Source organism: Budorcas taxicolor, chromosome 1, assembly GCF_023091745.1.
Source record: "Budorcas taxicolor isolate Tak-1 chromosome 1, Takin1.1, whole genome shotgun sequence".
Taxonomy (NCBI): Eukaryota; Metazoa; Chordata; class Mammalia; order Artiodactyla; family Bovidae; genus Budorcas; species Budorcas taxicolor.
The window spans coordinates 44,521,587-44,593,675 of NC_068910.1; positions in this window are offsets into that span (position 1 = coordinate 44,521,587).

Genomic DNA, 72,089 nt, shown 5'->3' on the forward strand with positions numbered 1-72,089 from the left:
GCTTCATCCAGCCCAGCATTTTGCATGATGTACTCTGCATATAAGTTAAATAAGTAGGGTGACAATATACAGCCTCAATGTCCAGTTTGTTGTTTCATGTCCTATTCTAATTGTTGCTTCTTGACCTGCATACAAGTTTCTCAGGTGAGGTGATCGGGCATTCCCATCTCTTGAAGAATTTTCCACAGTTTGTTGTGATCCACACAGTTCAAGGCTTTAGCATAGTCAATGAAGCAGAAGTAGATGTTTTTCTGGAATTCTCCTGCTTTTCCTATGATCCAGTGTATGTTGGCAATTTGATCTTTGGTTCCTCTGCCTTTTCTAAATCCAGCTTGAACATCTGGAGGTTCTCGGTTCACGTACTGTTGAAGCCTCACTTGAAGAATTTTGAGCGTTGCTTTTCTAGCATGTGAAATGAGTGCAATTGCATGGTAGCTTGAACATTCTTTGGCATTGCCTCTCTTTGGGACTGGAATAAACTTTTCCAGTCCTGTGGCCACTGCAGTGTTTTCCAAAGTTGCTGGCATCCTGAGTAGAGCACTTTCACAGCATCATCTTTTAGGATTTGAAGTAGCTCAGCTGGAATCCCATCACCTCCACTAGGTTTGTTTGTAGTAATGCTTCCTAATGTCACGCGAGTGTATGTTCCTCGGTTCTTTGTCTCATCACAACAAAGATTTGGAGTGACGGACAGTAAAGCCCCCTTGGCGTGTCACAGATCTCAGGTCTTGGATAGACCATGTTATAGCTCTCAGGTCTTGAATGGACCATGTTATAGCTCTTAGACAAATCAGTGTTACAGCTCAGTGTTACAGCTCTATCTTATTTAGAAGATAGCAGGAAAATCCATCTTCGAGGCGTGAGGGCACGTCGATCCAAAGACATGAGGAGAAGAGTGCCCCAGCATGTGCGTGCGCGAGAGAGCTGGCTTTGGCTCCTCTATTTATATGTTTCTCTATCCCTGGGCCTGTCCTATGTAAATTGGGCCAGCCAGGAGTGTTGTTTGTTTTACCTGAGGTCCTCACTCCGGTCTTCAGACTTTCTTTCGTTCTATTTTTGCGGGCTTTTCCCTTCCTTGTCTTTTAGCCACCACCATTTTGGACTCCTTTTCCCTATTCTACCTACCTAACTCCAGTACTCTTGCCTGGAGAATCCCATGGACAGAGGAGCCTGGTAGGCTGCAGTCCATGGGGTCACTGAGAGTTGGACACGACTCAGTGACTTCACTTTCACTTTTCTCTTTCCTGCATTGGGGAAGGAAATGGCAGCCCACTCCAGTGTTCTTGCCTGGAGAATCCCAGGGACAGCGGAGCCTGGTGGGCTGCCGTCTATGGGTTGCACAGAGTCGGACACGACTGAAGTGACTTAACAGCAGCAGCAGCAACACTAAGGCCTACTTGACTTCACACTCTAGGATGTCTGGCTCTAGATGAGTGATCACACCATCATGGAAATCCGGGTCATTTGGACCTTTTTTATATAGTTCTTCCGTGTATTCTTGCCACCTCTTCTTAATATCTTCTGCTTCTGTTAGGTCCTTACCGTTTCTGTTCTTCATCTTTGCATGAAATATCCCCTTGGTATGTTAATTTTCTTGAAGAGGATCTCTAGTCTTTCCCACTCTATTGTTTTCTTCTATTTCTTTGCATTATTCTCTTAAGAAGGCTTTCTTATCTCTCCTTGCTATTTAGAACTCTGCATTCAGTTGGGCATATCTTTCATTTTTTTCCTTTGCCTTTCACTTCTCTTCCTTTCTCAGCTATTTGTAAGGCCTCCTTAAACAACCATTTTGCGTTTCTTTTCTTTTTCTTGGGGATGGTTTTGATCACCACCTCCTGTGCAACGTTACAAACCTCCGTCCATAGTTCTTCACATACTCTATCAGATCTAATCCTGTGACTCTATTTGTCGCTTTCACTGTAGTCATGTACACATGAGCTTATTCTAAAAATTTACATGGAAAGATGAAGGAACCAAGATAGCTGAAACAGTTATGAAAAAGAAGAGTAACTATATTTGAATAAATTTATTATTAAAAAAAAGAAAAAGAAGAGTAAAGGGGGAAGAATCAGACTGAAGACTTAAAGACTTATTATATAACTGTAGTCATTATATAATACAGTATATTGCAGAGTGATGGACAGACAGATCAATGGAACAGAACACTGAACACAGAAAGAGACCCACAGAATTATGCCTATAACTGATTTTTGACAAAGGTGCAAAAGCAACTTGGTGCAGGGGTGGATTGAGCACCAACAGATGGTGCTGGAACAAATGGACCTCTTAAAGCAAAAAGCAAAAAAAAATCCCCAAACCCTAAATCAACCTTGATTTGTCAGCTTACTTGAAAAATTATTCAAAATGTATCACAAACATAAATGTAAAACATAAAACTAGAAAACTTTTAGAAAAAAATAGAACATCTTTTAGAAAAAAAATAGACCACCAAGGGCTAAAGAATTGATTTCACACCAGAAACCCAACTTACAAAACATTGATAAATCAGATCTCATAAAAATTAAAACCTTTTGCTCTGTGAAAGACTTTAAGAGGGTGAAAATACAAACCACAGAGTAGAAGAAAACATTTTCAAAGCATAAAGGTAATGAAATGTTTGTTGATGGAATATGTAAAGCACTTTCAAAAGTTGCATAAGAAAACAATCCAGGGACTTTCCTGGTGTTAAGACTTTGCTTTCCAATGCAGGGGGTGTGGGTTAGATCTCTGGTCAAGGAGCTAAGATGCCACCTCTTGTGGCTAAAAAACCAAAACTGAAAAAAGAAACAATATTGTAACAAATTCAATTAATACTTTAAAAATGGTCCACATTAAAAAAAAATCTTAGAAAAAGGAAATAATCCAATTAGAGAATGGGCTTTAATGACAGGAACAAGCTGATAAGCCCATGAGAGGTGTTCATCATTAGCCCTTCAGTTCGGTTCAGTCGCTCAGTTGTGTCTGACTCTTTGTGAACCCATGGACTGCAGCACGCCAGGCTTCCCTGTCTATCACTAACTCCCAGAGCTTGCTCAAACTCATGTCCATGGAGCTGGTGATGCCATCTGACCATCTCATCCTCTGTTGTCCCCTTCTCTTCCTGCCTTAAATCTTTCCCAGCATCATGCAAGTTGACTCTTTTCCAGTGAGTCAGTTCTTCCCATTGGAACTTCAGCTTCAGCATCAGTCCTTCCAATGAATATTCAGGACTGATTTCCTTTAGGATTGACTGGTTGGATCTCCTTGCAGTCCAAGGGACTCTCAAGAGTCTTCTCCAACACCACAGTTCAAATTCATCAATTCTTCGGTGCTCAGTTTTTTTTATGGTCCAACTCACAGCCATACATGACTACTGGAAAAACCATAGCCTTGACTAGACAGGTCTTTGTTGGCAAAGTAATGTCTCTGCTTTTTAATATGCTGTCTAGGTAGCCCTTTAGGGAAATGCAAATTAAATCCACAATGATCCACCTATGAGAATAACTAAAATAAAAATTGTCATAATACTAAATGCTGGCAAAGATATGGAGACAGTGGATCCATTTATACATTGCTGGTGGGAATATAAAATGGTACAGCCACTCTGGGAAACAGTTTGTTATAAAACTACTTCTGAAATGAAACAAATGGCTACATTACAGCCCAGCAGTTGCACTTTTGATTGTTTATCCCACAGAAATGAAGACTTACATTCACATACTAACTTGTTTGCAAATGTTCATAGTAGCTTCATTTGTGAGAACTAAAAACTAGGAATGACCCAGATGTCATTAAATAAGTGAATGGTTAATCAAATTGTACCATGGGAAACTATTTGGCAATAAAAGGGGGCATACTATTGATACCAGCAACAACTTGGATGGCTTTTAATGGTGTTATGCTCAGTGAAAAAAGTCAGTCTCAAAAGTTGCTTACTGTATGTTTCCATTTATATAATGTTCTTTAAAAAATTTTTAATTTATTCGAGTATAATTGATTTACAATGTGTTTGTTTCTGCTCTACAGCATAATAATTCAGTAATACATATATATGCATTCTTTTTCATATTCTTTCCCATAATGGTTTATCTTAGAAAACTGAATTGTGCTATACAATAGGACTTGTTGCTTATCCATCCTATATATACTAGTCTGCATTTTGCATCTGCTAATCTCTAACTCCCAATCCATTCTTCCCTACCCTTTCCCCTTGGCAACTACAGGTCTGTTCTCTAAGTCTGTGAGTCTTTTTCTGTTTCACAGATATGTTCATTTGCGTCATATTTTAGATTCCACATAGACTTGATATCATATGCTATTTTCCCTTTTTCTGACTCACTTCACTCAGTGTGATAGTCTCTAGGTCCATCCATGTTGCTGCAGATGGCATTGTTTCATTCTGTTTTATGGCTGCGTAGTATTCCATTGTATATATGTACCACCTCTTTACCCATTCATCTATCGATGGACATTTAGGTGGTTTCCATTTCTTGGCTATTGTACATAGTGCTGCAAGGAATATAAGGGTGCATGTGTCTTTTTGAATTGTAGTTTTGACTGGATATATCCCCAGGAGTGGGACTGCCAGATCATATGGCAACTCTCTTTTTAGTGTTTTGAGGAACGTCCATACTGTTCTCCATAGTAGCTGCACCTGTTAATATTCCCACCAACTTTGTAGGAGGGTTCCCTTTTTTAGATACCCTCTCCAGCATTTGTTATTTGTAGATTTTTAAAATGGTGGCTATTCTGACCAGTGGGAGGTGGTACCTCATTGTTTATATAACATTTTTAAAATAATAATAATATAAAGATGGAAAAGAGATTGATTATAGGTTGCCAGAGGTTAGGTGGGAAAGGAAGATATAGTTATATGTAGTTATAAGGATACCCACTCCAGTCTTCTTGCCTGGAGAATCCCAGGGATGGGGGAGCTTGGTGGGCTGCCGTCTATGGGGTCGCACAGAGTCGGACACAACTGAAGCGACTTAGCAGCAGCAGTTAAAAGGAGAGTGTAATGGAGCCCTGTGTCAACGGAGCAGTTTTGTCTGTTTATTGTGGTTGTGGTTACATGAATTTATTTTTTTTTAATTTTTTTTATTTTTTAATTTTAAAATCTTTAATTCTTACATGTGTTCCCAAACATGAACCCCCCTCCCACCTCCCTCCCCATAACATCTCTGTGGGTCATCCCCATGCACCAGCCCCAAGCATGCTGTATCCTGCGTCAGACATAGACTATCGATTCAATTCTTACATGATAGTATACATGATAGAATGCCATTCTCCCATATCATCCCACCCTCTCCCTCTCCCTCTGAGTCCAAAAGTCCGTTATAGACAGCTGCGTCTTTTTTCCTGTCTTGTATACAGGGTCGTCATTGCCATCTTTCTAAATTCCATATATATGTGTTAGTATACTGTATTGGTGTTTTTCTTTCTGGCTTACTTCACTCTGTATAATCGGCTCCAGTTTCATCCATCTCATCAGAACTGATTCAAATGAATTCTTTTTAACTGCTGAGTAATACTCCATTGTGTATATGTACCACAGCTTTCTTATCCATTCATCTGCTGATGGACATCTAGGTTGTTTCCATGTCCTGGCTATTGTAAACAGTGCTGCGATGAACATTGGGGTACATGGGTCTCTTTCAATTCTGGTTTCCTCGGTGTGTATGCCCAGCAGTGGGATTGCTGGGTCATAAGGGAGTTCTATTTGCAATTTTTTAAGGAATCTCCACACTGTTCTCCATAGTGGCTGTACTAGTTTGCATTCCCACCAACAGTGTAGGAGGGTTCCCTTTTCTCCACACCCTCTCCAGCATTTATTGCTTGCAGATTTTTGGATCGCAGCCATTCTGACTGGTGTGAAGTGGTACCTCATTGTGGTTTTGATTTGCATTTCTCTGATAATGAGTGATGTTGAGCATCTTTTCATGTGTTTATTAGCCATCCGTATGTCTTCTTTGGAGAAATGTCTATTTAGTTCTTTGGCCCATTTTTTGATTGGGTCATTTATTTTTCTGGAATTGAGCTGCATAAGTTGCTTGTATATTTTTGAGATTAGTTGTTTGTCAGTTGCTTCATTTGCTACATGAATTTATCCATGTGGCAAAAACAAAATGGTACACACACAAAAATAAGTACATGTAAACTGGTGAAATCTGAATAAATTCTGTAGTTTGTACTAATACCAGTATCCTAGTTTTCAAATTGCGCTAGTTAGGTCATATTTTTCCATTGGAAGAAACTGGTTGAAGGGTACTCGGGACTTCTGGTATGTTTATCTGCAATTTTCTAGGAATCTGTAATTGTTTCTAAATAAAAAGGTAAACAGTAACGTGAAATATTATAGATGGCCATGGCATGCTTTTGTTTATAACTCCTAGTGTTTGTACATTTGTCCCAAGAAAAATTTCTCACCTGTGACTTGTAATGCCTTTGTAATCTAGCCCAGGACTACCCCCTCCCTGTTGCTTACCATTCTCTAGTCATACATATCATTTGTCAAATCCTAGACCATGCCAACCACTTTTTCCAGGCACACGACCTTGTTTCTTCTGTCCGCTTTGCATATATCCTTCACACGGTTTTCTCTTTTTGTAGATTGCAACTTAAATATTATCTTCTCAGAGACCCCTTCCCTGACCATTATGTTTCTTACCACACCATGTTAATTTCATTCCAAAGAATTTGGATTATCTATCTTTTATTGACTTTTTATTGGCTTTCTAATTAGACTGCAAGCTCCCCAAGATCTTGAAACTTCTTTGTCTTATTCTCTGTTACATTTCAGTGTGACACTCTGCCCCATACATAGTCCCAGCTGAATGAATAAGTAGTCCATGAATTAATTGCAGAGTTGGCACAAACACTCTGGTCTGCTCTCTTTCACTACAACACATCTTCTGCAGTCCGCTCTACCTGACTCTTCCCCAGTTAGAAACATCAGCAGGAATTCCCCTAAACTTAGTGACTTAGAACAACACAAATTTATTATTTTACGGTTGTTGAGGTCAGCAATCCCAAGTGAATGTCACTGGACTAAAACCAAGGTATCAGCATGGCTGTGTTCCTTCCTCAAGGCTCTAGGGGAGAATCCATGTTATCATCTTTTTCAGCTTCTAGAGGCTGCCCGCATTACTTGCTCATGGCCTCTGGTATCCTCCAAGTCAGCAATGACTGGTCAAGTCTTTCTCACCTCAATCATGTGGACACTCATTCTTTTGCCTCACTCTTCCACATTTAGGGACCCTTGTGATTACATTGGTTCAGGATAAATTCCCTATTTTAAGGTCATCCTTCCGCTCCCTTAATTCCTCTCTGCCACATAACATATTCACAGGTTCTGTGGATGAGCATGTAGACACAGGGGGAGGCCATTATTTCTGTCTAGCAAACCTTAAGACTTCAACTTCCATAAAGAACGTGACTCCTCTGTTCATAACTGGATCTCCAGGGTCTGGTGTCTGGTATCACCCAATGAATTGTTGAAACACACTTAACTAAAATAGCCCAAAGGTAGCATCAGTATGTAGCATGAGGCAGACACTCTTACCTATTAAAGGCCTTTCTTCCCAGCTCAACTCCACCCAACTAAGTCGGCACATTCTTCAAGGAGTTGCACAAAGCCACTTCTTAACATGAAGCTTCCACTAAGTGTGAAGCAAAGTCTTCCTCATTTTGGGGGCACAATTATGGGTCAACATAATTTTTTTTCCATAATTAATTTTTTTGTTGAAGGATAATTGCTTTACAGAATTTTACTGTTTTCTGTCAAACCTCGACATGAATCAGCTTTAGGTATGCATATATCCCCTCCATTTTGAACCTCCCTCCCATCTCACTCCCCATCCCACCCCCCTAGGTTGATACAGAGCCCCTGTTTGAGTTTCCTGAGCCATACAGCAAATTCCCCTTGGCTATCTATTTTGCATATGGCAACATAAGTTTCCATGTTACTCTTTCCATGTATCTCGGCCTCTCCTCCCTTCTTCCCATGTCAGTAAATCTATTCTCTATGTCTGTCTCTCCATTGCTGCCCTGTAAATAAATTCTTCAGTACCATTTTTCTAGATTCCATATATATGTATTAGAATACGACATTTGTCTTTCTCTTTCTGACTTACTTCACTCTGTATAATAAGTTCTAGGTTCATCCACCTCATTAGAACTGACTCAGATGCATTCCTTTTTATGACTGAGTAATATTCCATTGTGTATATATATACCACAACTTCTTTACCCATTCATCTGTCGATGGACATCTAGGTTCCTTCCATGTTCTAGCTATTGTAAATAGTACTGCAGTGAACAATGGGATACATGTGTCTTTTTCAATTTTGGTTTCCTCGGGGTATATGCCTAGGAGTGGGATTGCTAGGTCATATGGTGGTTTTATTTCTAGTTTTTTTAAGGAATCATATTGTCTTCCATAGTGGCTGTATCAATTTATGTTCCCACTAACAGTGCAAGAGCGTTCCCTTTTCTCCACACCCTCTCCAGCATTTATTGTTTTTCGGTTTTTGATGATGGCCATTCTGACCCATGTGAGGTAATATCTCATTGTAGTTTTGATTTGCATTTCTCTAACAATGAACGATGTTGAGCATCTTTTCTTGTGTTTGCTAGTCATGTGTATGTCTTCTTTGGAGAAATGTCTGTTTAGGTCTTTTCCCCACATTTTGATTGGGTGTTTGTTTTTCTGGTGTTGACTTGTATGAGTTGCTTGTATATTTTGGAAATTAATCCTTTGTCAGTTGTTTCATTTGCTATTATTTTCTCCCATTCTGAGGGTTGTCTTTTCACCTTGCTTATAGTTTCCTTTGCTGTGCAAAAGCTTTTAAGTTTAATCAGATCCCACTTGTTTACTTTTGTTTTTATTTCTGTTATTCTAGGAGGTGGGTCATAGAGGATCTTGCTTTAATTTATGTCATCTAGTGTTCTGCCTATGTTTTCCTCTAAGAGTTTTATAGTTTCTGGTCTTACATTTATGTCTTTAATCCATTTTGAGTTTATCTTTGTGTATGGTGTTAGGAAGTGTTCTAATTTCATTCTTTTACAAGTAGCTCTCCAGTTTTCCCAGCACCATTTATTGAAGAGGCAGTCTTTGCCCCATTGTATATTCTTGCCTCCTTCATCAAAAATAAGGTACCCATAGGTGCATGGGTTTATTTCTGGGCTTTCTATCTTGTTCCATTGGTCTATGTTTCTGTTTTTGTGCCACTACCATACTGTCTTGATGACTGTACCTTAGTGGAATCTGAAGTCAGGAAGGTTGATTCCTCCAGCTCCATTCTTGTTTCTCAAGACTGCTTTGGCTATTTGGGTTTTTTTGTGTTTCCATATGAATTGTGAAATTTTTGTCCCAGTTCTGTGAAAATACCATTGGTAATTTGATAGGGATCACATTGAATCTATAGATTGCATTTGGAAGGAGAGTCATTTTCACAATATTGATTCTTCCAACCTAGGAACATGGAATATCTCTCCATCTGTTTATGTCATCTTTGATTTCTTTCATTAGTGTCTTATACTTTTCTGTGTACAGTTCTGTCTCCTTAGGTAAGTTTATTCCTATATATTTAATTCTTTTTGTTGTGAATGGGATTCCTCTTTCTGAATTTTCATTGTTAGTATATAGAAATGCAAGTGATTTCTGTGTATTGATTTTGTATCCTGCCACTTTGCTAAATTCACTGATTAGCTCTAACAATTTTCTGATACTATCTTTAGGATTTTCTATGTACAGTATCATGTCATCTGCAAACAGTGAGAACTTTACTTCTTCTTTTTCAATCTGGATTCCTTTTATTTCTTTTTCTTCTTCGATTGCTGTAGCTAGGACTTCCAGAACTGTGTTGAATAACAGTGGTGAAAGTGGACACCCTTGTCTTATTCCTAATCTTAGGGGCATGCTTTCAGTTTTTCACCATTGAAGATAATGTTTGCTGTAGCCTTATCATATATAGCCTTTACTATGTTGAGGTAGATTTCATCTATGCCCATTTTTTTAAAGAGTTTTAATCATAAATGGGTGCTGAATTTTGTCAAAGGCTTTTTCTGCATCTACTGAGACTATCGTATGGTTTTTATCTTTCAACTTGTTAATATGGTGTATCACATGGATTGATTTGTGTATATTGTAGAATCTTTGCATCCCTGGAATAAACCCAACTTGATCATGATGGATATGCTTTTTGATGTGTTGCTGATGGTGACTGCAGCCATGGAATTAAAAGATGCTTACTCCTTGGAAGAAAAGTTATGACCAACCTAGATAGCATGTTCAAAAGCAGAGACATTACTTTGCCGACTAAGGTCCATCTAATCAAGGCTATGGTTTTTCCAGTAGTCATGTATGGATGTGAGAGTTGGACTGTGAAGAAAGCTGAGTGCCGAAGAATTGATGCTTTTGAACTGTGGTGTTGGAGAAAACTCTTGAGAGTCCCTTGGACTGCAAGGAGATCCAACCAGTCCATTCTGAAGGAGATCAGCCTTGGGTGTTCTTTGGAAGGACTGATGCTAAAGCTGAAACTCCAGTACTTTGGCCACCTCATGCGAAGAGTTGACTCATTGGAAAAGACTCTGATGCCGGGAGGGATGAGGGCAGGAGCAGAAGGGGACGACCGAGGATGAGATGGCTGGATGGCATCACTGACTCGATGGATGTGAGTCTGAGTGAACTCCAGGAGTTGGTGATGGACAGGGAGGCCTGGGGTGCTGCAATTCATGTGGTCGCAAAGAGTCAGACACGACTGAGTAACTGAACTGAACTGAACTGAATTCTCTTTGCTAAAATTTTGCTGAGGATTTTTGCATCTGTGTTTATCAGTGATATTGACCTGTAGTTTTCTTTTTTTGTGTTGTCTTTGTCTGGTTTTGGTATCAGGGTGATGGTGGCCTCTTAGAATGAGTTTGGAAGTATTCCTTTTTTTGAAAGAGTTTTAGAAGGATAGGTATTAGCTCTTCTCTAAATGTCTGATAGAATTCTCCTGTGAAGCTATCTGGTCCTGGGCTTTTGTCTTTTGGGAGATTTTTGACCACAGCTTCAATTTCAGTGCTTGTAATTGGGTTGTTCATAATTTCTATTTCTTCCTGGTTCAGTCTTGGAAGATTGAACTTTTCTAAGAATCTGTCCATTTCTTCCAGTTTATCATTTTATTGCCATATAGTTGTTCATAACAGTCTCTTATAATCCTTTGTGTTTCTGCATTGTCTGTTGTAACCTCTCCTTTTTCATTTCTAATTTTGTTGGTTTGAGTCTTCTCTCTTTTTTCCTTGATGAGTCTGGCTAAAGGATTGTCAATTTTGTTTATCTTCTCAAAGAACCAGCTTTTAGTTGTATTAATCTTTACTATTGTTTCTTTCATTTCTTTTTTATTTATCTCTGCTCAGATATTTATGATTTCTTTCCTTCTACTAACTCTGGGTTTTTTTTTCCTTCTTTTTCTAGTTGTTTTAGGTAAAGTTAGGTTGTCTATTCGATGTTTTCCTGTTTCTTGAGGTAGGATTGTATTGCTATAAACTTCCCTCTTAGAACTGCTTTTGCTGCATCCCATAGGTTTTTGAGTTGTTGTGTTCTCATTGTCATTTGTTTCTAGAATTTTTTTGATTTTCCTTTTGATTTCTTCAGTAACCTGTTGGTTATGTATAAGCATGTTGTTTAATCTCCATGTGTTTGTGTTTCTTACAGTTTTTTCCTTGTAATTGATATCTAGTCTCATAGCATTGTGGTCAGAGAAGATGCTTGATATGATTGCAATTTTCTTAAATTTACTGAACTTTGGATTTGTGACCCAAGAGGTGGTCTATCCTGGAGAATGTTCCATGTGCACTTGAGAAGAAGGTGTATTCTTCTGCATTTGTATGGAATGCCCTGAAGATATCAATGAGATCCATCTCACCTAATGTATCATTTAAGACTTCTGTTTTCTTATTAATTTTCTGTTTTGATGATCTGTCCATTGGTGTGAGTGGGGTGTTAAAGTCTCCTACTATTATTGTATTACTGTCAATTTCTCCTTTTATGTCTGTTAGTGTTTGTCTTATGCATTGAGGTGCTCCTACGTTGGGTGCATAGATATTTACAATTGTTATGTCTTCCTCTTGAATTGATCCCTTGATCATTATGTAGTGTCCTTCCTTATCTCTTGTAATCTTTATTTTCAGGTCTATTTTGTCTGATATGAGGATTGCTACTCCAGCTTTCTTTTGCTTCCCATTTTCATGGAAAATATTTTTCCATCCTCTCACTTTCAATCTATATGTGTCTTTAGGTCTGAGGTGGGTTTCTTGTAGAGAGCATATACATGGATCTTGTTTTTGTATCCATTCAGCCAGTCTGTGTCTTTTAGTTGGAGCATTTAGTCCATTTACATTTAAAGTAATTATTGATATGTATGTTACTATTGCTATTTTCTTAATTATTTGGGGTTGATTTTGTAGATCTTTTTTCTTCTCTTGTATTTCTTGACTATGTAAGTCCCTTTAACATTTGTTGTAAAGCTGGTTTGGTGGAGGTACTGCATTCTCTTAGCTTTTGCTATCTGATAAGCTTTTTTTTCCTCCATCAATTTTGAATGAGCTCCTTGCTGGGTACAGTAATCTTGGTTGTAGATTTTTCCTTTCAGTACTTTAAAGCTATCCTTCCATTCCCTTCTGGCCTGTAGAGTTTCTGTTAAAAAATCAGCTATTAAGCATATGGGGTTTCCCTTATATGTTACTTGCTTCTCCCTTGTGGTTTTTAATATTCTTTCTTGGTGTTTAGTGTCTGTTAGTTTGATTAGTATGTGTCTTGGCATGTTTCACCTTGGGTTTATCCTGTATGAGACTCTTTGTGCCTCTTGGACTTGATTGACTATTTCCTTTTCCATATCAGGGAAATTTTCAACTATAATCTCTTCTAAAATTTTCTCATACCCTTTCTTTTTCTCTTCTTCTTCTGGGACCCCTGTAATTCAAATGTTTGTGCATTTGATATTGTCCCAGAGGTCTCTGAGACTATCCTCAGTTCTTTTCATTCTTTTTACTTTATTCTGCTCTTTAGAAGTTATTTCCACCATTTTATCTTCCAGCTCACTGATAAGTTCTTCTGCTTCAGATATTTTGCTATTGATTCCTTCTACAGTATTATTAATTTCAGTATTTGTGTTGTTTGTCCCTGTGTGTTTATTCTTTAATTCTTCTAGGTCTTTGTTAATTGATTCTTGCATTTTCTCCATTTTGTTTTCAAGGTTTTTGATCATCTTTACTATCATTATTCTGAATTCTTTTCCAGGTAATTTCCCTATTTCCTCTTCATTTGTTTGGACTTTTGTGTTTCTAGTTTGTTCCTTCATTTGTGTAGTATTTCTCTGCATTTTCATTTTTTTTTAACTTATGTGTTTGAGGTCTCCTTTTTCCAGGATTCAAAGTTGAATTCTTTCTTCCTTTTGGTTTTTGCCCTCCTAAGATTGGTCCAGTGATTTGTGTAAGCTTCGTAAAGGGTGAGATTTGTGCTGAGTTTTTTTTTGTTGTTGTTGTTGTTTGTTTGTTTTTCCTTTGATGGGCAAGGCTGAGTGAGGTGGTAATCCTGTCTGCTGATGATAGGGTTTGTATTTTTGTTTTGTTTGTTGTTTAGACGAGGTGTCCTGCACAGGGTGCTACTGGTGGTTGGGTGATGCTGGATCTTGGATTCAGGTGGTTTCCTTTGTGTAGGTTCTCACTATCTGATCCTCCCTAGGGTTAGTTCTCTGAAAGTCTAGGGTCTTGGGGTCAGTGCTCCCACTCTCAAGGCTCAGGGCTTGATCCCTGGTCAGGAACGAAGATTCCACCAGTGGTTTGTTATGCCATTAAGTGAGATTAAAACAAATACTCAAAAACGAGAAACCAAAGAGGAACCCCAGACAAATGGCAGTTACAAAATCAGGCAAATAGTAATTAAAATAATGGAATATAAACATATAAATATACACACATGAGCAAAGTCAAAACAGTCTAACAAAAATAAAGTACAATAGATTGACCTGGTGAACAAAGGAAATCCAAAATTATGTTTACCACTTAAGAACAAAACTAAAGCACAAACTGGAAGACAAAACTAAAGCAAGGTGTCAAGTGGGGAATAAAGCAATGAGAACAAAACTACCACTTGTGTTGAGAGGAAAAGAAAGAATAGACATGCAAAGTTAAACAGAGGTAGATGACGAAGATTTATATACATTAAAGATTAACTGAAAGGGGAAAAGAACAGTAGGAAAGGCAAATAAAGGAATAAATATAGGGAAAAATAATGTTTAAAAAATTAAAAATATAAAAAAGAGGGGAAAAAAAGGAAGAAGAAAGAAAAAAGGAAAACTCCATAGAACTACAAAAGCCCAATATAGAGGCAGAGGTTTATAATAAAAATAAAAAGTATGACTGAATATACACATGTACATATACACCCTTGCTGCTGCTGCTGCTGCTAAGTCGCTTCAATCGTGTCCGACTCTGTGCAACCCCATAGACGGCAGCCCACCAGGCTCCACCGTCCCTGGGATTCTCCAAGCAAGAATACTGGAGTGGGTTGCCATTTCCTTCTCCAATGCATGAAAGTGAAAAGTGAAAGTGAAGTCGTTCAGTTGTATACACCCTTAAGCAAAATTAAAACAGTCTAACAAAAATAAAGTACAATAGATTGGCCCAGCAAACAAAGGAAACCAAAATTATATCTACCAGTTAAGAACAAAACTATTTAAAGCACAAACTGGAAAACAAAACTAAAGTAAGGTGCCAATTGGGAAATAGAGCAATGAAAACAAAACTGACACTATGTTGAGAGGAAAGAAGAGAAAGAATGAATAGATATGCAAAGTTAAATAGAGGTATATAAAGAAGATTTATGTACATTGAAGATTAACTGCAAGGGGAAAAAAGCAGTAGGAAAAGCAAACAAAGGAATAAATGTATAAAAAAAATCATAGGTTTAAAAGTTGAAAATTAAAATTAGAGAGAATTAAAAAAAAGGACAACTCCACAGAACTGTAGAAGCCCGAGGCAGAGGTTTATAACAACAATAAAAATGTGACTGAGGAGAAAAGAAAAGCTCAAAAGCTTAATTAGATTTCATAGTGCCAATAAAATTGATGACTACAACAGAGGGGGGAAGAAAAAGGAAGAAAAAAAGAAAAAAAATCCAAAAGAATCTACAGAACAAGTCAAACCATAAGAACAATAAATGTTTTTCTTGAGTCACTGCTGTCAGGGTCCTTTCCCTCTCTAGGAGTCACAGTCCACTTCACCTCCCTAGGATGCCCTCCAGCACTGTGCTGATCTCTGGACCTGCTCTGGGTTCTACTCCTGGTTCTACTCCTGTGTGTTATTGTCCACAGCTATCAGGACTAGTGTGTTTTCTTTTGTGGGAGCTCTCGATGTCCTTTAATATATTCCATAGACATAGTCTGCATAGTTGATCATGTGGATTTAATCTGTAGCTTGTATAGCTGGTGGGAAGGTTTGGGGTCTTCTTCCTTAGTCACACTGTCCTTGGGTTTCAACTGCAGTTTTATTTCCACCTCTGCATGTGGGTCGTCTACTGGGGTTTGCTTCTGAGGCTGCCCTGGAGGACTTGGGTTTGCCCCTGTGAGGGCCAGGTGTGGAGGTGGTGCAGCTGCTTGGGTTGCAGGGGTTCTGGCAGCACCAGGTACTCAGGGGAGTTGGCGGCTAGGGCAGCAGGAAATATAGTGCTCTAGAAGGGTATGGAAACCAGTATTGGCCAGTACACTCCAGTATTCTTGCCTGGAGAACCCCCCGACGGAGAAGCCTGGCAGGCCATAGTCTACAGGGTCACAAAGAGTTGGACATGACTGAAGCAACCCTGCATGCATAGATGCAAGATTTTTGTGGGAGCTCTCAATGTCCTTTTATATATTCCATAGACACAGAGTCTGCATAGGTGATTGTGTGGATTTAATCTGCAGCTTGTATAGCTGGTGGGAAGGTTGTGGCAGCTCTGACCCAGTGACAGTTGAGCGTGAAGGTGGCTCAGCTGCTTGGCTTGTGGGACCCTTCGCAGCACCAAGTGTGTAGGGACATGGACTGCCTCTGCTGCAGGAGTTATGGCCCTATCAGAGTCTTTTTTTAAGTCTCTTGTAGCTGGCGATCAGAGGGCCTCTTTGGCCACTTTTTCTCCGTAGCTCTGCCCATTCAGGCACTTGGAGGGTTCCCTTGCCCAGGGTCCTTCTCTGTTGTTTGGTGTGTCAGGCACATAGAGGGGCCCCCTTGGCTGGGGTCCTACTCTGTAAGTTGGTGCATCAAGCACTTAAAGGGGCACCCTGGGTGGGGTCCCACTCTGAGTCATGCATTTGATGGGCCAGCCTCTCTCCTGTCCAGCTGCCGATGCTGGTGTGTGGGGAGAAATAGGCTATGGTGATGGCTTTACCTGCTACACGTGACTCAGCAGTATCTCCTTGCTTCCTTGGCTACCTCGCTTTCCTCCACAGGCATTTCCCACCACAATCTCCTTCATCACATCCCCTTGGCCCGTCTCTCTGCAGTCAACAGCAGCCCTCACCCTGGGATTGCTCCACAATCCCTAAAGTCCAGCTCCTAGCCGCTGCGTCTTCCAGAGGACCTGCGTCCCTGTTGGGGTATGTATGGCTGTGGCAAGGACTGTCTGATTCTCATTCCATTTAGGCTGCGACAGATCAGCTGTTTCACTCTCAGCCTTAAATGTTTCTCCTCTGACTCAGATAATTGCCCCGATGTGGGGATCAGACCCCTGCTTCCATTCTCCCCCCGGCCGAGGGCAGGTCCCGTCCTACTAACACTCGTGTTTTACCCCCTAGTTCCTTTGTCCTGCTGAATTCTCCATGGTTCTATATATTCTTTCCTCCTCGTCAGGTACTCCTGTCCACTCTCAGCTGGTGTTCTGTGTGCACTTCTGTGTCTGAAGGTGCCTTCCTGATGTATCCATGCAGAGAGATGTACTCCACATCCACCTAATCCTCCACCATCTTGTTCCTCCCAACATATGATTTATTAGCCCATTTCCTTGACTAGGTTCTGGATTGCTTGAATAGTTATGGTCTCATTCCTTCCTGAGCTCTTCACAGTTCCTAGCATCTGGGGAGCCCTTAACTCATTCAGAACAAGGGGAGAAACCCAAGGTAATGATCAGAGGAAGACAGCAATTGGGGAGTGAGAGAGCCAAGGAGAAACCTCTCTGAGTCTTCCATTACCTCTCACTAAAGAAGACTCTTCATCACAAGGTAGCTAGAGTGCGGGTATGGGTGAGCACACTTGTATTAAGATGTAGTGGGATTCTTCCTCCATCATTCCCTTCTGGGAACATTTAGCTCCCACAAAAGTCATCCATTCCAGAACCTGCAGCCCATCTGACATTTATTTCTTTGCTGATGGTGAGTGCTGACCTTTTTAGATTTGATCCCATGATGATATCTCTGCCTCCTGATCTGTTCACTGACTTGGTGATCTCTCCAGTGTTTGGGCTATCTGAGGTTCTCTCTTGCTGCCCTGTTACCTCTACCATCGACTTGGTATATGGAGGGCTGCCCCTCGCCTATTTTGAAGGTCATGCCTATCTGTCAGCGTACACTGGTTGAATAGCTTTTCCTTTCCAGAAAGTGCAGAAGGTGACTTCCGTGCAGTTTTAAAAAGTGGGTGTGCTTTTCTTTTTTCTTCAAAGACACTTTAAACTCTTTGGTCAACATTTTTCATCCTTTTCCTTTCAGACACCCAAGGTCAAGTACTATTTTTAGCCATTGTTCTCCCCAATGGGGTTCTCCTCAGAGCATCCTGGCTATACTTTTATAAGCTTCTTCAAGCGATAACACATAGGTAGCCACATCTCATTTCTTCCCCTTTTAAGTAGGTTAAATTTTCCACAGATCATTTGCCTGTTGCATGTCTAGTTATTCTCAAGTAAGAAGAACTGGAAAAGAATAACTGATTGGAAGGATAAGATGAAAAACACAAAATTATGGTTGCTTTGAAAGAACCCATGATTTGCCAAATGTTCTTCTGCAGAAAGCCCTGGATGTGTTTGAAAGAATTGCTTTTTAAAGTCATTGGGAAACAGGTGAGACCCTGAGGGGCCTGGGTGAGGATAGAATAGTCTGTGAAAGAAAAAGGATTTGTGAGCTGATTTGGGTTTGGAAGAAGTGGAGATGAATAGTAGAGAGTGAGAAAGAGGGAATAGCTAGCAGGGTGGCTGAAGGCCACGTGTTCCAAGATGTGACCCTGTCACACCATCTTTCAAATCCTTGGTGAAGTGCAGCTAAATCCCCAAATACTTGACATGAGTAGATTTATTGTGTGAACCAGTGAAGCCAGGTTGATGTAATTGCAAACTTGGAACAATGTATGCTGCCGGGTTGAAAACTTTCAGAAAGGTGAGGATGTAAACCACAGGAGTTTAGGGAAATTGTGGACAGGGTGAAATTAAAATCAGAAGCAGAACTCCCCCACTTGGCTTTCAGTCCATGACTTTGTGCACTCATTTGCTCAGTGGTGTCCAATTCTTTGTGACCCAATGGTCTGTAGCCCACCAGGCTCCTCGGTAATCCTCCCATAATCCATGGGATTATGCTGGCAGGAACATGGGAATGAGTCACCACTTCCTCCTCTAGGGGATCTTTCTGACCCAGGGATTGAACCTTGTCTCCTGCAGCTCCTACACTGGCAGGCGGATGCTTCACCACTGAGACACCTGGGAAGCCCTCTAAGTCTGTGAGAGAGAAATATTCTTCAAGGGTGCTTTGTTGATGCTCAGTTGAGTTGTGTAGCAGTAGTTGACTGATACAACCCTTTTTCTGAGGTTTTGCTTGAAGACCCAGCTCAGCCCATACCTTCTATAAAAAGCTTCTCTCCTACAACTCATGTTCTCTGGAGTGTCCTCTCCTCTAAATTCCTGCTGCCTGTATCACCTTTGTGACATACTTTAGTGCCCAACTGTCTTGTATTAGTAAAAAGAAATTTAAAAACGCAAAGCCTCAGTGGCTTGGTGGGAGTTTTATAGCAAAGGGACACTATGAATGGATCAGAAGGATACAAACAAGTAGCAATAGCAGAGAATTCGAAACCAACTGGTATCATTTCAGGGGGCCTCTGAAGAGTTCCAGGACTATAGTTCTTTATGTCTCAGTGCAAATAAGAATTCAGTGACAGCAAAGTGGTAGGTAAGAAGTGATTCATTAGAATAGGATGCTTATGAGGCTACAGGAAGGTAGGTGAGAAATACTGTGCCCTGAGAACTTAGTGGGCTACAGTTTTTTAGTGGGCAAAGTGGGTAGGGGGAGAAGACCTTCTTTGTCTTTCTTGAGAAGATGTCATGTTTTCATCATCAGCTCCTCCTCTAGGTTGAGCAGGGGAGTTTTCTTGTCCCTGCATGGTCAAGCTAGGTCCACAGATTACTGTTTTCCATGTGTGCAGAGAGTATGTCCTAGGGATCACTAACTTACGGAGCTCACTGGGCAGGATGTGAGTCTCACGCTACCATTGCTGTTTTGTTTTGGGGCATGTCTTGTACTTCTGTTACATGGTTTTGTGGTTAAGTAAACCTGCTTTCTTGCGTAATCATTAACTTACAGAGGGTCTCCCATATTTTTTTATTTACAATGCCCTAGTGAGATTACTTAATCACCTATTTCCCTTCATTCTGTCCCTATCAAATTGTCCTTGATGACTGTGGCAGAGGAAAAAAGATCAGGTTTCTGGGAGTATTAATGAAAACAATATGATTGGTAGTGATTAAGACCAGTGTACAATAGTGCTAGGAGCCAGTCATCACTGGCTTGAATTTAGTCATTGTTCTGAACTCCACACCCCCTTAGGCTGGTTTCTCCTTGGCATTTTTTAAAGCCACTAAACATCCCTTTAAAAATGTGTTTTCTGATTAAATCAGTCAGATTTAAGTTAAAACAACGAGATTCTGTTGCATGCAAAGATCAACAGAGTATATAACTATCGTAAGCACTGCTGTGATAAAAATCCTTGAGTATACTTTCTCAGCATATATCTTTCATTATCTCCCTAGGAGAGCTTCCTAAACCTGGTTTGTAGTTTCTGAGTAAGATGGACTAAGCATGCAAGCCATCACTGATCTTAAGTGGCCTTTGCCTGCAGCAGCTTGAAGCAATGTTTCAGTTCTCGGCTAGAGATTGAAGTCAGGTCACAGAAGCAAGAGTGCTGAATTCTAGCTACTAGACCAGTGGCCAGTGACAAGGCCCTGGCCCTTTGACTTTGCAGAGAAAAGATTCCCACAAAGATAAAAGTAGTGATGCAAATGAAGTGTTTATTAGGAGGAAAAGTGTATAGTACATATGTATAGAGCCATGGGCAGATTCAGTGACACTTATGGCCTGGTGATAGTTTTAAATCCTTATATGAGGCATTTCTTCTGGGTTTTCATTTTGAGTTGCCTCATTCTGAGTCTGTATTTAATATATCTCAAGATCCTCCTGTGTGCACACACCCTCTTAGCCAAGATGCATTCCACCAGAGAGGACTATGGGTGGCTTAGCATCACTCCCCTTTTGACCTCTGAGGAGCTTTCTAGTCTGGAAGGTCTCTTTGACATCAATAAATAAGGAAAATGTGGTCTCTTATCTGGGCAGGGCCCAGTCTCCTCTCTCAATTGTCCTGATATTGATATTTTGGAATTATTGTGTGCAGGTAAGCAATTCAAATTGCTTACCCTGGTTGGGGGCGGGGGTGGTGCCCATCTATCTCCTGCCTCAAATTCCTCCTGAGATGTGTAGACTCTAAGAAATCTTTATTGGGAAGAGGAAGTGCGATAGTATGTCTTTGGTAGCTTCTTCAGGTTAGCAAGGGGCTCATAGACTCTATCTTGCTGGGGTCCTGTCTCATTAAAGGGCCCCTGGGTGGCTTCTCTTGTTATTTCTGCAGGATCTGCTGTGGGGGGTGGCAGGAGCCCCTGCCTCACCACTATCCTGTGACACCCTGGAGCAAACAAACTAAATAATCAGATTAGAGAAGTGGGGACTGAAGACTAGTAAAAGCCTATCATAATCAGAGACTTAAACAAGGGTAGAACGCTGGTTATACAAGGTCAGCACATTTTTGTTAATCTCAGGCTTAAAATTTAGTATATTTATCTTTTCCTAAAATGGAGTTTGAACCGGTTGGTCCCAGGCCTCCTCCTTGGACTGAAAGGTCTTAGATTTGCAACAGTATAGAAGACAACAAGGCATTAGGTGAAATATAACATAAATCAGTATGGCTGAAGTGAAGCTGGTTGTACGAAAATGGAAACCTCCTGTCAGAAAGTTTTTAATACCTTGTGGGATCCAGGAGAACAAGTTAGAGAACCAGTTTTCAGTTTCCCTGCCCATACTGAATATCAAGGATTGGTGGTTAACTGTCTGCTGATGCTAGGTGGCTTGTTGTCAAGTTTTCTCACTGCCTACCTGGCAAGAGGTGGTAATGTACATGCAGCAACGTGGGACTTCCCTGGTGATCCAGTGGTTAAGACTCTGTGCTCGCAATGCATGGGGCCTGGGTTTGATCCCTGGTCAGGGAACTAGATCCCACATGTCGCAACTAAAGATCCCACATGCCACAACTAAGACCCAGAGCAGTCAACAAAGATCTTGAATGCTGCAACTAGGACCCAGCGCAACTAAAAAAAAAAAAAAGTATTGGTGACTGCACATACCCCTCTTTGTTTTACCAACAGATAATCCAGGGCCAGTTGGTTGTCACATACCCAACTTGGCCAGTGAACCTAGAGACCTCGGAAAATTAGTAAGAGAGTTGGCAGTACTGGTGGCATCCCAGACAAGCTTCATAGACATATTGGTGGGCAGCTACTTCCCACCATGGTAACAAGGCGTACCCAAAGAAACAGGCATCTCTGGGATGCCACCAAGTAAATCTTGAGTTAATTGAGTGTACAGTTTTAATGAACTTGCTCAGTGCTTGGATTCATTTAAGGAGTGGACTGAGAAAGGGGTATCAGGGTTCCCAGCATGCACTGTGTGGGCATGAGTTTTTGGGTAGGCAATTAGTGGCTCATGGTTTTTTATCTACCTGACACACAAAAATGTAACCTGACGGGGCACAACTGACTAACTTGCCCAAGGTTTTAAAGCTTAGCCAACCAGTTTTGTTGTTATGGAAATATTCTCCAGCTACAAGCTCAAGTCCTTCCATTTGCTTCCATCCTGGTATCTGCTTCTTCTACATGGCTCCTTCTTCCATCAGGTAGTGAGCTTGAGTTTGAGCACAAATAGGTAATTGGAGTTCTGGCTTGCAGGAGGGGGGACATGCCACTGTAAAGTGCTGGGGTACGTTAATGCCAGTTCTTCATCCTCCCAGTTTGACTTAATAGTCTTCTGCTGCTAAGGGGAGGGTTAGGCAAGAGACATTAGAATTTTCTTCAATAGGAAAATTAAAAAAATCTAACTCTGTGCATTACTGTTCTGAACCTTGAGTCTCTGGTAGAAGACCATTTTCCCTCAGGAACTTGGCTAAAATTCCTTACAGAATGGACAAGTGGGTCACTATGGTCTATGATGGATCCAGCATTCTGAGTGGAGGACACAGGAGGAGTTTGGGCAATGCAAACCAGGGAGTTATCTATCCATCCTGTGGATAAGGGAAAGAAGTGTAGAAAAGCTAAGACAATTAGTAACTTCATAGTAGGGTCATATTTGAATCACTCAGCATGGGCAGAGAAGTTTAGTAAACTCTGAGAGCAAAGGTGAGAGCAAAGAAGACAATATTTATCTAAATTTGCCACAGCGGATCAGTTATTCTGTAAGTGGACTGGAGTACTGGGAGGCAGACAGGAAGACACGTGGCTATGGATACTTAGCCTAGAGTCTAAGAAGCCTTTTTGTTCTTTCTGAGGAAGAGCTTCAGTTCATGGCGAGGCTCACTCATCCACCTGGAATTTTCAGGCTGTCCTGTGTCCTCTAGATCCCAGGGAGACTCGGAGGGAGGGGCAAATTCACAGGGTTGGTTAGAAAGTGGGTCTTCAGGTTCCTGTCACGTATCAGTGGAGACAGGTTTCATCCTGGACAGATGAACCCAGCTGGTAATTCCCTGGAGGTCAGTTGCTGTAAGGGTGCTCAGCACAGCTTGGTGAGGACTCTTCCATTTGGGGAGTAGCTGGTCACCAGGTGACTCATTTTTCCAGGTCTTTGAAAGTGAGTGAGTCACTCACCTTACACCAGAGTGACTGGGACTGTCATCTGGAGAGGGCTGTACTCTGTTGCCATATTCTTATGTAGCCCTCTGGACCTGGCCTTGGTTTATAATGTATTTAAGATGAGCCTGGGGTTCTGGGTCAGTTAGCATGTCCAGAGTAAGGAATGGTCTTCTATATGGCATTTCGAAAGGGCTTAACTTAGTGGTTCTTTTACAGGCTGCCCTGACCTTTAAAAGGACAATTGGCAGCAGGTAATACCACAACTCTGATGTTTCCTGACAGTCTGCCCAAGGTTTTCTTTAGAGTATTATTAGTCCATTCCACTTTTCCTGAGGTCTTCAGAATGAATGGAGATTGAAGGATAATTGCCTTACAGAATTTTGTTGTTTTCTGTCAAACAACATGACTCAGCCATAGGTATACATGTGTACCCTCCCTCTCAAAGCTCCCTCCCACTGGAGATGGTTTTTAGTTCCTAAAGCCTGAGAAAACTGGGTCATCTTTGCTATAAATGAAGGTCTATTATCATTCTGAAGGTGATGAGGCGATCCAAATCTAGGAATAATTTCCTTTAGAAGCACCTTAGCCATTTCAGTTGCCTTCTCAGTTCTAGTGAGGAAGGCTTTTGTCTGTCCAATAAAAGTACTTAAAGCTTAGTAAGTATTGGGCTGGCCAAAAAGTTCATTTAGGTTTTTCTATAACGACTTAGGAAAAAATCTGAACAAACTTTTTTGCCAGTCGAATATTTGAAGCCCTGGAAGAAGGGCATCTGAGTGAAATATATTTGCCAGTCATCTTCCTTATCCTCATGGGATAGGTCTCCCATGTCACTGTACTGGGCTAACAAGAAGGGGAGTCTTGGGGTTGCCTCCTGGGTTATGGGTGGTGCAAAGGCACATGCTTGAGTAACTCTCTTAATTGTCCCTGGGAGCCCTTTCCCTGTAAAAAGTCAGAAAACAATTGTAGACATTGCTTCACTCCCCATATGGAGAGAATCATGTAGCCCTTTAATAATTTCTCATTGGTCAGAGGGAGGTATGAGCATTTTCTGATCTATATGGCCCAGCCATCTGTCTGTCCCCTTAGTTCCCCCTCTGTCTTGTGCCCAGGTGTCTTCAGAAGTCGAGTACCTGGGTATAATACTAGAAGGGATAAGGGATGGGATTAAAGCCATTACAGTTAGGGACATCAGGGCTGCTTTCTTTGTTTCCTGATCTGCCCTGTTTTTTTGGGACATTAGAGAAGTTCCCTTTTGGTGCCCATGGCAGTGGATGACTGCTATCTGTTTTGGTTTTTGAACCACTTCTATGAGATATAAACTGTTAGCCGCATATTTTATAGGGAAATTTCTTGCATTTAGAAATCCTCTCATTCTCCAGACAGATGCATGGGCATGTAAGACAAGTAAGGCATATTTTTGAGTCTGTGTATATATTTACAATCTTTCCTTCCCCTGGAGTTGAGGCTTGGGTTAGAGCTATCGATTCAGCCTTTGGGCTGAAAAGTTAGGTTGACAAGGTTTTTCTTCTGTGATGCTGTGAGTGATCACAGTAGCATACCCTGCCCTCCTGACTCCATCTTTAACGAAACTACTGCCATCAGTAAATAATTCTTCCTTGGGGTTTTCTATGCCCTAGACTATTAAGTCGAGTCTTGCCTGGTGGCTCAGTGGTGAAGAATCTGCCTGCCAATGCAGGAGATATGGATTCAATCCCTGGGTCAGGAAGATCCCCTGGAGAAGGAAATGGCTACCCACTATAGTATTCCTGCCTCAAGAATCCCACAGACAGAGGAGCCTGGTGGGCTACAGTCCATGGGTTCACAAAGAGACGGACATGACTTAGCAACTAAACAACAAGCCTGTTAGGTCAGACCTACAGGCATAGATCTGGTCAAGTGTTTCAAGGCAAGAAGATGTTAGCAATGGGCTTTTGGTGGGCATTAATGTAGTAGGATTAAGAGTGTGGCAAGTTTTGAGGGTTAGCTCTGGGGAGTCGAGGAGCAGAGCCTGGTACTTAATGAGGCGGCCTCCGGTTAGCCAGTGGTGATCACCGTTTTGTTTTGTTTTTTTTTTTTTTGTAAATTTAATGACAACGTTTTAAAAAGTATTTCTTTATTTTTGGCTGTGCTGGGTCTTCATTGCTATGCATGGGCTTTCTCTAGTTGCAGACAGCATGGGGATGGCGACTCTCTAGTTGCAGCGTGCTGGCTTTTGTTTGCGGTGGCTTCTCTTGTTGCAGTACATTGGCTTAGTTGCTCCGAGGCATGTAGGATCTTCCTGGACTAGGGATCAAACCTGTGTCCCCTGCTTTGGCAGCCAGATTCTTAACCACTGGACAACCAAGGAAGTTTAATGGTGGCCTTTTATCTCTAGAATCCCTTGTACTTGATGAAAGGTCTGCACTTCCTGTGGCTGTCCAAAGGTGAGCTTGTTAGCTTCTTCCACTAATAAAGTGGTGACAGCTCCTGCCCGGAGGCAGCCAAGCCAACCTAGGGCCACTGAGTCTAGTTGCTTGGGAAAGTAGCCTATAGGTTGAGGAACTTCCCTGAGCTTCTGTATAAGGACCCCAAAAGCTGTCTTCTGCTTTTCAGCCACAGACAAGATGAGTGGTTTTTGCCTTTTCCTATTACCTGTTCCAAAGTGGTGGTTCTGTATCTGAAGCTTTCAGTGGCTTTATATAGGGGCTTTGTCATTAGCCCAAATCCTGGAATCCAAATTCTACAAAATCCTGCCATGTTCCAAAAGATGTGGATGTGTTTCTTTGTATTTGGAATGCTTAGGCCTAATATAGCTTGTTTTTCTATCTTGAGTTAACTGTCTACTTCGGAGGTTTATAATATATCCCAGATATTCAACTTGTTGCTTCGAGGTTTGTACCTTTGTCTTAGAGACTGAGATGCTAACCATGGGCCTCAAGGAAATAAGGACTTCAGTGGTATTTTGATCCGAGGCCTCCGTAGAGGGACTGCATATTAATATATTGTCTACATGCAGTAGAGTGGCTCCCTCTTTTAGGTGTATTTCCTTTAGTTCCTTTCCTGCTGCTGCTGCTGCTAAGTCACTTCAGTCGTGTCCGACTCTGTGCGACCCCAAGGACGGCAGCCCACCAGGCTCTGCCGTCCCTGGGATTCTCCAGGCAAGAACACTGGAGTGGGTTGCCATTTCCCTCTCTAATGCATGAAAGTGAAAAGTGAAAGTGAAGTCGCTCAGTCGTGTCTGACTCTTAGTGACCCCATGGACTGCAGCCTACCAGGCTCCTCCACCCATGGGATTTTCCAGGCAAGAGCACTGGAGTGGGGTGCCATTGCCTTCTCTGAGTTCCTTTCCTAGGGCCTGGGTAAACAAGTGTGGGCTGACCTAAAACCCCTGAGGCAATACAGTTCAGGTGTATTATTGCATTTGGCTTGAGTCAGGGGTTAGTCCACTCAAAGGCAAACAGATACTGTGATGAGGGACGAACTGGATGCAAAAGAAAGCATCCTTGAGGTTGAGCACAGTAAACCATTTAGTGTTCTCAGAAATTTTGATTAATATTGTTATAAGGATTGTCCATGAGGGGGTATACTGTCATTTACAGCTCTAAGGCCTTGTACCATACTATATCCCCCATTTGGCTTAATAATTGGCAGAATAGGAGTGCTGCATGGAGACTGGTAGGGTACCGAGAGGCATGTCTTAAGAATTTATTTATGAGGGGTTGTAAGCCCTTTTTTGCTTCCAGCTTTATGGGGTATTATCTCTTGTTAGGGTAAGCAGCTTCTGGTCTAAGGTGAATTGTTATAGAGATTCCTTTGTCGCATACTGAAGAGTCCACTGCCTGTAGAATATGGCTGGGAACAGGACCTTAGTATTCCAGCTGGTCTTAGAGTCAAGATAAGGGGCTACTTGGGGCCTCCAAACTGGAGTATGGCCCTGAGGGAGCTCAGAAGGTGGTGGGGTGGGACACTCAGGTACAACTAAAAAGCCATGTGAAGTCAACCACTGGTCAAATTGGCAAGTGAGAGCCCCAATAAAGAAATGGGTGTGAGGCTTTCCATCAACACTGGTCACAGTACAGCTTTTGGAGGAGAGAGGCCCAGCATGAGAGATCAGGACAGGATAAGTGGCTCCCCTATCAATTAAAAAACATTTTTTCTTACCTGTCATGTCAAGGACCACCCAGAGCTCCTTAATAGAGATAGACTTCTCATTGGAGGGAATTACCAGGGTCCCCCCACTGCCTCTGTCATCCACCATGGCATCTTGGGAGTGGGAGCCCCCCTTCCCCTTTGGGACCGTCCCTCTTTCAATGTTTGTTTGCAGGCTGGGCATGGCCGTGGGGCCTCTTTCTGGCGATCTTGGTCCCACTGGCCAGTTGACTTGCATTTGTAGTATTCCTCCTTGTTGGCCTTACCTCCAGACAGAAAGTTGGACTTTCTTGGCCCTCTTGGGTTGTCTTGAGGTCAAAAAGCAAGGCTGATAGCAACGGTTATCAGTTTTATATGAGCCCTGGCCTGTCTTTTCTCATGTTGGTTTCTTTCTTCTTCCTCAGCTTGATCTCCATTATTAAATAGTCCAAAGTGTATCCTATTTCATTTCACTCAGTTGTGTCTGACTCTTTGTGACCAAATGACTATAGCCCACCAGGCTCTTCTGTCCGTGGAATTTTCCAAGCAAGAATTCTGGAGTGGAGTGGGTTGCCATTTCTTCCTCCAGGGGATCTTCCCAATACAGGGATCAAACCCATGCCTGTTATGTCTCCTGCATTGGCAGGTGAATTTCTTTACCACTGTGTCACCTGGGAAGCCCAAATACCTCAAAGGCCATGTCCAGCTCAGAGGAGTTGAGGCATGGGGGTTTGTGGGCCTAATTGTAACTTTTGAAGTTTCTTCCTAATATCAGGGGTAGAGAGACTAATAAAGTGCTGTCCTGACAGTGACTGACCTTCCCAAGTGGAGGGATCTATGTTGGTATACATCCTAAAACCCTCTACATGCTGCCTGTGGAAGAAGGCTGGGTTTTCTTTTTATTTTTGGGTCACTCCTTTAACCTTTCATAGTTACTGACTTTTTGATATACTTTCTCATCCCTTCTAATACATATTGGATCATGGGTTTCCTGACTTCTGTTCCCACCCAGAAATTAATATGCTAAGAGGGTTCCTGATTTGGGACTGCGTCTCCACTCATAGCCTAGTGTTCAGGCTGGTCTCTAGCAAGCTGGTCAGTGTGCCCCTGGGCTGCTGTTGAAATTCTCTGTTTTTCTCAAAAGTACAAGTAGGTAGCACTACTTGGACATCTTTCCAGTTAAATCATAGACCAGAGTGAGGGCATGAAGCTCTTCAACAAACTTACTAGGGTTTTTGGAAAATTGGCCCAGTGTCTGTTTACATTGCACTAAGTCATTTAAAGAGAAGGGCATTATGTACTCCGATTGTTCCCTTCACCTTTGCCACTTCCCTGAGAAGGCCTAATTTTGCTGATCCTGGGTTATAGGAAGCTCCACGGTGAGTTACCCTAGAGGGACTAGTCTCTCTTCGGATAATGGAGAGTATGGAAGGACATAGGGAGGTGGAGTTTGGGACAGATCAGTGGGACTGGAAGAAGTAGGGATACTTTCAGGAGTAGGGGGGCTAGGTTTCCCTCTGAGAGATGGGAAAGCTTAGAAGGGGATCATCTAAAATGTTGGGAGAGTTTTCTGGTTCCCTGGGTTTTGAATTACAAGAGCCACATAGGGTGAGATTTGGGTAAATGACCATGAAAACCTGAATAGAGGGACCCTCAGTCCACTTTCTCATCCCATGGCAATAATGATCCAATTGCAGAATGGTATTATAATTTAAAGACCATTTTCAGGCCATTTTTCTCCATTCCCCAACCAAACACAATAGCACTCGAGTTTTTCCTTTCTTAGCACATCTATTTAAAATATTTCCATTTCTTAAGGATACACTCCAGAGGTGTTTCTTCTGGCTTGGAGGGGTACCTTCCCAAGTTGAGTAACCTGCAATCAAGAATAAGGCAGTTCTATTAGAAATGGAATCTGACATTCCAGAAACATTTACCAGGAGGCTTTAACCTGAAGGGGTTCAGGGTGTTCCCCAGTTTTCCTTTGAACCTGATAGGGTTTCAAGCATCCTCTACTTTCCATTGATTCCTGACCAGGTGTCTCTGGTCTTTCTTGGTACCTTGTACAAGGTGTCTCCCCATGTGCCCAAGAGAGGATATTTAAACCAGTGGCAGACCAGTTGGTTGCCAGGACTTTCCTTAGGAGGGATCCCTTGTCTATAGGGCTTATGTATTATGATAAGTCTTCCTCAGTTCAATTCAGTCATTCAGTTGTGCCCAACTCTTTGTGACTCCATGGACTGCAGCACGCCAGGCTTCCATGTCCATCACCAACTCCCAGAGCTTGCTCAAACTCATGTCCGTTGAGTTGGTGATGCCATCCAACCATCTCATTCTCTGTCGTCCCCTTCTCCTCCTGCCTTCAGTCTTTCCCAGCATCAGGGTCTTTTCCAATGAGTCAGTTCTTTGCATGAGGTAGCCAAATTTTGGAGTTTCACCGTCAGCATCAGTCCTTCCAATGAATATTCAGAACTGATTTCCTCTAGGATTGACTGGTTGGATCTCCTTGCAGTCCAAGGGACTCTCAACAGTCTTCTCCAACACCACAGTTCAAAAATGTCAGTTCTTTGGCACTCAGCTTTCCTTATAGTCCAACTCTCACATCCATGTATGACTACTGGAAAAACCATAGCTCTGACTAGACAGACCTTTGTTGGCAAAGTAATCTCTCTGGTTTTTAATATGCGGTCTAGGTTGGTCATAGCTTTTCTTCCAAGGAGCAAGCATCTTTTAATTTCAACTCTCTTGGGCATATTTATCATGACTGAGCATCTATAAAGTTTATAATTTGAGTTTCTGGGTTGTGACTAGCTCAGTAGGCTGTCTGTACCAGTGTGTAGGCTGCCGAGGCCTGGAGTGGAGGGAGTTCAACAGATGCAAAGAGGAACCCTTGGAACCTAAATTGGTGGTGCTGCTGCTGCTGCTGCTGCTAAGTTGCTTCAGTCGTGTCTGACTCTGTGCGACCCCATAGACGGCAGCCCACCAGGCTCCCCTGTCCCTGGGATTCTCCAGGCAAGAACACTGGAGTGGGTTGCCATTTCCTTCTCCAATGCACGAAAGTGAAATGTGAAAGTGAAGTCCCTCAGTCGTGTCTGACTCTTAGTGACCCCATGGACTGCAGCCTACCAGGCTCCTCCGTTCTTGGGATTTTCCAGGCAAGAGTACTGGAGTGGGATGCCATTGCCTTCTCTGAAATTGGTGTTGGGCACTATGAAAGACAGTGAGGGATAAGGCTTGAGGACCAGCAGGCAGAGAAATTCTCATGATAGATTTCTAGGCATTGAGGGAGGTGAGAGACTGGAGAGCAGAAAGAAGAACACTAAAGCCTTTGCCCTGTCTGTCTGGCAACTAAGAATTGGGAATCGTTTGATGATTTTGTCTGACACAGGCAACACAGAGTTTGACAGTGGTAGAGACACAGTTTGGGAAACATGTCCAGGAAATCCTTCCCTAAAAGGGCACAGAGATAGGAAGTGAGAAAGAGGCCTTGTTGTGCAAGTAAGGTGAGAAAGAAAAGCATAGTGGAGGGTTTTATATGGGACAGTGAGAGAGACCCCATGGGCTCCTTCACAGTTGGAAATCATGTTTCCACCATGTCCCAAAGGACCATGTCAGTTGTCACCCAAACCTTATTTGAATCTGCACAACCTAGGGGAATGCCCTGGCACCCCTAATGTTAGGGGGAGCCATAAGGTTGTGGACAGACAGAGGTTATGCCCTGTGGGTTCTGAAAAGAAAGCAAAGCAGAAAGCAAGAGAAAGAAAGCAAAAGTGAAAGTCAGAGGCCTCAAGCTGCAGCTGGGCAAAGTCCATGGTTCACCTTGACCTCCCAGGTTTCAGCACCAAATGTGGTCTCAGATGGCCTCTGCCTGCAGCAGCTTGAAGCAGGGTTTCGGTTCCTGGCCAGAGATTGAAGTTGGGTTGCAGTGGTGAGAGTGCTGAGTCCTAGCCACTAGACCACTGGCCGATAACAAGGCCCTGGCCCTTTGGCTTTGCAGAAGAGAATTCCCACAAAGATGAAAATTAGTGAAACAAGTAAAGTGTTTATCAGGAGGAAAAAAAGAGTACAGTACATGTGGATAGCCACCTGGGCAGACTCAGAGAGTTGTACCCTCATGGTAGTCTAATCACTTATGTGGGCATTTCTTCTGGGTTTTCTCTAGCCAATCATTTTGAACTGCCTGATTCTTAGTCCATATTTGGTACATCACAGGATCCTCCCGTGTGTGCTCACGCATCTCTAAGCCAAGAAGAAATCCAGTGCAAAAGCCTGTGGGTACGCTTTTTTGACCTCCAAGGAGCTTTCTAGTTAGGAAGGTCTCCCTGACTTAGAGAATGAGGAATATGTGGTCTCTTATCTGGGCAGGGCCTCGCCTCTCTCTCGATTGTCTTTCTATTGATATTTTGGAGTTTCCATATGGAATGAACTCCAATTGTTCACCCAGTGGGGATGGGCACATCTACCTCCTGCCTCAGTCTGACATTGGTAACTTGCCTCCAGGTTGAAGCTTTTTCACTCTGAACCCCACCAGGCCCATTGCCTGCTAAAACAAAGATATCGACATTCTCTGTGGATTTAAACAAGATCCAGAATCTTGTGACATAATTCTTAAAAATGTCATGATACAACCAAAATTATTCAGCACGTGAAGGACCACAAACATTTCAACTAGCACAGGAAAGGATGATCAATAGATGCCAAAATAGAGAGAACACACATGACAAATCATCCCACAGAGATTTTAAGCCAATCATTATACAAATGCTCAAACGATCAAGAACACTCTTAAATGCTAAAAACAGTCTCTTAAGAAATAGACAACATAAAGAAGTAAATGCAAATTTGAGAACTGAAAATCACAACGACCAAAATGAGAAACTCACTGGCTGGACTCAGTAGCAGACAGAGCAAAGTCGGTGAACTTTGACTTCTATTGTTGTTGTTTAGTTGCTCTCTTGTGACCCCATGGACTGTAGCCCACCAGGCTCCTCTCTCCATGGAATTTTCCAGGCAAAAATACCGAAGTGGGTTGCCATTTCTTTCTCCAGGGGATCTTCCTGACCCAGGGATCAAACCCACATTCTCCCGTAAGTCTCCTGCATTGCAGGAGGATTCTCTGCTGCTGAGCCACTGCCAGAAGCACAAATTTTGACTTACTTCAGTAAAATTTATCCAATCAGAAAACTCAGAAAAAAGGTTGGAATAAAGTGAACAGAATCCCAGGAACTTGTGAGATAACAACAGAAAGCCCAATAGAAAGATCAGAAATTAATAAAATGGATACAGAAAAACTGTAGATAAAATCAATGAAACCAAAGACTGGTATTTTGAAGAGATCAATAAAAGTAAACCTCTGGGAGGACTGAGATAGTACAGAGGAGATAAGACACAAATTACCAATATTAGGAATAAGTGAAAAAGAGGATATTACTACAGACTTCACAGGCTTTTGTTAAGCCTGCACTACACATAACTTAGATGAAATGGACTAATTTCTCAAAATCCAAGAGCTATCAAACCTCAGCTAAAACAGAAAACCTGTATTGACCTGTAAGTATTAAAGAAATTGAATTTTTTAGTTAAAATCCTTCCAAAAAAGAAATCTTCAGGTCCAGATGGTTTCATGGGCAAGTTATACCAAATATCAATTCTGAACACACTCTTCCAGAGAATAAAGAGAAGGAAATATTTCCCAACTCATTTTAAGAGTCTGGCATTGCTCTGATACCAAAATCAGACAAAATTAGCATACACAAAAAAGTACATATCACTATTGTTCAAGAATATAAATATGAAAATGATCAAGCAAATATTAGCAAATTATAGGAAAAAATATATAAAAAGCACAATACACTGTGACCAAAAGCAGTTTATTTAGCTTGGGAATGCAACTGATTCAATATTCAGAAATCAACCTGTGTAACTCATTATATATTAATAATCTAAAGAAAAAAAACAACAACCCCACATGATTATATCAATAGATGAAGGAAAAGAATTTGACAAATTTCAACATCTATCCCTGATAAAAATTCTCAAGAAACCAAGAATAGAAGGTATGAAATGGTGAATTACAATAAAAAAAAATGTATTCATTTCATTCTCTTTCCTGGCACAAAGCTAAAACCCTTGGAATTTCCTGTGATGAGAGCTATGAAGGTTTCTTTTGTTATGTTAATGAGATGACTTGTGGAAAGCACCTAGGGAAGGGAAAGGGGCTGGTTGCCAGGAGAACCAACCATGTGATTAGAAGGTTGGAACTTTCAATGCCACCCCCAGATTTCTGGGAAGGCGAGAAGGGCCTCCAGCTTGGCTTCAGTTGTTGATGGCCAGTGATTTAATTAATCATGCCTGTGTAATGAAGTTTTCGTAAAAACCCGAAAGGACAGAGTTCAGAGAGCTTCCTGCTTGGTGAGCACGTGGATATTCAGGGCGAGGGTACAGCCCTGTCTACGTACTTTGCCCTATGCAATCTTGCTTTTGGCTGGTCCTGAGTTACAGCTTTTTATATATAAATTGGTAATCTAGTAAGTAAAATGTTTCTTTGAATTCCATGAGCTGCTCCAACAAATTTATCAAACCAAGGAGGAGGGTGTCGGAACCTCAACCCTATAGCTAGTCAATCAGAAGCAAATGTGGCAATCTTGTAATTGACATCTGAAATGGGTGGATGGGAGGGCAGTCCTGTTAGGCTGAGCAACCTGTGGCATCTGACAGTCTTCAGGTAAATCAGACTTGATTTGACTCATAGGACACCCAGCTAGAGTCAGAACTACTTGGTGGTATAGAAAAAAATACACACATTGAAATTGGGTGTAGAATAGTAGAAGGAAATCTCTTCAACTTTATCTGGACATCTACAAAAAAAAAAAAACCTAGAGCTGACATCATACTTACTGTAAAAAGACTGAATGATTTCTCTGTAACAACAGGAACAAGGCAAGGATGTGCATACTTGCCACCACTATTCAGCATAACACTGGAAGTCTTAGCTAGTGCAATCAGGAAAAAAGTGAAAATAAGAAACTGTAGATTGCAAAGAATCTCCTTTCACAGATAACATGATTTTCTATGTTGAAAACCCCAGGGAATCACTAAAAAATATCTCTAGAACTAATAAAGATAAGCAGCTTGGCAGGATTCAGGATCAAGACACAAAAGTCAGTCATATTTCTGTATACTAACATGTACAATTGAGAAGAATTAAAAAAAAAAATACAAGCCAGTCCAGTGGTTAGAACTTGGCCCTTTTACTGCTAAGCACACAGGTCAGTCCTTGGTCAGAGAACTAAGATGCAGCAAGATGTGTGGTGTGGCCAGAAAAAAGTTTATTTTTTAGATAGCCCCTTTCAAGTTTGATCCCTGGGTCAGGAAGATCCCCTGGAAAAGGGAATAGCAACCCATTCTTTTGCCTGGAGAATTCCATGGATAGAGAAGCCTGGCAGGCTACAGTCCATGGGGTCGCAAAGAGTACTCCTTTCACGTAAACGGCACAACTGAATGACTAACGCTTTCGCTTTTTCAAAAAGTACTCATGTATAAACCTGAAAAAATTATGTACAGAGTCTGTGTGTTGGAAAACTATAAAAAGTTGATGAAGGAAGTCAAAGAAGACCCAGTGAATAGAGAGACTGTTTTTATGGGTTGGAAGACTCGAAAAAGTAAATATGTCAATTTTGCTCAAGTTAATGTGGAGGTTTAATGTATTATCAATCAAAATCCCCAAAAAGTTGTAGTAGATATAGACCAAGCTATTCTAAATTTGATGGAAAACAGATGAATTGAAATAGGTAAAATAATTTTAAAAAAGAATACAGTTGGGAGGATTGTACTACTTGATTTTAAGACTTTCAGTTATTAAAAGATAGACACATAGATCAGTGAAGCATTGATTAGAGAGTACAGAAATAGATCCACATAAATATGCACAACTGATTTTATTTTTTTATTTTATACTATAGTTGATTTACAATGTGTTAGTTTTAGACGTACAGCAAAACAATTCAGCTATACATATATCCATTCTTTTTCAGATTCTTTTCCTATATAGGTCATTACAGAGTATTGAGTAGAGTTCCCTGTTCTGTACTGTAGATCCTTGTTGATTATCTATTTTATATGTATTATGTTATATATGTGTATATATGTTAATCTCAAACTCCTAATTTATCCCTCTCTCTACCTTTTCCCTTTGGTAACCATAAGTTAGTTTTCTAAGTCTGTGAATCTGTTTGTGTTTGTAAATTAGTTCATTTCTGTCAATTTTCAGATTCCACTTGTAAGTAATATACGTCTTTCTCTGTCTGACCTACTTAGTACAACAATCTCTAGGTCCATCCATGTTGCTGCAAATTGTATTATTTTACTCTTTTTCATATCACATTCTCTTTATCCTTCTGTTTGTCTGTGAACATTTTTCTTGCTTCCCTGTCTTGGCTATTATAAACAGTGCTGCAGTGAACATTGGAATGCATGTGTCTTTTCGAATTATGGTTTTCGGTATGTTTTCCACTTACAGGAGTGGGATTGCTGGATTATATGGCAGTTCTACTTTTAGCTTTTTCAAGAACCTCCATACATTTTTCCATAGTGGCTATGTCAATCTACCTTGCCACCAACAGTGTAGGAAGGTTCACTTTTCTCCACACCTTCTCCTGAATTTATTGATTGTAGACTTTTTAATGGAGAAGGCAATGGCAACCCACTCCAGTACTCTTGTCTGGAAAATCCCATGGATGGAGGAGCCTGGTAGGCTGCGGTCCATGGGGTCTCTAAGAGTCGGACACGACTGAACAACTTCACTTTCACTTTCCACTTTCATGCATTGGAGAAGGCAATGCAACCCACTCCAGTGCTCTTGCCTGGAGAATCCCAGGGACGGCAGAGCCTGGTGGGCTGTTATCTATGGGGTCGCACAGAGTCAGACGCAACTGAAGCAACTTAGCAGCAGACTTTTTAATGATGGTCATTCTGAGTGGTATGAGATCATACCTCGTGGTAGTTTTGATTTGCATTTCTCTAATAATTATTGATGTTGAGCATCTTTTTATGTCCTTTTTGGTCATCAGTATGTCTTCTTTGGAGAAGTGTCAGTTTCGATCTTCTGCACATATTTTGGTTGAGTTTTTTTTAAAAATTGAGCTACGTGAGCTGTTTGTATATTCTGTAGATTAATTCCTTGTCAGTTGCTTCATTTGCAAATTTTTCTCTCATTTTGTGAGTTGTCTTTTCATTTTGTTTATGCTTTCCTTTGCTGTGCAGAAGCTTTCAAGTTTAGGTTCCATTTAAAATTTTTTTGTTACTCTAGGAAGTGAATACAACAAGATGTTGCTGTGATTTATGTCAAAGAGTATCCTGCCTATGTTTTCCAATAAGAGTTTTATAGTATCGGTCTTACATTTAGGTTTTTAATCCATTTTGAATTTATTTTTGTGTATGGTATTAAAGAATATTCTAGTTTCATTCTTTTACATATAGGTGTCCAGTTTTCCTGGAACCACTTATTGAAGAGACTTTTTTCCATTGTATATTTTTGCCTCCTTTGTCATAGATTAGGTGACCATAGGTGTGTCAGTTTATCTCTGGGGTCTCTATCTTGTTCCATTGTTGTAGATTTCTGGTTTTGTGCCAGTACTATACTGTTTTGATGACTGTAGCTTTGTAGTATACACTGAAGTCTGGGAGTCTGAATGCTTCAGCTATGTTTTTCATTCTTAGGATTGCTCTGGCTATTTGGGGTCTTTTGGTTTCCATACAAAATTTAAAAAATGTTTGTTCTAGATCTGTGAAAAATGCCATTGGTAATTTCACAGAGATTGAGTTGAATCTGTAAATTGCCTTGGGTAGTATAGTCCTTTTTTAATATTTTTGTTGTTGTTGTTGTAATAGCCAAATAATATAAAACAACTATTTTAACTACATGACTGCAGCCATGAAATTAAAAGACGCTTACTCCTTGGAAGAAAAGTTATGACCAACCTAGATAGCATATTGAAAAGCAGAGATATTACTTTGCAGACTAAGGTCCGTCTAGTCAAGGCTATGGTTTTTCCAGTAGTCATGTATGAATGTGAGAGTTGGACTGTGAAGAAAGCTGAGTGCCGAAGAAATGATGCTTTTGAACTGTGGTGTTGGAGAAGACTCTTGAGAGTCCCTTGGACTGCAAGGAGATCCAACCAGTCCATTCTGAAGGAGATCAGCCCTGGGATTTCTTTGGAAGAAATGATGCTAAAGCTGAAACTCCAGTACTTTGGCCACCTCATGCGAAGAGTTGACTCATTGGAAAAGACTTTGATTCTGGGAGGGATTGGGGGCAGGAGGAGAAGGGGACGACAAAGGATGAGATGGCTGGATGGCATCACTGACTCGATGGACGTGAGTCTGAGTGAACTCCAGGAGTTGGTGATGGACAGGGAGGCCTGGCGTGCAGTGATTCATGTGGTCGCAAAGAGTCGGACATGACTGAGCAACTGAAGTGAACTGAACTAAATAGTTCAACAGCACTAAGTACATTTACATTGTTGTGCAACTCTCAACCATCATTCATTTCCTGAATTTTTACCTCCCTAAACTGAAACTTTGTCCTCCATTAACAACTAACTCCCCAGTTCCCTCCCTTGCCGGCCACTGGCATTTGCCAGTGTACTTTTTGACACTATGAATTTGACTGTTTTAGTTATCTTGCATAAATTGAATCAAACAGTATTTGTCTTTACCTAATGTATATTGTGATCCACACAGTCAAAGGCTTTGGCATAGTCACTGCAGATGGTGACTGCAGCCATGAAATTAAAAGACGTTTACTCCTTGGAAGAAAAGTTATGACCAACCTAGATAGTATATTCAAAAGCAGAGACATTACTTTGCTGACTAAGGTCCGTCTAGTCAAGGCTATGGTTTTTCCAGTAGTCATGTATGGATATGAGAGTTGGACTGTGAAGAAGGCTGAGCGCCGAAGAATTGATGCTTTTGAACTGTGGTGTTGGAGAAGACTCTTGAGAGTCCCTTGGACTGCAAGGAGATCCAACCAGTCCATTCTGAAGGAGATCAGCCCTGGGATTTCTTTGGAAGGAATGATGCTAAGGCTGAAACTCCAGTACTTTGGCCACCTTATGCAAAGAGTTGACTCATTGGAAAAGACTTTGATTCTGGGAGGGATTGGGGGCAGGAGAAGAAGGGGACCACAGAGGATGAGATGGCTGGATGGCATCACTGACTTGATGGACGTGAGTCTGAGTGAACTCCGGGAGTTGGTGATGGACAGGGAGTCCTGGCATGCTGTGATTCATGGGGTTGCAAAGAGTCGGACACGACTGAGTGACTGAACTGAACTGAACTGAATGTATATTGGTTAAATTAGGGTTAACTTAATATATGTTCTGAAGACAGACGGTGCCTTCGTTTTTCCTTCCCTGTGCTATACTGGAGGTCCTCATTAGCTGTCTAGGTTTTACCTAGTAGTGTATATATGTCAATCCCAATCTCCCAATTTATTCCACCCCATCTTTCCCACTTGGTGTCCATACATTTTTTTCTCTATGCCTGGGTCTGTATTCTGTACTATTTTCTAGATTGTACATATATTCATTAATATATACTGCATTTGTTTTCCTCTTTCTGACTTACTTCATTCTGTATGACAGTCTCTAGGTCCATCCACATCTCTGAAAATAGCCCAATTTCATTCCTTTTTATGGGTGAGTAACATTCCATTGTCTATATGTACTACGTCTTCTTTATCCACTCATCTGTTGATGGACATTCAGGATGCTTCCATTTCTCTGGCTGTTGTAAATAGTACTGCAATGAACACTGGGGTTCGGTGTCTTTTAAAATTATGGTTTTATTTGGGTATATGCCCAGGAGTGGGATACTGGGTCATATGGTCGTTCTCTTTTTAGTTTTTTTCGGGAACCTCCATAGTATTCTCCATAATGGCTGTGTCAATTTGCAATCCCACCAACAGTCCAAGAGGGTTCCCTTTTCTTCATTTGTTACTTGTAGGTTTTTTGATGATGACCATTCTGAGTGGTGTGAGGTGCTGCCTCATTCATTTCTATAATACTTATTGATGTTGAGCATTTTTTTCATATGCCTCTTGACCATCTGTATGTCTTCTTTAGATAAATGTCTATTTAGGTCTTCCACCCATTTTTTATTGAGTTGTTTTTCTTGGTATGAAGCCACATGAGCTATTTATATATTTTGGAGATGAATTTCTTGTCATTTGCTTCATTTGCAAATATTTTCTTCCATTCTGAGAACTGTCTTTTTGTCTTGTTTATGGTTTCCTTTGCTGTGAAAAAGGTTTCAATTTAAGTAGGTCTCATTTGTTTATTTTTGTTTTGATTTTCATTATTGTACGAAGTGGGTCAAAAAAGATATTGCTCTGATTTATGTCAAAAGAGTGTACTATGTTTCCTCTAAGCATTCTATAGTGTCTGGCCTTACATCTAGGTCTTTAGTCCATTGGAGTTTATTATTGTGTATAGTATTAGGGAGTGTTCTAATTTCATTCTTTTATATGTAGCTGTCTAGTTTTCTAAGAACAAATTATTGAAAAGATTGTCTTTTCTCCATTGCTTCCTTTGTCATAAATTAGGTAATCATAGATGCCTGGGTTTATTTCTGGGCTTTCTCCCTGTTCCATTGATCTATTTGTCTGTTTTTGTGCCAGTATCATACTGTCTTGATTACTGCAGCTCTGTAGTATAGTCTGAAGTCAAGAGAGCCCAATTCCTCCAGCTTTGTTTTTCTTTCTCAAGATTGCTTTGGCTATTCAGGATCTTTTATATTCCCATACAAATTGTAAAAATTTTTGGCCTAGTTCTATAGAAAATGCCAATGGTAATTTGAGAGATGGGAATACCAGACCACCTGACCTGCCTCTTGAGAAATCTGTATGCAGGCCAGGAAGAAACAGTTACAACTGGACTTGGAACAACAGACTGGTTCCAAATAGGAAAAGGAGTACATCAAGGCTATGTATTGTCACCCTGCTTATTTAACTTATATGCAGAGTACATCATGAGAAATGCTGGGCTCAAAGAAACACAAGCTGGAATCGAGATTGCTGGGAGAAATATCAATAACCTCAGATATGCAGATGACACCACCCTATGGCAGAAAGTGAAGAGGTGCTAAAAAGCCTCTTGATGAAAGTCAAAGAGGAGAGTGAAAAAGTTGGCTTAAAGCTCAACATTCAGAAAACGAAGATCATGGCATCCGGTCCCATCACTTCATGGGAAATAGATGGGGAAACAGTGGAAACAGTGTCAGACTTTATTTTGGGGGGCTCCAAAATCACTGCAGATGGTGACTGCAGCCATGAAATTAAAAGACGCTTGTTCCTTGGAAGGAAAGTTATGACCAACCTAGATAGCATATTCAAAAGCAGAGACATTACTTTGCCGACTAAGGTCTGTCTAGTCAAGGCTATGGTTTTTTCCAGTGGTCATGTATGGATGTGACAGTTGGACTGTGAAGAACGCTGAGAGCCAAAGAATTGATGCTTTTGAACTGTGGTGTTGGAGAAGACTCTTGAGAGTCCCTTGGACTGCAAGGAGATCCAACCAGTCCATTCTGAAGGAGATCAGCCCTGGGATTTCTTTGGAAGGAATGATGCTAAAGCTGAAACTCCAGTACTTTGGCCACTTCATGCAAAGAGCTGACTCATTGGAAAAGACTTTGATTCTGGGAGGGATTGGGGGCAGGAGGAGAAGGGGACGACAGAGGATGAGATGGCTGGATGGCATCACTGACTCAATGGACGTGAGTCTGAGTGAACTCCAGGAGTTGGTGATGGACAGGGAGGCCTGGCGTGCAGTGATTCATGTGGTCGCAAAGAGTCGGACACGACTGAGTGACTGAACTGAATTTGGGATTGTACTGAATCTATAGATTGCTTTGGGTAGTAGGGTCATTTTCACAATATTGATTCTTCCAATCCAAGAACATGTATATGTCTCCATCTGTCTGTGCCATCTTTGATTTCTTTTATCAGTATCTTATAGTTTTCCGAGCTTCCCTGGTGGCTCAGATGGTAAAGAACCCACCTGCAATGCAGGAGACTGCGGTTTGAACCCTGGGTGGGGAAGATCCCCTGGAGGAGGGCATGGCAACCCACACCAGTATTCTTTCCTGGAGAATCCCCATGGACAGAGGAGTCTGGCAGGCTACAGTTCATGTGGTTACAAAGAGTCAGACATGACTGAGCGACTAAGCACACACATAGATTTCTGAGTACAGGTCTTTTGTCTCATTAGGTAGGTTTATCCCTAGGCATTTTATTCTTTTTTGTTGCAGTGGTAAATGGGATTGCTTCTTTAATTTCTCTTTCTGAATTTTTATTGCTAGTGTATAGGAATGCAAGAGATTTCTGTGCATTAATTTTGTATCCTGCAATTTTACCAGATTCAATGATAAGCACTAGTAGTTTTCTGGTGGCATCTTTAGGATTTTTCTAAGTATAATATCATGTCATCTGCAAACAATTTTTTTCTCCTTTCCAATTTGGATTCTTTTTATTTCTTTTTCTTCTCTGATTCCCGTGGCTAGGACTTCCAAAACTGTGTTGAATAATAGTGACAAGGGTAGAATCTTTGTCTTGTTCCTGACCTTAGAGGAAATGCTGTTTTTCATCACTGAGAGTGATTTTTTCTTTGGGCTTGTCATATATGGCCTTTACTATGTTGAGGTAGGTTCCCTGTATGTTCCCTCTAGTTTTTATCATTGATGTTTGTTGGATTATTTCAAAAGCCTTTTCTGCATCTGTTGAGATGATCATATGGTTTTTATTCTTCACTTTGTTAATATGTTGTATGACATGATTGATTTGCATATATTGAAGAATACTCACATTCCTGGAATAAAGCATACTTGATTGTGGAGTATGATCCATTTAAGATATTGTTGGATTCAACTTTTAGTTTCACTGACCTTTTTTTGTTTGTTTTCTCCATCTCTATTTCATTCATTTCTGCTCTTATCTTTATGGTTTCTTTCCTGTAGTTGATTTCTAGTCTCACAGCACTTAAGACCCACTGGCCTTTAAAGCCAATTGCTCTGGGGACGCCTCTCCCAATTGCCAGACTCCCAGGTTGGGGTACCTGATATGGGGCTCAGAACTCTCACCTCTGTGGGAGAACCTCTATGATATAATTATTTTTCAGTTTGTGGGTCACCCACCTGGTGGGTATGGGATTTGATTGTATTGCAAGAGCACCCCTTCTACCATCTAGTTGTGACCTCTTCTTTGGGTGTAGACTGACTTTTTGGTAGGTTTGATACTTTTTGTCAATGGTTGTTGAACAGCTAGTTGTGATTTTGGTATTTTTGCAACAGGAGGTGAACTCAATCCTTCTACTTCTTGGAGATCCTAGAGAGAGCCACCAAATGCCAGGCAGGGTCACAGGGCAAAACATGAGGTGGTCAGGTGGTCAGAAGGCAGAAGACAAAAATCCCAAATGATTTTTGACAAGATCTCAAAGTAATTCATGGGTGAAATATTTTTTCCCAACAAATGATGTTGGGACAATTGGATATCCTTAGGCAAAAAAATAAGCTTGGACCTAAATCTCATACCTTATAGAAAAATTGACTGAAAAAATAAATCTAAATAGAAATATTGTTGTATAAAAATTTTAGAATAAACCATAGAATAGACTCTCCATGACTGAAGAGCTTTTAGATATGACACCAAAAGCACAATCCATAAAAGGACACATGATAAATTGGACTCCACTAAAATTTAAAATTCGTAGCCTGCAAATAACACCATCAAAATGAATGAAAACACAAGCTACAGACTGGTAGAAAATATTTACAAAACACAAATCTTACAAAGGGCTTTTATCCAAAATATATAAAAAGTTCTTAAAACTAAAAATTTTTTTAAAAGGCATGGGCATTTTATTAATAGTGATTTATAGTTGGCAGATAAGTACATGAAAAGATGTCTTGTTCAATATCATTATCCATTAGATAAGTGATATGTCAGCATGGTTTTAATTTGAACTTATCTATCTGAAGGAAAAAATTAATAATAAATTCTGAGTGTTGACGAAGACGAGCAACTGGAGCTCTTTACACTGCTGGTGGGCATGCAAATATTGAAAATAGTTTGGGTGTTTGTTAAAATACATTTTCTTATAAAGTTAAACTTGTATGTATCATATGGCCTAGCAGTCCCACTGCTGGTTATTTACCACAGAGGAATGAATATTTATGTTCACATGAAATCTTTACATGAATGTTTGTAGCAGCTCTGTTCATAAATGCCCCAAAATGTAAACAACCCAAATGTCATTCATCTAGCAAATGGATAAAGAAACTGTGGCTCATCTATATAATGGAATTGTCGTTCTTGTTGTTCCATTGCTCAGTAGTGTCTGACTCTTTGCGACCCCATGGACTGCAGCATGCCAGGTTTCCCTGTCTTTCATTATGTCCTGGAATTTGCTCAAACTCATGTTCATTGAGTTGGTGATGCCATCCAACCATCTCATTCTCTGCTGCCCTCATCTCCTCCTGCTCTCAGTCTTTCCCAGCAGAGGATCTTTTCCAGTGAGTCAACTCTTTGCATCAGGTGGCCAAAGTATTGGAGCTTCAGTTTCAGCATCATTTCTTCCAATGAATATTTGAGGTTGATTTCCTTTAGGATTGACTGATTTGATCTCCTTGCTGTCCAGGGGACTCAAGAGTCTTCTCCAACACCATAGTTCAAAGGCATTAATTCTTCAGTGCTCAGCTTTCTTTATGGTCCAACTCTTACATTCATACATGACTACTGGAAAAACAATAGCTTTGACTATACAGACCTGTGCTGAAAAAGTGATGTCTCTGCTTTTTAATATACTGTCTAGGTTTGTCATTGCTTTCTTTCCAAGGAGCAAATGTCTTTTAATTTCATGGCTGCAGTCACTGTCTACAGTGATTTTAGAGTCTAAGAAAATATAGTATCTCACTGTTTCCACTGTTTCCCCATCTATTTACCATGAAGTGATGGGACCAGATGCCATGATTTTCATTTTTTGAATGTTGATTTTTAAGTCAGCTTTTTCACTCCCCTCTTTCACTTTCATCAAGAGGCTTTTTAGTTCTTCGCTTTTTGCCATAACGGTGGTGTCATCTGGATACCTGAGGTTATTGATATTTCTCCCGGCAATCTTGATTCCAGCTTGTGCTTCTTACAGCCCAGTGTTTCTCATAATGTACTCTGTGTATAAGTTAAATAAGCAGGGTGACAATATACAGCCTTGATGTATTCTTTTCCTATTTGGAACCAGTCTGTTGTTTCATGTCTGGTTTTAACTATTGCTTCTTGATCTGCATGCAAGTTTCTTAGGAGGTAAGGTGGTCTGATATTCCCATCTCTTAAAGAATTTTCTGGTTTGTTGTGATCTATACAGTTAAAGCTTTAGCGTAGTCAATGAAGCAGAATGGATGTTTTTATGGAATTGTTTTGCTTTTTCTGTGATCTATGTTTGCAGTTTGATCTGTGGTTCCTCTGCCTTTTCTAAATCCAGCTTGAACATCTGGAAATTCATGGTTCACATACTGTTGAAGCCTGGCTTGGAGAATTTTGAGCATTACTAGCGTGTGAGATGAGTGCAATTGTGTCATAGTTTGAGTATTCTTTGGCATTGCCTTTCTTTGGAATTGGAATGAAAACTGACGTATTCCAGTTCTGTGACCACTGCTGAGTTTTCCAAATTTGCTGGCATATTGAGTAGAGCACACAGCATCATCTTTTAGGATTTGAAATAGCTCAGCTGGAATTCCATAACCTCCACTAGGTTTGTTTGTAGTAATGCTTCCTAAGGCCCACTTGACTTCACACTCTAGGATGTCTGGCTCTAGATGAGTGATCACACCATCATGGAAATCCGGTCATTTGGACCTTTTTTGTATAGTTCTTCCGTGTATTCTTGCCACCTCCTCTTAATATGTTCTGCTTCTGTTAGATCCATACCATTTCTGTCCTTTATTGTGCTCTTCTTTGCATGAAATATTCCCTTGGTATGTCTAATTTTCTTGAGATCTCTAGTCTTTCCCATTCTATTGTTTTCTTCTATTTCTTTTCATTATTCACTTAAGAAGGCTTTCTTATTTCTCCTTGCTATTCTTTGGAACTCTGCATTCAGTTGGATATATCTTTCATTTTCTCCTTTGTCATTCACTTCTCTTCTTTTCTCAGCTCTTTGTAAGGCCTCCTCAGACATTTTGCCTTCTTGCATTTATTTTTCTTTGGGATGGTTTTGGTCACTGCCTTCTGTACAATGTTACGAACCTCCATCCATAGTTCTTCAGGCACTCTATCTATCAGATCTAATCCCTTGAATCTATTTGTCACTTCCACTGTATAATCGTAAGGGATTTGATTTAGATCATACCTGAATGATCTAGTGGTTTTCCATGCTTTCTTCAATTTAAGTCTGCATTTTGCAATAAGGAGCTGATGATCTGAACTGCAGGCAGATCCAGGTCTTGTTTTTGCTGACTGCATAGTGCTTCTCCATATTCAACTACAAAGAATATAATCAATTTGATTTTTGTATTGACCATCTGGTGATGCCCATGTGTAGAGTTATCTCTTGTGTTGTTGGAAGAGGATGTTTGCTATGACCAGTGCGTTCTCTTGGCAAAACTCTGTTAACCTTGCCCTGCTTCATTTTGTACTCCCAGGCCAAACTTGCCTGCTACTCCACATATCCCTTGACTTCCTACTTTTACATTAGACTCTCCTGCGATTAAAGGACATCTTTTTTGGGTGTTAGTTCTAGAAAGTCTTGTAGGTCTTCATAGAACTGTTCAACTTCAGCTTCTTCAGCAATAGTGATTAGGGCATGAACTTGGAATACTGTGATATTGAATGGCTTGTCTTGGAAATGAACTGAGATCATTCTGTCATTTTTGAGATTGCAGTCAAGTACTACATTTTGTATTCTTTTGTTGACTGTGATGGCTACTCCATTTCTTCTAAGGGATTCTTGCCCACAGTAGTAGATATAATGGTCATCTGAATTAAATTCACGCATTCCCATCCATTTTAGTTTACTGAATACTAAAACGTCAATGTTCACTCTTGCCATCTCCTGTTAGACCACTTCCAATTTACCTTGATTCTTGGACCTAACTTTCCAGGTTCCTATGTAATATTGTTCTTTACAGCATCAAACTCTCCTTTCACCAGCAGACACATCCACAAGTAGGGGTTGTTTCTGCTTTGGCCCAGCCTCTTCATTCTTTCTGCAGCTATTTCTCTGCTCCTCCCCAGCAGCATATTGGACACCTGCTGACCTAGGGGGCTCATCTTTCAGTGTCCTATCTTTTTATCTTTTCATAATGTTCGTGGGGTTCTCAAGGCAAGAATGCTGAAGTGGTTTGCTATTCCCTTCTCCAATGAACCACGTTTTGTCAGAACTCTCCACCATGACCCGTCCGTCTTGGGTGGCCCTGCATGGCATGGCTCAGAGTTTCACTGAGTTACACAAGGCTGTGATCCATGTGATCATTTTGGTTAGTTTTCTGTGATTGTGGTTTTCATTCTGTCTGCCCTCAGATGGATGAGGATAAGAGGCTAGTGCAAGCTTCTTGATGGGAGGGACTAGCTTTGGAGAAAACTGGGTCTTGCTCTAGTGGGCAGGGCCATGCTCAGTAAATCTTTAATGCAATTTTCTGCTGATGAGTGGGGCTGTGCTTCCACCCTGTGGTCTGCAGTCTCTATGGGAGGACTCATGGTGACTGCCTCCAAGAGGATTTATGCCAGCATGCCCTGTGGCTCCCAGCCTTGTTGTATTCAGTGCCCCTGACCCTGCAGCAGGCCACTGTCAACCCATGACTCCACCTGAGACTGCTGGACACTCAGGCAAGTCTAGTTCAGTCTTTTGTGGGGTCACTGCTCCTTTCTCTGGGTCCTAGTGTGCACAAGGTTTTGTTAATGTCCTCCAAGAGTTGGTGTGGAAGTTCTGTAATGAAAACCTGATCATCTTCAAAGTCAGATTCCCTGGGGATTCGCAGTTCCTTAGCTGGTTCCCCAGGTTGGGAAGTCTGTTGTGGAGCCTATAATCTTCGCAATAGTGGGGAAACTTCTTTGGTATAATTGGTCTCCAGTCTGTGTATCGCCCACTGGGCAGCTCTATGGTAGGGCTAATGGCCACCTCCTTCAAGAGGACTCAGGCCACATGCCATGCCTCCAAGGCGGCTGCTGCCTGTGCCCCTGTCCCCACGGCAGGCCACTGCTGACCCACGCCTCCACCAGAGGCCCTGAAACACTCACAGGCAGGTCTGGCAATGGAATCACCTCAGCAATAAGAAGAAAGAAGTTGCTGATAAACACAGCTTAGATAAGTTTTAAACACTGTGCTGGGAAAGAAGTTTATGTACTGTTTTATTCCATTTATATGACATTATTTTAAAAAAAACTTTTAAAAATGTAATTTACTTCTTGCCTCTGCTGGGTCTTTGTTGTTCCACACAGATTTTCTCTAGCTGTGGCGAGTGGGGTGCACTGTTAGCTGCGGTGCACGGGCTCCTCATTGCCGTGGCTTCTCTTGGTGCCGAGCACAGACTCTAGGGCCTGCGGCTGTGGCTTCCTCAGCTGTGGTGTGGGGCTTCTTGAAAAGATGAACTATGGGGATTGAAGAAAAAAATCAACGGTGGTTAGGGACTATAAGGGAAAGAGAGTGACTACAAAGAAATAAAACAAAGGAGTTTTTGAGTACCCTTACTGTATTGGGCTTCCCTGATAGCTCAGTTGGTAAAGAATCTGCTTGCAATGCAGGAGATCCCAGTTCAATTCCTGGGTCAGGAAGATCCGCTGGAGAAAGAAAAGGCTACCCACTCCAGTATTCTGGCCTGGAGAATTCTATGGACTGTATAGTCTATGGGGTCTCAAAGAGTGGGACATGACTGAGTGACTTTCACTTCACTCACTGTATTGGTAGTTACATGAATCTATATATTTATTAAACTTCATTGAACTATACACCCCCATGGATTTTTCTTGGAGAGTCAAAGAGTATGTATTTAAGTTTCTAGATATGTATTCCTGTATTGGCCTTGTGAAGGATTGTAATGTTTCACATGCCAGTCGGAAGCACCTGAGACTACCTGTCTTCCCCATCTCTGGTACTTACTGCTCTTTATAACCTTCTCTAGTTAGATAGGTATAAATCTTAGATGGGATTTTAAAAGGCATATGTGTGTGTGAGTCTAGCAAGCAGTCTTCAGCTCTAGCTTGTTTTGAGTTGCATGTCCATCTCAGGTCACATTGTTAAGTGCCTTTTAATTTTATAAATCATCTTTGGTTGTTCCTATGTAGGTATTTGCCAACAGTGTCATTTCTGGAATAAGCATGATGATTTCTGCTGCTGGGTTGTTGGAGCTTGAGTGGGGAATAAAGAGCCCTATCAGAGACTCCTATAAACTTGTTACTCTTTCTCTTAGGACTGAAAGAGATCTCTGAAATAAGACCTTGTCTATTATTGTGGCTGCCACAGAATGCCATTGTAGACCCTTGAAATATAAAGGTATAACCAAGAGAAATGTCCAGGTGAGGGTGAGAGTTGTTTCCTATGCAAAGGGTCACATGACTAAGTGTGAGTTCCTGGCAAAATTTTACAAGAAGGTCTCTGTAAGCAGGTCTTGTCTGCACTCCACCCATGTCTTCTTAGATTCAGATACCATTTTTTGGCATTTGACTTCTCAGTGTATTCTCTGCCAAAGGCCAGTCCCTGTGCCTGCATGTTAGAGGACTTCCTGCTGGCTGCTGAACATATTCTTCTTATGTGCCTGGGCATCTGGAAGTACCAGGGGATTTAAGCTCTTCTGGAAGCATCCCTCAACTGATGAGTGTGGGTTGTGTAAATTCTGCAGTTCTCTTACCCATAACTTGTGACCTATACTGTCCCAGAACTCTCCTGGAGGACTGTGGGGCTTTATCTGATATCACACCCTTGCTGGCCATCTTTTCTTCTGACCCTCAACTTCATTACCAGTCTTTCCTGGGAATATTTTCTAATAATGTGTAAGTCACTTTGACACAAATCCTCATCTCAGGATCTTTTGTGGGAAATTCAACCTTAAGAGAGACTTTTCTCTTTATCCGTAACACAGTTTGAAATGTATAATCCTACTGCACTCCAAGGTATGTATTCTTTGGAATACTGATTTGATTGCTCTAACAGGAGCCCCAGATGACTTTCAGTACATGGATCAGTTCAGTCAGTTCAGTTGCTCAGTCGTGTCCGACTCTTTGCGACCCCGTGAATCGCAGCACGCCATGCCTCCCTGTTCATCACCATCTCCCAGAGTTCACTCAGACTCACGTCCATTGAGTCAGTGGTGCCATCCAGCCATCTCATCCTCTGTCGTCCCCTTCTTCTCCTGCCCCCAATCCCTCCCAGAATCAGAGTCTTTTCCAATGAGTCAACTCTTCCCATGAGGTGGCCAAAGTACTGGAGTTTCAGCTTTAGCATCATTCCTTCCAATCTGCTCATGAAACAATGTGGGCAAGACCATGATATTGAGGATCAGGATCCTATATTTTTCCTACGTTCCTCAGGTATGGCCTCCATCTCCATGGTTCCCACTACATCCAGGTAGGGTGACAGGGAAGAGAAGGCATGTCTTAGAAGTTGTGCCTATCATTTATGTTCTCAACCCATTGGCTGGAACCTAAGGGCCAGAGCTTATTTAACTGGAATGGAGGCTGGCTGGGGAGCTGTGTGTTCAGTTTGTAACTGAACATGCTGTGCTCCCTGATTGTGAGGGAGAAGGGAGACCATGACTTGGGATAGCTAGGCCCCTCTGCCATGGATATGCTTATGTGTTATCCATAGGTCTGTAGAGAGAAAAGGAACACCTGACCAGGTCACGTTCTCTGTTCTGTTCTAGCTTATTCTCCTTTGCCCTCATCCCCATGGCAAATGATGAGTCCCCAGAGTGGCAAATGATGAGTTCAGCTGTGGAATAGTTGATTGTCATGTAAGTAGGCCCTTTCCAGAAATCTAGACGATTCACTTGAGGTTATTCACAATGTACTTATTTATTTGGCTGCCCCAGGTCTTAGGTTCGATGCAGGAGACCTGGGTTCGATCCTTGGGTTGGGAAGATCCCCTGGAGAAGGGCATGGCAACCCACTCCAGTATTCTTGCCTGGAGAACTCCATGGACAGAGGAGCCTGGTGGGCTGCAGTTCATGGAGTCGCAGAGAGTCAGACATGACTGAGAGACTAACACTGCACTGCTAGGTCTTAGCTGTGGTACACAGGATCTTCCACTGTGAGATGCAGATTCTTCGTTGTGGCATGTGGAATCTAGTTCCCTGACTAGGGATTGAACCCAGGCCCCCTGCATTGGGAGCATGGCGTCTTAGTCACTGGACCACCAGGGAATTCTCTGTTACTCACTTTAAAGTATAACATGTACTATCTATGCTGAAATCTCAGAGCTTTGGGTACAATGGTCATAGGTGGGATAACTTAGAAGCAGTGACTTTATTTTAAAGAGTGAGCTCCCAGGAGAGGTCAGTAAGGGAGTGGGAAACAGCTGACAAGCAAGGAGAAGCAGATCAGAAAGGGGCAAGTTCAGGCAGAGTCACAACCTTGACCTGATCCCTCTGGAGGAGGGACTCTAGAGCCTCAGTTCTGCTGGAGGCGAGAGAGCTGAGCCCCTGTATTCTTACATTAGTTCCGTATGGACTGATGGTTGCTTCAGTGGACAAACTGCCAGTGCCTGTAAACAAAATTGCCCTCATAGCCCCAGCACAGTCTTTCCAAGAGAGCTATGGGTTCAGGCATTGAGAAGCTCTGAGAGAGGGAGAGCTACACCAGTCTGCTACAGATGAGGTTGAAAGTGAGCCAACTAGTTGGTAGGAAGTCCTATAGAAACTGCTCTTATGGGTCCACCTCCCTGGGAAAGGTGGCCTTCTAACTCCATAAGGATGGGGCTCAAGGATGGTGGCAGCTCCTCGATAGTCATTTTAACTCCAGATCAGGGTCTTTCCTCTGGACTCCCCTTGCTCATCTGGGAGGCAGGAGTAAGTTGGCGTGGATATTTGAAAACCAGAGCCCTGCACATTATAGGGAATGGCTGACTTCATTCTTTACCCATAGGGATGAGGCACATGTCATGACACTGGGGCTTGCAACCCAGGCAGATCCCATCAAATGAAGCGGGTGGTTGATACAGCCGAAGTGATTCTCCCATGTGGCTGTTTCTAGGTACATCTTTTAAAATAAGTTGTGCTTAAATTAGCAACACTTTACTTTTAATATTTCTCTTTCAAAGTAGCAAGCATAGTTTCAATCAGGAGCCTGATTAATATGCAAAAAATGCTTTGCTTTGATTTCAGTCTAGTGGGCTTTTTTTTCCCTTCACCAGGCAACTTCTTTATCAAATTCCTCTGCTTTTAAAGGATGAGAAGAAATGTATGTCCTTAAAGTCAGAGGGCATGGTTTCCTTGAAATTGGAAATAGAAGGCTCTCTGGAGGCTGATCTGAAATCTTAACAGCATATCTTTGCCAACGGCAAAACATTGCTTCATCATTTTCAGTGTACCTTCAGGTATCAGCTCCATGATGATGCCATGCAAAACCTTGTTGGATTTTGCAAAAAAAAACTGCAGCCGTTGGAAGTTGCACTTGACATAGTTGTTCCATCAAAGTGTATTATATTTTGTTGCTTATTGTATGACCTTGGGCAAGTTACTTAAATCTCTGTTTATTATCCTTAAAGTGAAGATAACACCTACCTGTTGGGATTTTGTGCAATGTAGGTTTATAATCCCTTATCCAAAAACTTGATGAATTTCCAAATTCATAATTTTTTGGATTTTTTTAGGAAGGCAGTTCAGCATGTGGATCATATTACCTAACATTCCCAGTGGAGCCTTGGGAAGCACCCCGTCATTAAACACATTAATATTTCTGCAGCCAAACCCATGAATATTCATATACAGTAGCATAAAGACTAAAAATAGCCTCTCATTAGTCCAGGGCAAGGTTTGTAACCAAGTGAGTTATAAACAGATCTCTCTCTTTCCAGAGCCCTTTGGACTGGGGGATTGGCAATTGGAGGCTGTGGTCCTGTGATGAGAGAGTCTCTGTGTCTATCCACTCATTTCGGCTGGCTCCAATAATGACTCAGTGTGGTGCAGCGATGCTCCTGGAAAGATCTGTTCCCAGGGTGGTTCAGTTTTCCTCCCAGCTTGTGATGTGAGTGGGCTCTTGTGAATTTTCCTTTCTTCTTTGACATTTTAAATCCTAATTTGCTTCTCCCAGGGTTCTGATTTCAGGCACAACTGTTTTGACACAAATAGGCTTGACCAAAGGTTCTAGAGTGGGAAAAACGATCATGTCATTACTTAATTGGTACCTCGTTAAGAACCTGAATTGTCTAAAAGTTGGTAGGAAGTCCGAAGAAATTCCCCAGGTGGCAAGTTTCAGGATGTTCAGAAGGAAACACACAGCAAGAATTTGTCAGTGTACACAAAGGCTGAAAGCCCATGGCAGATCCTCAACACTGCCATGGTACTGTCTCTGCTCCCCCACCCTCAGCAAGCCCTGCTTAACTGTGCCGTGACTATGTTTAATTTCTACTTACTATGTCAAAGCATATAATACTTATGATAAAAAGCATAAGATAAATCTTCTACAGAATTTATTTTCGGGGCTTTCTGGCAGTCCATTGATTGGCTCCACACTCCCAGTGTAGGGTGTAGAGGTTTGATCCCTGATCAGGGAACTGGGATCCCACATACTGCATGGCATGGTCTAAAAAAAGAATTTAATTTTCACCATATACACTCCTGGAATTTGCTTGTGAAAATTTAAATTGGGATAAAATTTTGCCAAAGGGTATTAAGTCAGTGGGCTTGACCACTTTGGCAGTGTATTCTTTCTTTACTACTTTTGTATTTGACTGAGGAGAAATATTAAAGTTTGCACTTGATGTATGCTAGGGGCTGTTACCAGTACCTGTTAATGCATTTACAGCTCACAATGTCTTGTCCAAGTCCCTCAGGATCAGGTGCATATTTGAGTTTAGAAAGGCAAATTGTGGTAGGTACTCACTCTACCATTATACCCCCAGGGCGGGGTGGGCAGGGTTGGGGAGGGTGGGTTGTGGCACTGTCCACCAGATCACACAGTGATATTTCAATAGGAAAATGTGTGACGATTCCCACTAGCTGCAATGTAAGTTTCCCTCTAAATGATTTTTGTTAAAACTCCAGTCTTCAGAGCATTTGGGATTTTGGAATTGCATACACGGGCTGGCCAACTCATGTTCTGCTGCTCAGTCCTCACGATGACCCCGTGAAATAGGAAGTGTTACCTTGTGTAGGGAAGAATCAACCTTTCCCACCAAGCGGTCTGGGCTCTGCCTTGGCTCACAGAAGCTGGTCTCTCAGGCCCTGGAATGTCCTGTCTGCGGGAGTGTCTTTGTTTGCCTGGAGGCTCTGGTTACCAGCTAGTCTAACAGCGTGCTTTAATCTTTCTGACATGTACGCTCTGCTGTGTTTGTTTAGTTCTGGCTTCTCTGAGTCTTCTTTGCCACACGCCGGCTTTCTCTAGTTGTGGAGAGCAGGGGCTACTTTGTTAGTTGTGGTGCCCGGGCTTCTCATTGTGGTGGCTCCCCTGTTGCAGAGCACAGGCTCGAGAAATGTGGGCTTCAGTGGTTGCAACACTGCAGGCTCAGTAGTTGACGCTCGTGGGTTCTAGAATGTGGGCTCAGTAGTTGGGGCACTTGGGCTTAGCTGCTCCTTGGCATGTGGCATCTTCCCAGACCAGAGATCGCACCCATGTCCCCTGCTTTGGCAGGCAGAGTCTTACCCGCTGTGCCACCAGGAAAGTCCCTAACAGCGTGATTTATGATGAAGGCTTTGGGCTTTGCATTATGAGTTCTGATTTCTAGAGGAACTGGAGACTAAAGGTATTAGACTCTTGGGAGGGGCTGGGGACTAGCGATCAGCCACCTGGGTGGTAGTGATCAGCTCCAAATATTGCCTTGGACACCAGAGGCTTGGGTGACCTTCCCGGCTGGCAGTGCTCTGCATGCATTGTTACACGTTGGTGCAAAGAGGCACCAACATCCCGGAGTCCATGAAGAGAAGACACTCAGAAGCTCCACAATTAGACTCCCTTCTAGGCTCTGCCCTCAGTTTCTTCCTTGGGCTAATTTTAACCTGTATTTTTTCCCTGTAATAAACTGGGAGTATAATAGTTGTCAGTGAGTTCTGAGAATTCTCTCAACAAATTATCGAACATGTGGGTGGTTTTATGAACTCTTTCAACTGATATCAGAAGTGAGAAAGGTCTCTTTTTAAGATTTTTTTTTTAAATGTGGATCATTTTTTGAAAGGCTTTTATTGAACTTGTTATAGTATTGCTTCTGTTCTGGTTTTTTGGCCATGGGACATGTGAGACTTCGTTCCCCAACCAGGGATGGAACCCACACTGCCAGGGATGGAAAGGGGAGTTTTAACCATTGGACCACCAGGGAAATCCTGAGGGAGGTCTTGTATGAAGACTTCTTCCCTCAAGCTGTACTGCTAGTTAAACACTTTCATCCCCATTTTCTCTATGAACAAACCAAGGCAAAGAAGATAACTTACTTTTAGGTCACAAGACTTGTAAATGGAAGAGCTAATTCAAACCCACTTTTGACAGAATTTGCAATCCTTGTCCAGCATTTGTTCTGGACCCAGTTCACACACTACTCAGGACCCACTGGGCCCTGCCCCCCGCTTCCACACTGGCCATGGTAGCTCTTCTTGTACAAGCGTCCCTCTGCGGTTAAGCTTTGGCTGTGGAGCTAGATAACCTTCCCTATGAAAGGGGGTTTCGGTTCGCTAGTGCAAAAGTAACTCTGATTCTGAAACCAAATTATAATTCTTTATGGTTGCATCAAGATTTGTATTTTTGTAAGACGTTTTGCATTTATAGTTTCATTTCTTCTTCACACCACTCTAAAACAGGCAGACAGCAGAGCATAGTATGAATATTGGAGCCTGATATATATAAAGCCATTCGCCAGATGAGTAAGGCAGTGTGTTGCTCAGCCTCTCTGAGCCTCAGTTTCCTCGGCTATAAAGTGGGGGTATTGATGGTGTGTCTCTTAGAGGGATGGGTATGAACTTAGGGATGTGTGCAAATCCCCTGACACATCACAGATAACCATTAAGTGACGAGGTGTTTACAGATGAGGAGAGTAAGGTAGGTGCTTCCCAAGGTCACACACCTCTATGAGGCAGGACCTAGGCTTTGATTCAAGCCCCATAGACTTACAAAAAGGGGTACAAAAGGGCCTTAAAGATCCTCGAGGTGTGAAATTTTCAAACTTTAATTTTTAAGCTTCAGAGAAAATCCTGGAAAACCGTCAAAGGGGAATCAGATAACGGTTGGATTACTCTTAATTCAGGTGGGCCTGGTTTCCTCTTCTCTCCCTAATTGCTAGTAACCCCCGATGGGGTGGTGGTACCTTAGGGTTCCTCGGAACACTGCTTGAAAATCTGGTCTGGTCCCACCTGTGCTTTACATATGAGGTTGCTGAGGCTCAGAGAGGTCAGCTTACTTGTCCAAGGTCACAGGGTTGTTCTCTGGCAGGGGTGGGACTTCGGCCTTGTTGACAGAACCAAGCTTAGTGTCCTTCCCCTCTACCTTGTCACCTCTGGGAGGGAGAGACATCCAACGCCAGTGACAGTGTGCCTTCTGATGACTGCCAACCGGTGTGTCGCTCTCCAGCCCAGGAGGTGTTCTGTGGACCCTCGGCCCCACCGACCTTCTCCAGTGCTCTCTTCGCAGTCTGGACTGTTAAGGGTGAACGTGTGGAGCTGCATTTTTAGTTAATCTTGACAATTGGGCTCCTGTCCGTCTTTCCTGATGCAAACCGTTTGCAGGAGGCTAGACAGCAGGAAGCATAGGAACCACTCTGCTCCTGGTTCTGCAGCTGTGAATGGCTGAGGGTGGCTTGGCAGATTTTAGCAGCATTCGTGTTTGTAGGAGCAGCACCCTTGAAAACTACCTGTTTGTATAGTCTGATGGCAGGCTCCTCATTTCCCCCTGTGGCATTTTAAAAAATGTGCTTTACTAAAAAATGTGGCATAAGTCACATAATGTAAAACATACTATTTTCACCATATTTAACTGTGTATTTTGGCACTAAGTACATTCATCAGCTTCCCAGGTGGCTAAAGAATCTGCCTGCCATGTCAGGAGATGCAGATTCGATTCCTGGGCCAGGAAGATCCCCTGGAGGAGGACATGGGAACCCACTCCAGCATTCTTGCCTGGAGAATCCCATGGACAGAGGAGCCTGGCAGGCGATAGTCCATGGGGTCGCAAAGAGTCAGACACAACTGAGCGACTAAGCACAACTCTCACCATCATCTATCTCCCAAGTTTTTCACCTTCCTAAACTGGAACTCTGTCCCTATTAAACACCAAACCCCTATTCCTCGTCTCCACTCCATCGACCAGCCACCAGCATCTACCAGTGTTCCTTCTGACTATGAATTGACTATTCAGCTACCTCATATAAGTGGAATCAAACAGTATTTGTCTGCACCTACTCTTGCCTGGAAAGTCCCATGGACGGAGAAGCCTGGTGGGCTGCAGTCCATGGGGTTGCTAAGAGTTGGACACGACTGAAGTGACTTAGCAGCAGCAATGTATATTGGAATGCATTCTAAAGGTTGAGTTTCTATATGTCCTACACACAGATTGTACCTTCTTCCCCCTCTGCCCTGTGCTTTACAATAGATTCTCATTAGCTATCTGTTTAATACAAGGGCTTACCTGGTGGTACAGAGGTTAAAGTGTCTGCCTGCAATGTGGGAGACCTGGGTTCGATCCCTGGGTCAGGAAGATCCCCTGGAGAAGGAAATGGCAACCCACTCCAGTATTCTTGCCTGGAGAATCCCATGGATGGAGGAGCTTGGTGGGCTACAATCCACGGGTCGCAAAGAGTCAGACACGACTGAGCAACTTCACTTTCACAGTGTGTATATGTAAATCCCAGTCTTCCGGCTCATCCCCCATCTCCCCTCCTTGGTGTCCATACACTTGTTCTCTATGCATCTGTCTCTATTTCTGTTTTGCAAATAGGTTCATCTGTACAATTTTTCTAGATTCCACGTATATGTGTTAATATACGATACTTGTTTTCTCTTTCTGACTTACTTCATTTTGTATGACAGTCTCTAGGTCTATCTATGTCTCTGCAAGGGGCACAATTTCATTCTTTTTAGGGCTGAGTAATATTCCATCGTCCATATGTACCACACCTTCCTTATCCGTTCCTATGTTGATGAACATTTAGACTGCTTCCTTGTCCTGGCTAGTGTAACTAGTGCTTCAGTGAATATTGGGGTGCATGCGTCATTTTGAATTATGGTTTTCTCAGAGTATATGCCTAGTAGTGGGATTGCTGGGTCATATGATAATTCTATTTTTAGTTTTTCAAGGAACCTCTATAGTGTTCTCCATAGTGGCTTTATCAATTTACATTTCCATTAACAGTGTAAGAAAGTTCCCTTTCCTCCACACCTTCTCCAGCATTTATTGTTTGTAGATTTTTTTGATGACAGCCATTCTGACTGGTGTGAGTTGATATTACATTGTAGTTTTGATTTGCAGTTTGCTAATAGTTTGTGATGTTGAGCATCTTTCCATGAGCCTCTTGACTATCTGTATGTTCTCTTTGGAGAAAAGTCTATTTAGGTCTTCCACTCATCTTTTTTATTGGGTTGTTTTGATATTGAGCTGCATGAGCAGTTTGTTTATTTTGGAAATTAATCCCTTGTAAGTTGCTTCATTTGCAAATATTTTCTCCCATCTGAGGGTTGTCTTTTTGTCTTGTTTATGCTTTCCTTTGCTATGCAAAAGCTTTTAAGCTTCATTGGGTCTCATGTGTTTATTTTTGTTTTTATTTTCATTACTCTAGGAGACAGGTCAAAAAAGATTGTGCTGTGATTTATGTCAAGGAGTCTTCGGCTTCTGTTTTCCTCTAAGAGTTTTATGGTGTCCAGCCTTTCAGTTAGGTCTTTAAGCCATTCCGAGTTTATTTTTGTGTGTAGTGTTAGGAAGTGTTCTAATTTCATTCTTTTACATGTAGCTGCCCGGTTTTCTCAGCACCACTTATTGAAGAGACTGTCTTTTCTCCATTGTGTATTCTTGCCTCTTTGTCATAGATTACTGTCATTACCATAGATGCCTGAGTTTATTTCTGGGCTTTCTCTCCTGTTCAAATTATCTATATTTCTATTTTTATGCCAGTATCACACTGTCTTGATGACTGTAGTTTGTAGTATAGTCTGAAGTCAGGGAGCCTGATTGCTCCAACTCCATTATTCTTTCTCAGGATTATTTTAGCTATTTGGGCTCTTTTGTGTTTCCAGACAAATTGTAAAAATTTTTTGTGTTAATTCTCTGAAAAATGCCATTGGTAATTTGATAGGGACTGTACTGAATCTGTAGATTGTTTTGGAGAGTATAGTCATTTTGACAATATTGATTCATCTAATCCAAGAACATTGTATATTTCTCCATCTGTTTGTGTTGTCTTTGATTTCTTTTCTCAATATCTTATCGTTTTCTGAGTACAAGTCTTTTGTTTCCTTAGGACAGTTTATTCCTAGGTATTATATTATTTTTGTTGAAGTGATAAATAGGATTGTTTTCTTAATATCTCTTTCTTATCTTTTGTTGCTTGTGTATGGGAATGCAAGAGATTTCTATGCATTAATTTTCTATCCTGTAATTTACCAAATTCTTTCATTAGCACTAGTTTTCCGGTGGCAGAGTATCATGTCACCTGCAAACACTTACAGTTTTACTTCTTTTCAATTTGGATTCTTTTTCTTCTCTTATTGCTATGGCTAGGACTTCCAAAACAGTGTTGAATAAACGTGGCAGGAGTGGACATCCTTGTCTTGTTCTTGACCTCAGAGGAAATGCTTTCAGTTTTTCACCTTTGAGAATGATGTTTGCTGTGGGTTTGTCATATATGACCTTTATTATGTTGAAGTAGGCTCCCTCTGTGCCCTCTTTCTGGAGAGATTTTATCATAAAAGGCTGTTCATTTTGTCAAAAGCTTACTCTGCATCCATTGAAATTATCATATGAATTTTATTCTTCAGTTTGTTAATACGGTGTATCAGTTCAGTTCAGTTGCTCAGTCGTGTCTGAGTCTTTGCAACCCCATGGGCTGCAGCACGCCAGGCTTCCCTGTCCATCACCAACTCCTGGAGCTTGCTCAAACTCATGTCCGCTGAGTCGGTGATGCCATCCAACAATCTCATCCTCTGTTGTCCCCTTCTCCAGGCTTCAGTCTTTCCCAGCATCAGCGTCTTTTCCAATGAGTCAGTTCTTTGTATCAGGTGGCCAAAGTACTGGAACTTCAGCTTCAGCATCAGTCTTTCCAATGAATATTCAGGGTTGATTTCCTTAGGATTGACTGGTTTGATTTCCTTGCTGTCCAAGGGACTCTCAAGAGTCTTCTCCAACACCACAGTTCAAAAGCATCAATTCTCTGGTGCTCAGCTTTCTTTTTGGTTCAACTCTCACATCCATACATGACTACTGGAAAAACCATAGCCTTGACTAGACGGACTTTAGTTGGCAAAGTAATGTCTCTGCTTTTTAATATGCTTTCTGGGTTTGTCATAGCTTTTCTTCCAAGGAGCAAGCATCTTTTAATTTCATGGCTGCAGTAACCATCTGTAGTGATTTTGGAGCCCAAGAAAATGAAGTCTGTCACTGTTTCCATTGTTTCCCCATCTATTTGCCATGAAGTGATGGGACCAGATGCCATGATCTTAGCTTTTTGAATATTAAATTTTAAGCTGTTTTTTTTTTTTTCTCTCCTCTTTCAGATTCATCAAGGAGCTCTTTAGTTTCTCTTCACTTTCTGCCATAAGTGTGGTGTCATCTGCATGTTTGAGGTTATTGATATTTCTACCAGCAGTCTTGATTCCAGCTTGTACTTCATCCAGTCCAGGATTTCACATTATGTACTGTCAGTTCAGTTCAGTTCATTTCAGTCTCTCAGTTGTGTCCGACTCTTTGCGACCCCATGAATCGCAGCATGCCAGGCCTCCCTGTTCATCACCAACTCCTGGAATTCACTCAAACTCACATCCATTGAGTCGGTGATGCCATCCAGCCATCTCATCCTCTGTCATTCCCTTCTCCTCCTAACCCCAATCCCTCCCAGCATCAGAGTCTTTTCCAATGAGTCAGCTCTTCGCATGAAGTGGCCAAAGTACTGGAGTTTCAGCTTTAGCATCAGTCCTTCCAAAGAAATCCCAGGGCTGATCTCCTTCAGAATGGACTGGTTGGATCTCCTTGCAGTCCAAGGGACTCTCAAGAGTCTTCTCCAACAATACAGTTCAAAAGCATCAATTCTTTGGTGCTCAGCTTTCTTCACAGTCCAATTCTCACATCCATACATGACCACTGGGAAAACCATAGCCTTGACTAGATGGACCTTAGTCGGCAAAGTAATGTCTTTGCTTTTGAATATACTATCTAGGTTGGTCATAACTTTTCTTCCAAGGAGTAAGTGTCTTTTAATTTCATGGCTGCAGTCACCATCTGCAGTGATTTTGGAGCCCCCCAAAATAAAGTCTGACACTGTTTCCACTGTTTTCTATTTCCCAAGAATTGATGGAACCAGATGCCATGATCTTCGTTTTCTGAATGTTGAGCTTTAAGCCAACTTTTTCACTCTCCTCTTTCACTTTCATCAAGAGGCTTTTTAGTTCCTCCTCACTTTCTGCCATGAGTACTCTGTATAGAAGTTAAATAAGCAGAGTGACAATATATAGCCTTGACGTATTCCTTTCCCAATTTGGAAATAGTCCATTGTTCCATATTTGGTTCTAACTTTGCTTTTTGACCTGCACACAGATTTCTCAAGAGCCAGGTAAAGTGGTCTGGTATTCCCATCTCTTTAAGAATTTTCCACAGTTTGTTGTGATCCACATGGTCAAAGAGTTTAGCATAGTCAATGAAGCAGAAGTAGATGTTTTTCTGGAACTCTCTTGCTTTTTCAATGATCCAATGGATGTTGATAATTTAATCTCTGGTTCCTCTGCCTTTTCTAAATCCAGCTTGAACATCTGGAAGTTCTCTGTTCACGTACTGTTGAAGCCTCGCTTGGAGAACTTTGAACATTACTTTTTTAGTGTGTGATATGAGAGCAATTGTGCACTAGTTTGAACATTCTTGGAGAAGGAAATGGCAACCCACTCCAGTACTCTTGAACATTCTTTGGCACTGCCTTTCTTTGAGATTGGAATGAAAACTGACCTTTTCCAGTCCTGTGGCCACTGCTGAGTTTTCCAGATTTGCTGGGATATTGAGTGCAGCATTTTCACAGCATCATCTTTTAGGATTTGAAATAGCTCAACTGGAATTCCATCACCTCCCCTAGCTTTGTTTGTAGTGATGCTTCCTAAGGTCCAGTTGACTTCGCATTCCAGGATGTCTGGCTCTAGGTGAGTGATTTCATCATTGTGGTTATCTGGTGTAAGGTTAGGTTGTTTATTTGAGATTTTTATTGTTTCTTTTTTAAAAAATTATTTATTTGTTTGGCTGCTCTGGGTCTTAGTTGTGGTATCTTTAGTTGTGGCGTGCGGGATCTAGTTCCCTGGCCAGGAATCGAACCTGGGCCCCCTGCATTGGGAGGGTGAAGCCTTAGCCACTGGACCACCAGGGAAGTCCTTTTCTTGTCTCCTGAGGTGGGACTGTATTGCTGTAAACTTCCCTCTCAGAACGGCTTTTGCTGCATTCCATAGGTTTCAGATCATCGTGTTTTCATTGCCATTTTTTTCTGTGTAGTTTTTGATTTCCTCTTTGATTTCTTCAGTGTTCTCTTGGTTATTTAGTAGCATATTGTTTAGCTTCCATGTGTTTGTGTGTTTTACTATTTTTTTCTTTTTTTCACTGTAATTGATTTCTAATCTCATAGTGCTGTGGTTGGAAAAGATGCTTTACAATTTCAGTTTTCTTAAGTTTACTGAGACTTGATTTGTGAACCAAGATGTGATCTATCCTGGAGAATGTTCTGTGTACACTTGAGACGAAAGCATATTGTGCTTTTGGATGGAATGTTCTATAAATAACAAGTAAGTCTATCTCATCTAGTATGTCATTTAAAACTGTGTTCTTTATTACATTTCTGTGTGGATGATCTGTCCATTAGTGTAAGTTGGGTGTTACAGTCCCCTACTATTACTGTGTTACTGTTGATTTCCCCTCTGATGGCTGTTAGCATTTGGCATATGTATTGAGGTGCTCCTATGCTGGGTGCATAAATATTTATAGTTGTTATATCTTCTTCTTGGATTGATCCTTTGTTCATTATGTAGCATCCTTCCTTGTATCTTGCAATAGTCTTTAAAGTCTATTTTTCTTATATGAGTATTGGCACTCCAGCTTTCTTCTGATTTCCATTTGTATCTTTTTCTACCCCCTCACTTTCAGACTCTATGTGTCCCTGAGTCTGAAGTGAGTCTCTTGTAAGCAGCATATATTCAGGTCTTGTTTTCGTATTAATTCAGCCAGTCTATGTCTTTTGTTGGAGCATTTAATCCATTTACGTTTAAGGTAATTATCAATGTGTATGGTCCTATTACCTTTTTCTTTTTTTGGATTTGTTTCTGTAAGTCTATTTTTTTCCCTCTTGTGTTTCCCGCCTAGATAAGTTCCTTTAGCATTTGTTGTAAAGGTGGTTTGGTGGTGCTGCATTCTCTTAGCTTTTGCTTGTCTGTAAAGCTTTTGATTTCTCTGTTGAATTGGGATATAATTTACTGGGTAGAGTAATCTTGGCTGTAGGGGCTTCCTTTTAATCACTTTAAATGTATCCTGCCACTCTCTTCTGGCCTGCAGAGTTTCTGCTAAGAAAACACACACACACACACACACACACACACACACACACAATTCAGCTGATAACCTTATGGGGATTCCCTTGCATATAATGTATTGTTTTTCCATTGCTGCTTTTAATACTTTTTCTTTGAATTTAATTTTTCTCAGTTTGAATAATATGTGTCTTGGTATATTTCTCTTTAAGTTTATTCTGTGTCAGATCCTCTCTGCTTCCTGATCTTGGGTGACTATTTCTTTTCCCATGTTAGGGAAGTTTTCAACTATAATCTCTTTAAATATTTTTTCAGACACTTTCTGTTCCTTTTCTTCTTCTGGGACCCCTATAATTTGCATGTTGTTGCATTTAATGTTGTCCCAGAGGTCTCTGAGACTGTCCTCATTTCTTTTCATTCTTTTTTGTTTGTTCTGTTCCTCTGCAGTTATTTTCACCATTCTGTGTTACAGCTCACTTTTTCATTTTTCTGCCTCAGCTATTCTGTTATTTATTCCTGCTAGTGTATGTTTAATTTCAGTTATTGTTCACTGTTTGTTCTTTAGTTCTTCTACATCCTTGTTAAACATTTATTTTCTTTATCCATGCCTCTGTTGTATTTCCAAGATTCTGGGTCCTCTTTACTATCATTACTCTGAGTTTTTCTCAGATAGATTGCCTATTTCCTCTTCATTTCTTTGGTCTTGTAGTTTTTTACCTTACTTCTTCATCTGGAACATATTTCTCCGTTGTCTTATTTTTGTTGATGAGTTGGGATGTGTTCCTGTCTTGCTGGTTGTTTTGCCTGAGGCATCTAGCACAGGAGCTTTCAGGAAGTTGGGTCTTGGTGCCAAGATGAGGACCTCTGGGAGAGCTCACACTTATTAACATTTCCTGATGCCTGAAGTTCTCTACTAGTCCATCAGCCTGGATTCAGTGCTCCTGCTAAAGGGGCTCAGGCCCGACTCCCAGCCTATGAGGAGATGTGAACTCTATGTCCTTCTACTCTGCCATCTTGGCCCCACCCCTCCCTCCCATGGCATTTTTTAAAGTACCAGCTACTTTCCCTGGCTAGGAAGGACCAAGGGAATATGCTGTACTCTTTAATGGCTACCCATTCAGGGAGGAAGAACACAGATATTGATAAATTTTGTTTCTGCATCACCTCTCCCTTGGACTACTTCTGATTTCAGCACCACAGTGGCGGACAGTTCCAAATTAACTGATGGTGTCCTGCAAACTTTCTGTCACTTCAGTTACTCCTAGAGGCAAATGCTAAAGAAGAGTTAGATAAGCATAAGATTTACTAGGGGAGATGTCTGTGAAGGCTGAAGGGGCTGGGGGTGATGGTGGGGGAAGTGAACGTAGGCAGGGAGAACCTCAGACCACCGTGTAGTTCTAAGACAGTCTTGGCTAGGCCTTTGAGTCATTTGTGAACAGATGCCCTTTAGAGGAGTCCTTCACTGGGCAGGAATGGCCTGAGTCTAGTGCCCCTGTTGTGTTCTTGTTTGCTGGGGACAATCAGAGAAAGTGTGACCTTGGGGTGAATGCTGAGGCAGATTCAAGGGTACAACATCAGGAGACACCTTCTAGCAGGTTCTGCTGAAAGTGATTTGAGTGGCAAACCTCCATGGCTATCATGAGTGGTCCCTATAACTTTTCTCTAATTTTCTGCCTCCTAGCTTTCTCCAAAGTTGATAAAGATCCCTGGGGTTTTACACACACTTAGTCCAGTTATGCAAGGGGAGAGGGGACCTATGAAGAGTGTACAGCTTCTTGTCTGTGGCAGATTCTATATAGTTCCTCTGATGGTCCCCAACAGGACTGAGACTCATTGCCCACAACACTAATTAGTTCATTAATCCACGTTTTGCTGTAATTTTTTTTTCCTATTCCCACAACTTTCCTTCTGCTTCATGAGACCACTCTACAAAGAAACCACCCTCATACAAGCCCTTAGTTGAGAATCTGCTTAGAGTAACACATCTGAGAAGCTGAGCATTCCTGGGGATCGGTGGCACTGCTCCAGAGTGAGAACTCCCTAAAGGGGGTGACATTCCAGGGTACAGGGCTGAAGTTCCCTCCAGGGTGAAACTCAGGTGGTGCCAGGCATGTTTTTATAAGGGAGGCTGGGTTTCCCAACACACTCTGTTTTAAAGTGTCTCATCTTTTTAAACCATGAGATGGCTCTCATCTACTTCCCCATGTCCCTGGTCACATAGTGTTTAGCCTCTTGACCTTGCTTATGCTGACAGTGTTCCCCAACTATTGTTAAACAGACAAACAAAAAAGATATATATTTATTTGGCTGCCTTAGTTGTGGCACTTGGGATCTTTTGTTACACCTCAGGGGCTCTTCACTGAGGCATTTGGGCTTTCTAGTTGTGGCATGGGCTCCAGAGAGCATGGGCTCAGTAGCTGTGATGTGCACAGGCTTAGTTGCCCCACAGCACGTGGGATCTTAGTTCTTGACCAGGAATCAAGCCTGTGTCCCCTGCATTGGAAGGTGGATTCTTAACCACTGGACCACCAGGAAGTCTAGTTTCCCAACATTTTAAAACCCAGGTTGCTCCTTGGTAACCACTAAACTTCTCAGGATCTGCTACCTGTCCCAAGAGAATATTAGATGAGACTCACCAGCTCGGGGATCACTGCTCTGTTTATTGTGTATGGCAGATGGTGAGATTTCCCTGAACTTGTCTTTCTATACTGGTATTCTCAAAAAGCAGGACACTCCAGCCCCATGTAGAATTATATTAAAATATTTTCATACCAGTTTCCTTTCCCTGGAGATCACCCTGCCTTTTTCATAATCTTGAGATTTGTTACATTAGAAATACTGTGATGAGAGTGGATTTTCTCTTTCCCTTCCTTCTTCCTTTCGCTGAGTCTCACTGAAGATAGGAAGCAGTATTAGATAAGAGAGTAAAGAAGCAGAAAATGCTATTAACCTAAGAATCTGTAACTCCCTTTCCTGGTGTCCACAATCCCTTGCCTTTATCATCCCACCATCAGATTTTTCCAGCTGCCCACACCTGCATTTTGTTGCCTGAGGACTTGTTCTGACAGCAGAGGACATTCTTCCTAACCATGGGCAGGCCCAAAGCCCCAGAGAATTAACAGCCCCTGGGAGTGGGCTTCAACTAACGAATACCCCAGCTGTTTTATTGTTTATTTTTCAAATTTAAGAATTTTAAATTGGAATTTAATTGCTTTACAACATTGTTAGTTTCTGCTGTACAACAAAGTGAATCAGCTTATGTAAACATATATCCCCTCCCTCCTCAGCCTCCCTCCCCACCCACGGCCCACACCAGGCCATCACAGAGCACTGAGCCAGCTCCCTGTGCTCTACAGCGCCTCCCCGCTGGCTGTCTGTCTCACACACGGCAGTGTGCGCATGTCAGGCTAGCCTCCCAGTCCGTCCCACCCTCCCCTCTCCCGTGCCGTGTCCGCATGTCTGAACCCTATACCTGTGTCTCTAGTCCTGCCCTGAGAACAGGTTCGTTTGTAACATTTTTCTAGATTCCACGTATATGCATTAATATGCAATATTTGTTTTTCTCTTTCCCACTTGCTTCACTCTGTATGACAGACTCTAGGTCCATCCACCTCTCTCCCAATGACCATATGTCATTCTTGTAGTTCATTTCACGTCCGACTGTTTGTGACCTCATGGACCGCAGCACACCAGGCCTCCCTGTCCATCACCAACTCTTGGAGTTTACTCAAACTCACCTCCATTGAGTCGGTGGTGCCATCCAGCCATCTCATCCTCTGTCGTCCCCTTCTCCTCCTGCCTTAAATCTTTCCCAGCATCATGCAAGTTGACTCTTTTCCAGGGAGTCAGTTCTTCCCATTGGAACTTCAGCTTCAGAATCAGTCCTTCCAATGAATATTCAGGACTGATTCCCTTTAGGATGGACTGGTTGGATCTCCTTGAAGTTCAAGGGACTCTCAAGGGTCTTCTCCAACACCACAGTTCAAAAGCATCAATTCTTCAGTGCTCAGCTTTGTTTATAGTCCAACTCTCACATCCATACATGACTACTGGAAAAACCATAGCCTTGACTAGATGGACCTTTGTTGGCAAAGTAATGTCTCTGCTTTTTAATATGCTGTCTAGGTTGATCATACCTTTCCTTCCAAGGAATAAGTATCTTTTAATTTCATGGTTGCAGTCACCATCTGCAGTGATTTTGGAGCCCAAAAGAATAAAGTCAGCCATGGTTTCCACTGTTTCCCCATCTATTTGCCATGAAGTGATGGGACCAGATGCCATGATCTTCATTTTCTGAATGTTGAGCTTTAAGCCAACTTTTTCACTCTCCTCTTTCACTTTCATCAAGAGGCTCCTTAGTTCTTCTTCACTTTCTGCCATAAGGGTGGTGTCATCTGCATATCTGAGGTTATTGATATTTCTCCCGGCAATCTTGATTCCAGCTTGTGCTTCCTCCAGCCCAGTGTTTCTCATGATGTGCTCTGCATATAAGTTAAATAAGCAGGTTGACAATATACAGCCTTGACGTACTCCTTTTCCTATTTGGAACCAGTCTGTTGGTCCATGTCCAGTTCTAACTGTTGCTTGCTGACCTGCATATAGGTTTCTCAAGAGGCAGGTTTTTTAGTGGCTGAGTAATATTCCACTGTGTTTATGTACCATGTCTTCTTTATCTATTCATCTGTCATTGGACATCATTGGAGGTCTCCATGTCCTGGCTGAGTAATAGTCTTTTAGTGGCTGAGTAATATTCCACTGTGTTTATGTATCACATCGTCTTTATCTGTTCATCTGTCTTTGAATGTTTCCATGTCCTGGCTGTTGTAAATAGTGCCCTAGTTGTTTGAGGTATTTGTTCTCTGCGAGCTCCCAGTGTGTCCCTGTGGGTGGCATAAACCTCCAATGGTCCTTAGAGGTAACTAGCTTAATAAGGAACCCTTCCCTGTCCCATCTTTCCAGTCCCCAAATTATGTTTTCTAGCATCACTTTCCAAGTAAAATTTTTTGTCCTCACACCCTTATCTCTGGATCTGCTTTTGACAGAACCCAAAATAAGATCTAACTCACTTAAGCTCTGCTCTGAAGGGAGTTGAGTGGCCCACAGGGAAAGCTCCTTCCATACACAGAACCAGAACTCCAGCAATGCCATGCTGCCTCTCCAGATAGAGCCAGGACCCAGGTGGGGAAGGAAGAGAAAAAACTAAGGGGTTTGGGAAATCGAGGGCGGGAGGGAAGGAGGAGCCCGTGGAGGCAGAGTGATGCAGTGCTTGTGGACAGCCATTTGGTGGAGACCAGTGGAGATGTGGTGGCAAAGCAGAGAGAGATGCTCAAGTCATCTGATTACAAGATGGAAATGGGCTTGACCTGCCCTTCCTCTGGAACCAAGTTGGCTTAATGAGAGGTTCTGTGCCATGTCTGTGTGTGGGTCTATGGCTCCCCCAACACCAATGATGGAACAGGTTGGTGAAAACAAGAACATTTTGGATACTTTTCTCTTAATTGAAATTTCAAGACTTTCTGACTCCAGGACCTTTCCTTCCTGTTGGTTTCATCTGCAGTGTAGTCTAAAATAAGCATCCAGAACAGGAGGCTTCTGTTCCCTAAAGCCTCGTCCACAGTCTCAGTGTGAAGTAGCAAGGCTTAGCTTCGATGGCGGGTGGGACAGGGCAGCCTCTGTGGAGGGTGCTGCTGGGCTCTCATGCTGCTAGGCGATCACTGCATCACCTGTGTCTGTCTATCTAGTGAATCTTCCTGAAAATTTTCTTTTGTCAGTAGCTTATTTGGATCTGGGAGATAGACTCTTGGAGGGTACAAACAGTACCTTGCGCGCACCAGGGCCCAGGAGATAGTAGCAGTGACCCCACAAGAGACTGACCAGACTTGCCCAGGAGTGTCCAGGAGTCCCTGGCGGAGGCGTGGGTTGGTGGTGGCCTACTGCAAGGTTGGGGGCACTGAGTGTAGCAGTAAATGCATGGGACTTTTTGAAGGAGGTCGCCATTATCTTCATCACCTCCACCATAGTTTGCTGCTGTTGCTAAGTCGCTTCAGTCGTGTCCGACTCTGTGCAACCCCATAGATGGCAGCCCAACAGGCTCCCCCGTCCCTGGGATTCTCCAGGCAAGAACACTGGAGTGGGTTGCCATTGCCTTCTCCAATGCATAAAAGTGAAAGTGAAGTTGCTCAGTGGTCTCCAACTTCGCGATCCCATGGACTGCAGCCCACCAGGCTCCTCCATCCCTGGGATTCTCCAGGCAAGAGTACTGGAGTGGGTTGCCATTGCCTTCTCTGCCACCATAGTTTGGCCCCAGGTAAATAACAGAGAGGGAACACAGCTCCACCCATCAATAGAAAATTGGATGAAAGATTTACTGAGCATGGCCCCACCCATCAGAATAAGACCCAGTATCCCCCTCAGTCAGTCTCTCCCATCAGGAAGCTTCCATAAGCCTCTTATCCTTCTCCATCAGAGGGCAGACAGACTGAAAACCACAGTCACAGAAAACTAACCAACTTAATCACATGGACCACAGCCTTGTCTAACTCAATGAAACTATGAGCCATGCCGTGTAGGACCACCCAAGATGGATGGGTCATGGTGGCGAGTTCTGACAAAATGTGGTTCACTGGAGAAGGGAATGGCAAACCACTTCAGTATTCTTGCCTTGAGAACCCAATAAACAGTATGAAAAGGCAAAAAGATAGGACACTGAAAGATGAACTCCCCAGGTGGGTTAGGTGCCCATTATGTTACTGGAGATCAGTGGAGAAATAACTCCAGAAAGAATAAAGAGACGGAGCCAAAGCAAAAACAACACCTAGTTGTGGATGTGACTGGTGATAGAAGCAAAGTTCAATGCTGTAAAGAGCAATATTGCATAGGAACCTGGAATGTTAGGTCCATGAATCAAGGCAAATTGGAAGTGTTCAAATGAGATGGCAAGAGTGAATGTCAACATTTTAGGAATCAGTGAACTAAAATGGACTGGAATGGGTGAATTTAACTAGGATGACCACTATATCTACTACTGTGGGCAAGAATCCCTAGAAGAAATGGAGTAGCCATCATGGTCAACGAAAGGGTCTGAAATGCAGTACTTGGATGCAATCTCAAAACGACAGAATGATCTCTGTTCATTTTCAAGACAAACCATTCAATCATGGTAATCCAGATCTATGCCCCTACCAGTAATGCTGAAGAAGCTGAAGTTGAATGGTTTGATGAAGACCTACAAGACCTTCTAGAACTAACACACCGAAAAGATGTCCTTTTCATTATAGGAGACTGGAATGCAAAAGTAGGAAGTCAAGAAACATCTGGAGTAACAGGCAAATTTGGCCTTGGAGTACAGAATGAAGCAGGGCAAAGGCTAATAGAGTTTTGCCAAGAGAACGCACTGGTCATAGCAAACACCCTGTTCCAACAATACAAGAGAAGACTCTACACATGGACATCACCAGATGGTCAACACCGAAATCAGATTGATTATATTCTTTGCAGCCAAAGATGGAGAAGCTCTATACAGTCAACAAAAACAAGGCCATGAGATGACTGTGGCTCAGATCATGAGCTCCTTATTGCCAAATTCAGACTTAAATTGAAGAAAGGGGGGAAAACCGCTAGACCATTCAGGTATGACCTAAATCAAATCCCTTATGATTATACAGTGGAAGTGAGAAATAGATTCAAGGGATTAGATCTGATAGAGTGTCTGAAGAACTATGGACCGAGGTTTGGGACATTGTATAGGAGACAGGAATCAAGACCATCCCCAAGAAAAAGAAATGCAAAAAAGCAAAATGGCTGTCTGAGGAGGCCTTACAAATAGTTGTGAAAAGAAGAGAAGCGAAAAGCAAAAGAGAAAATGAAAGTTGTACCCATTTGAATGCAGAGTTCCAAAGAATAGCAAGGAGAGATAAGAAAGCTTTCCTCAGAGATCAATGCAAAGAAATAGAGGAAAACAACAGAATGGGAAAGACTAGAGATCTCTTCAAGAAAATTAGACATACCAAGGGAACTTTGGGTACAATAAAGGACAGAAATGGTAGGGACCTAACAGAAGCAGAAGACATTAAGAAGAGGTGGCAAGAATACACAGAAGAACTGTACAAAAAAGATCTTCACGACCCAGATAATCACAATGGCATGATCACTCACCTAAAGCCAGACATCCTGGAATGTGAAGTCAAGTGGGCCTTAGGAAGCATCACTACGAACAAAGCTAGCGGAGGTGATGGAATTCCAGTTGAGCTATTTCAAATCCGGAAAGATGATGCTCTGAAAGTGCTGCAATTAATATGTCGGCAAATTTGGAAAACTCAGCAGTAGCCACAGGACTGGAAAATGTCAGTTTTCATTTCAATCCCAAAGAAAGGCAATGCCAGAGAATGCTCAAACTACTGCACTATTGCACTCATCTCACACACTAGTAAAGTAATGCTCAAAATTCTCCTGGCCAGGCTTCAACAGTTCATGAGCCATGAACTTCCAGATGTTCAAGCTGGACTTAGAAAAGGCAGAGGAACCGGAGATTAAATTACCAACATCCGTTGGATCATCAAAAAAGCAACAGAGTTCCAGAAAAACATCTACTTCTGCTTTATTGACTATGCCAAAGCCTTTGACTGTGTGGATCACAACACACTGTGGAAAATTCTGAAAGAGATGGGAATCCCAGACCACCTGACCTGCCTCTTGAGAAATCTGTATGCAGGTCAGGAAGCAACAGTTAGAACTGGATATGGAACAACAGACTGGTTCCAAATAGGAAAAGGAGTACGTCAAGGCTGTATATTGTCACCCTGCTTATTTAACTTCTATGCAGAGTACATCATGTGAAATCCCGGGCTGGAAGAAGCACAAGCTGGAATCAAGATTGCTGGGAGAAATATCAATAACCTCAGATATGCAGATGACCACCCTTATGGCAGAAAGTGAAGAAGAACTAAAAAGCCTCTTGGTGAAAGTGAAAGTGAAGAGT